Raw genomic sequence first — 67,775 nt, forward strand, 5'->3', positions numbered from 1 at the left:
ATTTCCATGTTACCGTGCGAAAATTCTATCTTGTATAATCGTATAACGCGTACGAGTTAATGACTCGCTTGTATATGTGTGTGTGAGAAATCATAACTTTTATTCCTCTTTCTTTTTTGCCCTTTTTAGAATTTTACATAATACAAAAGAGGATAGTTCCCTAGTGACGCTTGTAGTTTCGAATGCCGAGAACTTCTTCCTCTATTCCAAAAGTTTTACACGAGTAGTAGTAGTTAAGTGGTGACTAGCCGAATTTACGAGGAAAACGTACGCACTCGCGTGCCGAGGAAGAAATAAGGGTAGGTAGGAAGGAAGAGAGAGAGAAAGAAAAAACGCGAGCGAGTTTAAATTAATGAGTCAACCCGATCATCGTTTCGCGCGAAAACCGACTGTTTTTCGTATGAAACCCGAAATACGAGAAGCAATGAGAACAAGAGAGAGAGGAAAAGAAATAGATATATATATATATATATAGAGAGAGAGAGAGAGAGAGAAAAGGCAGACGAATAAGCGTATGACGAATACGGTTCTCGTTCGTTTCGTGAGATTGACACGTAGGACATTTTATTTATGTAAATTAGTCTACTTTCATAACCGTACTCATCTATTACGCTCGTAATCATGCATCAACTCGTAATACTCGTCATCATAACCGATAATCGTTTCGATGAAAACGCACCAGGAGAATCCTTAGAATCTAGTATATACTAAGAGCGAGGCATTACCGAACGTGCTTGATGGACGAACATGATCGTCCGTATCAAGAGTGCTCTCTTTTTATTTCTTTTCTTTTTTTCTTCAAGAAAAAAAAGAAAAAGAAAAATGTTTATCAATTTGCAAAAAATTGTTAGCTACACAAACTGTTACTTTCATATTCACCGTGAGTTTTTATCGTTTCTTAGAAATTTAGGTAAAAATTGATTAGAATGTATCGATGTACTTTGCGGAGAAAAACTTTCGATGCAACCAACACACGCACGTTCTATCTCGTAAACGTGATGCTCGTTAAAACGTTAAAGAAGACGTGCAAGATTTACAAGATCGCTAGCTTCGCGTATGTACATTAGTCATTCGAAGCAATGACTCACGAGGATCGTGTCGACTCTTTCAGGTTCGGCATATTGGGTGCTTTTATTTAATCCCATTATATCAAGCAAATTATATTCCCACTCTTCGTACGTAAAATCCAAAATGTAGAATTAATTATAAAACGGCGCGATAAGAAATGAATCGACGAGTAAACAAAACTTTGTCGGCGTAATCGGCCGGAAACGAAACATCCTCTCGTTTTTCGAGAATTTAAAAAAAAAGAGAAAGAAAGAGGGAAAGAGAGAAAGAGAGAAAGAAAGAAAGAAAGAAAGAAAGAAAGAAAGAAAGAAAGAAAGAAAGAAAGAAAGAAAGAAAGAAAGAAAGAAAGAAAGAAAGAAAGAAAGAAAGAAAGAAAGAAAGAAAAAAAGAAAGAAAGAGAAGCATCGCGATTAACATACGTACATACATACATATATATATATATATAACATGAAATATCGGAGAAAAGAAGTTTCCTTGAATTACATTGGAAAGGTTATCGAAAAGAAACGAGTTCGTTGCACTTCTCTCAAAAAAGAAGGTCCATAGTGTATTTCTTTTGTTGTCAACTCGTAACCGGTCGCCGATCCTCTCTCGAAGGCAGTATTACGCGATCGAATTCGAGCCGCGTATCGATGCATCGTATCCTACAGAAAAACGCCGTTTAACCGAAGGTCCGAAGTGGAAAAGGTCCGAGAGACAATTTTTCGAGAGGAGAAAGAGAGAAAGAGAGAAGGGACAATAATTATCGATTCGTGTGGTCCTCGCGATCGCGAGCTCGCAAGAAGCGGATAGAGACATCGGGCACATTCCGATGGTACGAGAGGCACGCGGACGACGTCGATGCTAGTCGAGAAGAAAGAGAAAGGGAGAGAAAGAAAGAAAGAAAGAGAGAGAGAGAGAGAGAGAGAGAAAGCATCTCCTTTTATCTCTCTTCGCCACCCTCTCCTCTTTCGGAACCGGAGGACCACCCAGAACAACCGATCCTCCTTCTCTCGCTCGAAGCGATATTCGATGCAAGTCTTTAAAGCGAGAATGAGAAGCTAAAAAGAAACAAAAAGTAAAAGGGAAAAAATAAGAAAAAAAAAAAAATAAGGAATAATCACGGAAGGACTCCTCTTTGGAAATTATCCAAAAAGCATTCTATGCGCCGACCTTATATGCATACTAAAGAACGCACGCTATCTGTCCGATTGATTACTTTCGATAACGGAGGCTCGAAGAAAAAAGAAAAGAAAAGAAAGGAAAATCTCTATGTAAAAAATATTTTTATCGATATCGTGGCTCGTGTGAAAAGTGACTTACCAAAGATAGAACGTATTGACATCGAGAAGGCTTTGAACGACGAATTGACGAGCGCGCGTGATCAGCGTTCATTCGGTTCGAAGCTTTGCGAGAAGATCGAAAGGTCAAATTCTTCGTCATGGAAGGGACAACTTTAGACAATTTTAAGAAAGACAGGACCCACCATTCGACACCTACCCCGTTTACCCCGAGATAACGTAATATAGAGGATATCGTGAAAATAATTGACATGCCACCACGTCGATCTAAAAACTTGTCTTCGACACAACGACGAAGTTATGACCGTCCGAAGGTTAGATTCGTCAACGAGCGTGAAGGTTTACGAGGAGGGAAAGACAAAAGACTACGAACACCTTGTTTCTTCAGATTGGGGTAGCAACGAGATTTTGTACGATATACCGGGTGTCCCCGTATCATCTCCATATCGTACGTTTATACGATCACGATGAAAAGAATCGAAACCTTTCGATTTTTTAAAGGAGGCCCTTTTAGAATGGCATCCAACGTATTTGTACGTGATATCGTAAGCAAATTTCTCGATACATTATTCTGAATCACCTGAGGTATAGGTATACACATCGGCAAGGACGTCTGGTTGTTGACATCTCTCATTGTAAATACTCGTGATCGTCCTTTCAGAAACTTCTACTACATCGTGCAACAAAAAATATCGGACCGGCATGTTCGCTCATGCCATCTATAATAAAAACATATACCTATGTACATACATAGTTACATACGTAATGACAGTTTTATGTAGAATACTTTCCTTATGTAATACGATTAAAAGAGAAAAGAGAAAAAAGAAGAAAATGTATAAACTACGTAACTAACTCACAGGTGATATCCCACGATGAACCATCGTGTAGAATCTCGAACGAGTTCCACGCCATGAAACGTTACACGTATCGCGCACAAACATTTCACTCGACGTACGTTCAACGTTCATTCAATTTCGTCCGCGCGAGGAAATTCACCCAGAATCGAGAAATCGTTCGTTTCGATAACGGAAGATCACCATAAATCTTTCGCGAACGATCGAACCCTTCAACGAGCCTCGAACACTTCATCACGAATTTTGACGTAGTTACTATCATCGACTCGAACGCGATTACTATCAGGTGGCAGCACCGATTCTTCTCTATTACCTACATACTCTCTCTATTTTAACTTTCGATCACTATCCCTATTCCCTCTAGGATTTATCGAAATTGAAAATAACGATTAGCGAAGTGCAGACTAGTTTCTCGTTGTCGTTCTCTATAAACGGAAATTAAATACGATATTTCCATCCTTCCTCATTGGCATGAATTTACAATTGAAAGTAGTCGAGCAAATTTCCTCATCCTTTTCGATCCTCGTTTTAGCATCAACGAATAATATCTCTGCAAAGTATATCCACTTGATTAAATCCAATCTCTCTGTGGAGTAACCGGAAGTCTGTCCTTGAACGTAGGCCGCTAACCGTTATCGGTCAAAAAGTTCGTGCTAATCCAAGCAGAAGGATCAGAGAGAGGTTCGACGACACGAACACGAAGACGCAACGCGTTCGAACTAATTTTAGTTTGCTCTCGCGATCGGGATGCATCGACTTTGCCATGCCAAGAAAGGAGAGAAAGAAAAAAGACGAGAAATGGAATGCTTTAATAAGATCGAGCAAAGCTTTGATTCACACGCTACTCCTCGCAAGATGTTGCGCCTCTGCGCAGCTATCGTTCCTTCTCTCTCGGATTCGTTATTATTTTTAGCATGTGATCGACTCGACTGCAACTCGAGCTTTATGAGTTTGCAACGAGGTGGTATTCTAACGAAGAATACCGAAGAAAAGAGACGATGGAGACTATGCCATACATTAGGTCATCTCGCTGTTACAGGCTTGGCGCGCATAATGATCGACCGTTCTGTCACCAAAGGCCGATCCGAAGTGTCGATCCTTTTACACTCGACGCTATATACCGCACCTTCTTTAGTCGGTACTCATTCAAATGGTATGCCGAATATAACCAAACCGAACGAAATATTTACCTACTTGATCTTTAAAAAGTTTACTAACAAACAGGTTTTAATGACGTGTGAGCATAAAATATAAATAATCTCGAAAGAATGATCTAACGTAATCGAGCGTAATCAAACGTCGAAAAGTCAAAGATACATTTTATGCATTTTCCCGTTTTATCCCGACGACAAAATCTTGGATAAAGTTTCTTTTTATCAGCACGTGCTGTGTCACGTGTAGCTTAATCGTTCTCTCAAGAGAATCATCCGGTAGATGATCCTATCTATCTATCTATCTATCGGAAGTATGATGACATAATATGTGTTATTGTAATTAAATAACAATTTATAAGTATTACCTTCGTATGTGCCTTTACGCATGTATATATATATTCTTTTTTATCAAATTATTAAACATTCAGTATTTTATTATAATATTGACCATAATCGATTGCTAATGTTAATTACTTTTCTTCGAGAATCGATCAGTCAAAGATTATCGATCGTTGACAAGAAAATTTACAAAGGTAGTGACACATACGGAAACTCCTGGTACACGGATATTGTCGTTAAATATCCCTCTTCGTTTCAATATACGAGGAAAGATTCCTTCTTAGCGTATGCAACATGCGTATGCAACATTATGGTGTATCATCGGAAAATAACGAATACGTATATATATATATATACACGTAAAAAGTACGCGAACACCGTGTCGATCATGCGGAATCCGCGTTAAAAAAAAAAAAAAAGAAAAAAGAAAGAAAAAAAATCTACAAATGCGTATCTGGTTCATCATCTAATGTGAGAATAACGAGGAAGGTCATCGATGACTTGGACGTTATTGTCGAGATGATGACTCTTATGCCTGTTTCTAAGGGTCAATGGAAATAAACCTCGTCGTCTGGACAATATCCTCTTTTATTCAAAATTCTTTCCAAGAAGACTATACGAGAGAAAAATCTTGAAAGGCCGATCATCAGTTTCCGTCCGTCTGCCGCGGATAGATCTCGCGTGCGTCACTGCAACGCGGATACGATACTAGCGAAACTAGTACAGTTCTTGGATCCGTTGGATCCATTAAGAAAAATGACAATAACGTAGTTTAATCCTTTCGAAACTCGGATCTTTCGTTTTCTCCGCCAAACGACGTATCTCTACTGATTGTATGCAAAGAAACGTGCGCTTCCTATTTTTAGAGAATGATTTTCTACTGCGTCATTATTTTTGTTGCGAAGGAATCACCGCGCGTGTTGCGTTACGTCAATGCGAGCAGAAAATATTCAAAGATTTATTGCGAAATGATAGTGGGAAAATCGCGTACTCCTTGGACGATACAAAGGGCAGTCGGATAGTTTAGCTAAAGGAAGAGAGATAGAGAGACAGAGAGAAAACCAGAGAGAGAGAGAGAGAGAGAGAGAGAGAAGCCTTCTCACGAGATGCGATGTACCATTGTCGTTTTCTAACGTTCCAACCGCTAATGGTCCGACGTTCATTACGCGTCCGTGACTGTCAGGCTCGACGCGAGAGAGGCATTGACGAAGAGATCAATCGACATCAAGGCAAACGACTCGCGATCAAAACATTGCTAATGGGCTTGCACGCAGCGCGTACTCTCTAATCAACGAGCTTGACTTTGATGTCACGTACGATAATGGCCTTTCGCCTTTTCTTCTAGCTTGCTGCCTTAACCGCTCGACTGTTTCTTATTGTTGCCGGTCGTTAGGGTACGTACGTTAGACTAATCCTAATCGCATTCCAAAATGCAAATTTTCAAGCTGACCGGTATTATTTCCCTATAATTAATTTATGCAAAACATAAATTTATTGCTCGGATTAACGATTTGTCCTTAATTCGTCGTAGAATATAGAAGAATTAATACCGAATACAAACTCATTCGTTCATCAAGAATCGATATACTTTGCGTAATTACGTAAAATGTATGTAAGCGGAATACGTTCTATTCGTCTAAGCTAATAATTTAAAGTTGGTAAATCTGGTAAACCCGAAAGGAAAGTAGATGTTCTTCGAGTACGAATCGATATTCGTTCGAGAGATTTTACTCCAACGGCGATGTTCACCCACGCGCGAATTACCATGGCCTAACGTCATAAGTGCTACGTCATTCTTTTCTTGGATTTCTGTTAAACGGTGTAAGTAGGTAAGTGCAATGCGTTCTTCTTAAAAAGTAATCCTCGTTTCTCCGTCTCTTATCCTTTTCCTTCGTCGTTACTCTTTCCGAAAGGATGATTCTTTTGAATCATCGAACCGAACCTACTTTGCGTGGGTTTCGTCTTAAAACATTCGTATTTGAGATATATAATTCATTGACATTCTTCTCGTATTCAAAATCGCGTTGTTACGTGAAGAATCCTGATCGATTAAAATTTATATCGAGGACACGTTACTTACGTAAATCAGTTTAATATATCGTCGAATGATGAAATGAAGAGATTTTATGGAGAAGAAAAAGATAATCATTTCACTCACCTCACTCAAACGAGGAACCAGGATATTTATTGGTCGTTTATCGATGGAAACCTTTCCTCCTCTTCGAATTCGGATTCTGTAACAATAAAAGGAAGAGGAAAATCAGGACGAATTTTCCTCTATACGATCGCGTAATCAAATACGTAAATTTTTATTCGGGGATTTAATCTAACATATTGTGTGGAGGATATTTTAAGAATTTATGCAAGCAGTTTTGCAATATGCTTCTTTTTTATTATCCTGCAATATCTATTCTTTCTATCTCTGTCTTTCTGAATATTTCTTCGGTTGTATCGTCATTAGATATACGACGTACATACGTCAGGTAAATCAAAGCGAAGCAACGATAAAAAAAAAAAGAAATGAATAAAAAAGAAGCTGTCATCCTTCGAGCACAACGCGTATTGTCTCTTCTTAATGATACGCTACGAATCAGCATCTAACCCTCGTGACGAGTATCTCGTGTCCTTCGACTTGGTACTTTCCTTTTTTAAATAAACGGTTTATCATTTTTTACCTAGATAGATAAATAGATAGATGGATAGATAGATAGATAGATAGATAGATAGATAATTTTATTAACAGTTTTATCGACAGTCATGAGACATCTCATATATTAATAGTATTCTATAAAACGCAATTCTCCGAGTAACAAAACATAGTAATAAAATTACTAAATATTCTGTAGATATATAAAAGGAAAAAGGATAAATAATAAACATCGATCGTTAAATGGAATATTTAAAAATATAATAAGAAAATGAAGATACTTCGAAATATTTTCGCCAGAGACAAATAATAAAAAAGAAACAGACAAGCTGAGAAAAAACATAGAGAGAGAGAGAAAGAGAGAGAGAGAGAGAGAGTAGTTATACCTACGTCTCTCATCGAAGCATTCATCTCGTTTCGAAGAAGAAATTTAACGTGAGTGTGCTTCGAAGTATCAGGATACGATAAGAGATACATCTGGCTCGTTCACTTCGTTCCAGTTAGCAAGGAAGATTATTGATAAGAGATAGCAGAGAGTGCCAGCGAGAGACTGTACGGCACCTGCTTTCGTTTTCCAAGTAATCGCTCTGGATTTCGCCAGAGTTCGCTCCGTCCATTGGCATTTGTAAATTCTGCATCCGTTCGTGCTTTCCTGACGACGCATACCGAGAACGAACGAAGGGCTACGTATGATATATATACATATACATATATATGTATATATATATATATGAATATATATATGAATATATATATATGTATACGCACATACACAAGTATGTATGAATACCGAGTGATAGCATCGGGAACATACCGATACGTACCATCACGAAACGACAGAGTCGAGAAAGGGTTGGGTTTAAGATGCCGTCGGCAGCGCGTAGAGATCATTTTCTTCCTATGATTCATCGCGGTGTCTTCGTCCTTCGGGATCGCATTGGCGAGAATCTCGACGGGGGATCGCACGATATCGCGTTACCCTTCTTTTCGCGTGCACCTGCGAGAGAGCTCTCGATCGTATAGGTATATATATATATATATATTTGTGTGAACATTCCTCATGAAATTCTTTAAAGAACTTTATGTTCCTATGATTCAAATGTTTGTTTTCTTTTTCTTTTCTTTTCTTTTCTTTTTTCTTCTTCTCATTTAGCTTCGCACATAAAAGAATATATTTCAATATAATTTTATATAAAGATTCATCCATATCTATGATTAATTTGCATTAGTTACTACTCCTTTCTCATTACTCCTCATATCTCATTCATCTCGTTCGATAAACCGATTAATTATGAGTAGTCGCGATCACTCACTCATTTATGAATTCGTTTCATTCAACGTCACGATGTCTTCTTAGATCGAACCAATTGCCGGAAAGTTTCAATATTCCTTACGTCAATATTACATATGACGCTAACGTTTTATAGTTACGTCATCGACAAATGCATATAACGAGAAAATTAGTTCTAATTGATTAGTCCTAATTGAAAGATAAAACTCGATATACAAAATATATTAACACGCACACGTACACATACACACGTTTAAATTTGAAAAGGGAGACACAACACGGTTCAATGCTCGCTAAAAGAAATTGCCGGAAAGTTCCAGTATTCCTTACGTCAATATTATATATGACGCTAACGTTTTATATGTTACGTCATTGGCAAATGCATATAACGAGAACGTTAATTCTAATTGATTAGCAATAAAACTCGACATACAAAATATATTAACATACACTCACACATATATATATATATTTCAATTAGAAAAGAGAGACACAACGTAGTTCAACGCTCGGTAAAAGAAACACAGTATTTCTCAAAATTGAACATATTTGAAAAGAAAAGAAAAAATATCGCTGATATCCCTGGATGGTTATCGATCCGATAACTCGAAGGAACTCATTCGATTAAGATTGAATTAATTACGTGATCCAAGTGTCACAGTCTACGTTCTTCGCAGGAGATCGGTTTACGTTAGGCCATGTGTTAACGCTTTTCAATTGATAAGATAGCAAGCCGACCTATCGCTACTACGTGCCATCACAAATCGTATCACGACTCGTACGCTATCCAACATCCGTTTACGCGATATCTCGAGCCTTTATAAAGCCGATAAGCCGGAGCTCTTTCTCTTGCGTGTTAATGTAACCTCCCTTCTCATCGTATAAGCGTACTACGATTTACGTATTCTCATATCTTTACGTTCCACGCGTAACCTACTCACGTTTCCTTTCTTGTCCTTCATTCATCCTGAAAAGAACTTGTATCGCCGGTTATGGCACGTAAAAGACCATATCGATTTTTTTCTCTTTATCGATCGATCGCGTGAAAAAAAAAAAAGAAAAGAAAAAGAGACAAAACTAAAAAAGAAAGAAGAAGAAAAGATGATTACTATCCAACTAAATAAAAAGATCGAGGTTATAATTCAATAACATCATTAATGAAACGATATCGACAAATAAACAGAGATACGTGAATGAAATTGAACTAATTAAGAAGGTCGCACGTGTAGTTTAAAAATAGATGTCATTGATGAGACAATGTTGACAAATAAATTATGTAAATAAAATCGATTTGATCGTGTGTAAGGAAAAATAAAAAAAAAAAGTAGTGTGAATATAAACATCGTCTTATTTCCATTTCGAGAATATATAGATAATACGTCGTTTATTTTTGAGAGAACGGATACACGCATAAGGATCTACATTTTTATTCGTTTCTTTTTTTAACGAGTGACTCGATGTTTCGCGCGAGAGAGCACAGAGGAGCTTGGTATTTCCCGTAAGACTTTTTCCCGAATTATTATACCACATAGAGGAGAAGTTTCGTAAGGCATCGCCAAATAAGAATGGAAGGGGGAAAAAAGATAAAAAAGAAAGCGACGAATTTCGAGTGGTCCAATGAGAAACAGAGCGTTCGTCGACGACGAACTCTTATAGTTCGTCGTCGAGCAACGCTGAATCATGCTCGGTACGATTCCAGGAACGTTCCATTCATCTCCGAGCAATGTCTCGGCCAACTCTCGAAGGCGGTAGTGAGTCTTGCGGAATCGAAGAACCTGCTTGCGGAAGGAACCGTCCTTCCCCAGTCATCCTGACCCCATTCCAAGGAGGGTCGCGGTTTTGAGGACGCATGCTTCCTAATAAAGTCGTTCGTTTCGTCGTTTTGTCATCGCTATGTTTCCGTACATGGTATCGAGGGGAGAAAAAAAAAGAAAGAAAAGGAAGGAAAGAAAAAATATATTAATCCTAGTCCTACATTAATTCTTGATAACGAGAATCGATCGAACACGCGCGTGTTCCTCTTGTTAAACCGGGAAAAATAATTAGAATAGCTTTGAGGAAAGTGTAAGCTTAAGTCATAAAGCAACTACTTAGACACCACAGAGAAACTTTTTTGCCGATAATCTTTCTCAGGATTCGCACCTGCGTCAAGAATATGCAAAGAGAGTCGCGTTCGAAGATGTAACGTTCAACACTTACGTATTCTCAAACAATATTCGTCATCGACGACCTAATGTCGCCTACCGAAGAAGTCCTTCAAAAGTTTCAAATCGATCGATTCCGGAAACGAAGAAAATATATATGTTTCTGAATCATTGCGATAGAATTCGAACGGGTATAGAGAAATCGTGAGACGAGTTTCCCGTCTTTATTACTTTGCAAAGTGTACACGCCTTTGGTTACGAGCACCGTTTTCTCCTTTCGTTTCGTTTTTTTTTTTCTTTCTTTCTTTCTTAAGAGACAGAGAAAGAGGTGCGATCCCTGCGTAAAATCGAATACCGTTATATCGACTATTTTTAGATCGGTCTACCTGATTAAACGCACGTCGTTCTAATTGTAAGTCGAAGTTAAAAGACCAGTCTACTCGTACTAACATTATTCATGACGATACGATCGCTAACGTTGAAATGTATATCGATCGAATGATTATCGAGAATGGTATTGTTAATTTCCGTTGGAACCTTCGATTCAAAAATCAAAGATAATGCTTTAGATATCCGACGATGATACCTTGAAGACGATATGGCGCAATCTAGATCGAGAAGCGAAGGTGAGTTTCCTCGAAGGAGAATCCTTTTACTCGGATGAAACAACAACGACAGTGAAAACATTTCGTGCCTATTTTTCTTGATAAAACTCATCGTCTGGACGTCTTCGTTAGTTACGTGTAAAGAACGATCGTATATATGAATATCAAATCTAATGTTCTTCCCCAGTAAAAAACGGAATGTTGAATCACGAGAAAGACTAACGAAGAAAATAGACAAACTATTAATCAAGTATCTATACATAGATAGTCCCTCGATCGAGCACAAATATTAATTTCAATTTTTTTCTTAAAAATATAACGATTTAATACAAATCCGACATTAGGCAAATTATTACTTAAACCATTTATACTCGTTGCTTAGTTTTGATTAAGCAACAATATAAATCTCAAATATTTCTATAAGAATAAATATCTAAATTCTATGCATCGACGATCATTCGAATGCGATTAATAAAAATTCGACCGACATTCTGAGATAAACGAATGTTTATACAATTAAGTATCCTATTATTTAAAGTCTCGATCGAAAAATATATATATCCAAATTCCGATGCATCCGACAATCATTCACATTCGGTTAATAAAAATTCGAATTACGATGTTCTAGAATCGTGTTTGATCTTCCGTCTTTGTTAAAAAGGGGTCAACGTTTCGAATTTTTACTCGAGAGTCGTCTTCTTTCAAATAAGTTTCGAAGTGGTCAGTGACGTGTCAACGATGCTCCAAGCTGCGACGTTGTTACGAACTCGCGTGGCGAATTAGCATACTGGTTATGGATATTTTCATGCGATCCTACCTCGTCCATCAGAAACGTGAGCGAACTCACGCTTCTCAACGGAGAGAATATCATTTAGCTTCTCGATAAAAGACGTTGTCACGCTACCAGCGAAAGATCGCGCTTTGCGTTTATATTAGGACCGAGGCTGACTAGCTAGCAAGCGCATGGTCAAGGCAACGATACGCGTCCGACCATGACAAGCGATATTTTTTTCCTCTTTGTTTCCTTTTTCCTTCCTTTTCTTTTTCTTTTTCTTTTTTTTTTTTTTATTTCAATCGTAAACCGTAAAAAATATGACGTAATTTGTGTTTCGCACAAAATGTTACATGTAATATTTTTTTCTTCGCTTTCAAGCAAATAAAAAAAAGTATTTAAATGAGTAAAAATAAAAAAGGAAAAAATGAAAACGCGAATGCGACGGCAACACTTTGTTTCTCTTTTCTTTCTTTCTTTTTATTTTTTGTTTCCTTTTCAATTGACTATTATAAATTGGACGGTATTTCGTTTCGATAGCGAAACTTCTTTTTGAAAACGAATTTCGATGGATGATGACATCCTTGTTTCAGGATAGAAGCCAGTTATTGCACGATCGATCTACGAGGACACTCTCCCACTACACGAACGACCTACTTCTTCGAGGTACTGGCTTCGATTTCTTCCTTACTCATGTCTGTACAAGTTTCGACCTGTCTTCCTTCCATTCAGCTCTTCCATTCTTATATACTAGGTGTAACGTCAAAAGGAAATCAGCGTACGATAAAAGAAACCATCACTTACTATCGAACATCGATCCATCGATCCAACCACGAAAAATAGAAATGATTTCGATCGAACGTTTCTTTCTCAAAACAAAAAAAAATGATACCTCACAAATTCATTTTCAATTCGAGAAGGATCGTTTTCTCGAATGAGACGTCCCACCCTATAAACCTAAGTGTATTACGTAGAAGATATACCCTTTTTCGAGTTCCACCTTTCACATTCCCCTTTTTAAGTCCGAATATCGGCCGCTTGTAAAAGTTCCATTCATCTTAACCAGCGGGTTGCCACTTGCTCGGTGCAGTTGCACTCCTGCCATTGAAGAATTCAATGAAAAGGAAGATATAAAAATGAAAATAAAAAAAGGAATAAAAGAATTAAAAAAAAAAAAAAGAGAGAAAGAAAGAAAAGTAAAGAAAAAAAAAACAATAACAAAAAAAAATCTTTCAACAGTTTCCCCATCGATCCTACGAGAAAATGTTTACGACTTGTAGCGAATAAAATCTTAGATCGAAGTCGATCGATCCTCCTGCCTGTTGCTTTTCATCGTGAAACGCAACATCCCTTGCACAATAATAAAGAGTCGAGTGTATGTGTGTTGCGAGAATCGTTCAAAGTGCAGGTGCATCGTCGTCGATCCAAAGTCACATATAAGCTAACGTTCAGTGATTCGAGACCGTGGTAAATCCCCGGCCTTGCCACTCACACAAACCCATCGAAGAAACCACCCACGCAACTTAAAGCGTACGAGAGTCGAATAATGTGAGTACATCGTACGTACGTAGAGACGTTAGCATGCGGTTACGTAGACGGCACGCTCCGTGACGTAGAACACAATTTTATCTCGCGTTACTGACCCGTTTTTCGTAACGAGAAAATCAAATCGACGTTTTATTATTTTTTCTTTCTTCTTTATTCAACTACTAGACCGGTCTACCGGCTGTTATCTAAAATTTACATGTCACCTCGCACGCTCCGCGGTGCAGAAAGATTCGCGTCCAATCTTATCGCGACACGCGACCTCCGCTTATATTTATTTTTTTTTTCTTTCTTTTCTCTTTTTTTTTCCTCTTTTTTTATTCTTTTTTTTTCTTCTCCCTTCGACTAAGTACCCAAACACGAACAACGCGTTCGTCGATATCGTCAATTAAATTTATTGCTTCTCACGAATCGTGAGAAACTATTATTGAATTTTATCATCTCGATCATCTGACACTGATCAATATCGAAATGAAACGAAGCAAATCGCGAATAAAGCGTTAATGACGGATTAATACTTGAGACGAGATCTTAACCATATTTATAGAAAAAAAAAAAGAAAAAAGAAGAAATAAGAAGTATAGGTAAGCGATAAATAATTATTTGAATCGAATACTTTATTAGATTAATCGTTTCTCGATATTACCTATATAACTTTATTTCTATCTGTTTTCTTTTTTTTAAAGATAAATAGCTTACGTTTAATTGATCGTTTATCTCGAACGCGTGTGTCGAGAACGTTAAAGAAATCGATCCGTTCCTCTCAGGTATCGATTTACGCGTTAGATATAATAGATCTGTCTGTTGTTAAAACGCCGATAAATTCTAATTCATCGTCTGTCGATGCTTGAAATAAGAGAGAAACGTAGAATGATGAACCGTAGAAAGAGCGCGTTCGTACGAGAAACGAAGAGAATACCAAGCACGAGTCGACGGTAGAATCGTATGAATCAGTGGCGAGCAAGTGTAACGACCGAGTGACGTCAAGAGGATTGCACAACGAAGCACGCCGGTAATCCCAACCGTTAGCTCGATCGATTTCTCGATCCCTTCTCGTGCACGGGCGCACGCATACGGAAAGCGAGGCGATCGAGGACACGCATTCGGATCACGGAATTCGGTATTTATCGATCTAGAGATCTCTTTCTCTACGAAATCATCATATCGTCAAGGTCAATCAAAGAGAAAAAATATCGATAATCGATATCGTCGCGTAACAATGCTTTGCTTTTGAAAAGATAAATTTTCTCTATTTCTTTTCATTTTTTTTTCTTTTTTTTTTGGATCCATACGAAGGAGGAAAAATTCGTGAAAATTCGAGAAAATCCACGAGATTTTATTATCATCGATTTTCTAAGGACGGACTTCATTTCATTCGGTATTCGGTATTTTATAAAAGATTTCGAAAGAAACTGGAAAAGCGTCTATCGTCATCCTTCGTATCGTTCCTACGGAAGAGATCGAATGTTTCCACAATCAGATCTTGCAACTTGGATCGCGATGAAAGGAAAGTCGACTCTGATCGATGGGACTTCGCGATCAAAAGCAAGTAATGAATCCATAAGGAATTCGTCTCTTCGAGAGTTCTTCGCTTTTTTCTTCTTTTTTTTTTCTTTTTGGTTTTTGTTTTCTTCGGAAGAAACTCCATCGAATGAGAACGAAATAAATCGGTCTGTCTTCTCATTCTAATCTTCCAAGTCCATCATCCTTTGATAATTATGGTCGAAGATGCAACTTATTTGTTAAATTCTGTTTCTTTTGATTATTCAGCGTAAAAAACGTGTTATGTTCTAAGTATCCAGTGAAAGTGCATAGCAATAAGATTAATATGATCTATCATTAACATATTACAAGGATTCGATCGTAAAAAGTTAGACATTGATGAAAATCAAAAAATAAAATCAAAATCGATCCCTTTCAAGTCTTCTTTACCGCATAGATCTATCTTAATTTTCTGTTATACCTTTGACTACTTCGTTAAAGATTTTTTATTTTATTACACCCAGATAACTTTGCGTATCCTGTTCGATGAAAAAAAGACATACGTATATATTTATTTTTTCTATCGCCATGACATATCTATATTCGTTGCTTTCCAGACGAAGGAATGTAGCGGGTTATTTAAAAAGAAAAAGAAAAAATAACTATGGTAAACGTTACGATTTACGTCATAAATATCCAACGTCTGTCCACGAAAAGGTGCGTAGATCAAACTAACTAGAAAAATGTGCAATCACGGATAGAACATAACGTTTCCATTCTATTGATTCTGCGGAAATCGGGGATCTCTTCGATGTTTAATAAAGCAAATATCCATGAGATAAAGAAAGAAAGAGAGAGAGAGAGAGAGAGAGAGAGAGAGAGAGAATTGCTAATTGTGCACATTTCGTTATTACACATACACGTAATATGTGACGCGATTATTCTAAGAAGATTCTTATACTTCTCAATGGAGAAACTCCAAATGGTCTAAGTAACGTTTCGTTGGAAACTTTTGTCAGCTGTAATAAAACAACTTTCCGAAAGACTTTTGCGCCAACGCATGATCGAAAATAAAGACAATTTAGTCATACCACATATAGAGGATATAAGATGCGTTTCTCTAACGATAAACAAATCTATTACGTTGCGTTACTACGCGTAGATATTAATGAGAAATAATAGAAACACTCTCAGAAACATTCCATTTTCGACCTCAATTATTTTTCTTAGCTCCGATCATTCTTATGACGTCTTAAGGATCTAATAATTTTCTCTTCGAGGAAGTTTAGAAGATTTCGCGATATGATGTGTCACAGTATCGATAGATAAAAGTTTCCTTTCAAAGAGAATGAAAGAGAGAGAAATATGTATCTTACACATGTTTCACATGTTCGCGTAATTATTAGATAAATCTTTCCATCTAACAACGCGTTAACTCTCGATCCTCCTATCATCGGATCTATTTTTCCCCGTACTGGATGTACTCCATTACATCGCATCGTTACGTTCTCCGTATCCTATAATAATCTCGTAAGAAGGAATTATCACTCTGTCGTAAATTCAATCGATCGATATATAAATCGAATCAAATTAAAAAATCTCACTTTTTCCCGAAGGAGAATCTTTTTATACGATGATAATACATCAAACACAAAGTTGCAAGTTACAAGTTAAATAGATAAATAGAGAAAAAAAAAAGAATGAAATATCTCGTTTCAGTATAAAAAAAAAAGATACCTACAGATATCGAGAACGATCGATTCAGTTGTTCTCGCAATTAATAAAAATCGACGAGCTATTCGGTCGTTATCGTTGATCTAAAATTAACTCAAGTCACGAGAAGATCTCTTTCTTGGTTCGGAACGGGCGTTGTTACGTTTCCTTTTTTTACTCTCTCTCTTTCTCTCTTTCCCTTGATACTTTCAACGACGTCATTCGCTCGAACAAAAATAGCTTCTTCAAGCTTTCGATATGATTTACAGGTGCGATTAAAAGCGAGAGAGAAAGAGAGAAAAGGATGGCACGTCAATTAACGACAATGAAGCGCGTGTCTCACCTTTTCTCACTTTTCCCATCTCTCTTTCTCTCTCCCTCTTTCGACAAATTTTATAGACGTCATTCATACGCCGATTATCGTTCCTTCGATATATTATTTCGTGACTTATCTCACGATTATCATTTAACATAGAAACGTTCGAGGCTCGTTATGTGATTCGAAAAGACGTACACGCGTTGCAACAGACAAAGGAAAAATTCATGGTAATGACGTTCCAATCTCTTATCTGACGAAGAAAAGAGAGGAAGAAAGTTCCGCAGGAAAATAGAAAAAAGAAAGAAGAAAGAGAAAAGAAAAAAAGGTAGGTCAAGAGCGAAATAGAAAATTTGTATGGCTGATCAAGGTAAATTCTAAAGATAGACACAACGTGAGCTGGCACTCGTTTATCATTTTCGCGGTCAAGGTACTTACACGCGCAAATACATTCGCATAAATTCGCATCACGGTATAATACCTATTATGCGCGCTATGGTTCATTCAGATACTCGAAGAAATTTATACGTTCTTTAACGCATATGCGTAAATCGATCGATCATTCACGAACATCCCCTTCTTTCTCTTCTCACGCTGCGTGTATCGTTCATCTCTCTTTCCCTCGACCATGGTCAAGACCTTGACCTTGGCCTTCTGACTACAACCGTTGTTGACTCATTCGTCAATAAGATAACGCATTATGTATGTCTACTTTTGGTTTTCACCTTATAATCCATTTAATCGACAATTAATATTTTTCTAATTGCTTCTACCATTTATTTGAAAACTCATCGAAAACACGAAGGAAATGTAATTAATATGCAGTTAATTTACAACTGTACATAATGTAAATAAGTATTTACCCCATTTTAATCGATTCATTTAATGAATATTATCGAAACTATTATTAACGACGTTATTAACGACGGTTTTCGTGTATCGACAAATTATCGACTTTCTTTTCAAATATTTCACCGTATATCAAAACTCATTTCGATGACGACAGATCGATCAGTTACTCGATTAAAACAAAACCTTCTCTATTTCCAAATTCTAAAATTAAATAGATCGAGGAACAGGCAAGTCTCCCAAAAGGCAAAATTCTTCAATGATTTATCTTTTTTCTTTTCTTTCTTTTTTTTCTCAAGAATCATCGAGTTCATTTCACTTCGTTTTGTTTTAAAGAAACGGCTCTTACGTCGATATCTCGCATAAAATGAAATAGATCCTATCCAAATTAAAATACACGCGAAACGAGAGAACCTTTTCGAGACGGCTTTTTATTCCTTAACAAACGGTAATCAAAACGCTTGTAAAGTCATGCACGCTGAGCATCGTTTTGCTTCGTTTCGTCGAAAACCGCAGAAACGAAAGGTGATACGCCTCACGTTGACTTTTTGGTGGTCAACGTAATCCAAGTTTGTTTTAGAGATGGATCGTAATGGAGACTCTTCGATTATCGATCAAGATATCATCGTTGAATAAGAAACGAATGAATCTAACAAGCTTCCTTTCGAAGATGAACCAAAGTATTACGTTTGGAAAAACCAATGATGATCCTCGTCGATCGTATCGATTGCAACGTGACGAGATCGCGTGAACGTATAGGATCTACACGATAAATAAATTTAGGCTGAAAAAGTAACAGGTAGTACGCATATATGTATGCATGTATATGTGCGTATGCTTAGTACATCGAGTTCCAAGTCTTCTGAATCATTCTACGCGCGGTAGGTACATGAGTCATGTGAAAATTGTAGGTGGAATCCGTGAAAATGTTCAAAGTTCACATGGATTTTTCAACGTGAATTAACTTAACTCTTTGAATCAACATTATTTACGATCGAAAATCATTTTTGTAAGGATCCTTTTCGTAGATCGTTCGCGTTCGTTCACACTTCGTTTTTCGTACGAAGACTCGAGGAATTAATATATATATATATATATACATTTGGAAAATAATCGTATGTTAAAGAGAACGAAGAAAAAGTCGACTGACTCGGCTAACAGGTGTATTAGAATGCCGATGAAGTCATCGGCAATTTGATTAAGTAACAACGCTAGCATAACCGCCCCATTACACGGATCATTTTCTTTGGAGCAAGGCCTTTACTTCGATCGCTATTTATAATTTTCCATTGGTTTTACGATCCTCCTTCTCCTTCGAACGATCCCTCGCTTCGTCACACTTCTTTTATTTCTATTATTTTTCTTTTTTTTCGAAAAAATACACCTCCGAACACTTTTTGTAATCATCATGGAGGACGATAAACAAATGGGACAGGAATTTGCATCGCGTTTAACTGCACAGTTTCTCAGAGTGATTCATTTGCTACAACCTTTCCTCTCTCTCTCTTTCTCGAATATGCTGAAACAAGTCGAAGAAAAATAAAAGAATTCATACGAGCGGAGGATCTAGTATTTAAAAAGAAAACCAACAACAACAACAAAAAAGGATCTGACGCGTCTTTGAAAAGGTAATAAAACGAACGCGAACGGCAAACGTTATGCGCGATTAAGTAATATTTATTATGCCAGATAAAGTCTAATCGGTTTTGTAATTCTTCCTTAGAGATTAATTGTATTGTATATGTATGCGTGTTAATAAAAACATAATTGCAACTACTTATTATTCTTACTGATACAACTTTATCTGTAGATAGAAGTAAAACGATTTAGCACTGTGCGAAGTAATTCGTTCAATGAATTATGTATAATTCAAATAAAGGAAATCTACGTCAAGTAGAACTATCATTCCTCCTAGTGAGATGTTCAAAACTCTTGTCTAAAGGTTGTAAGTGTCGTGTGAACCGGACACGTTACGTGAGTTTTACACGACTAGTTTAGTTTAATGTCCTACTTCGTCCTTTACGTGCCTCCTTTATAATCGTGAGGGAAATATGAATTCTTATAGTTTCTATATACATATATATATATGTATATATATTTGTATATACCCTACGGGTGAAGCAGAAACCTTTGAACTCTTCCTTCATCCTGTTACCCTATTACTCTGGTATCCTACAGGACACGTGTCTTGGTGCTACCAAGGGTATAATAATATGTATCTCTGGGAAACGATCGGAATTTCAAAACTCTCGTATCATCCCTTTCTCGTATTCACGTAACGCTTGTAAAAAAAAAAAAAGAAAAAAGAAAGGAAAAGAAAAGAAAAGGAGGAGGAATCTATTTCTCCTATAATTTCTCAATGGAACTTTATAAAAAAAAAAAAAGATCCTACGAGTCTGAGATAATCTTAAAATGAAAATAATCCAATCGAATTTCTCGAATCAACCCTCTACGTTTCTTCCTCTTTGGGGATTAATAAAAATAGATAAAACTAGGAATTCTAATGGCGTCGATGGAGACATCTGTATAACGAACGATTAACCTGTTTGTCCACCCACACACATAAACACACATATTTGTATATACATAGATAAGTATATATAGAATGATTTCGAGTTAAAATCCCACGTAGGATGTAAGATACGCCCGTTTTCTCTCTTTCTTTCTCTCTCGAACTTCAACACGTATACACATGTGAACGTGTGTATATATTATATGTGTGCGTACAAGAAATCCATAGCGAACTTCTTTACCGATTGAAAGGATCTTCTCTATCGACCGAAGAAAAACATTTGTTCGGCGTAATAATATCTAACACGCTTGCGCAAGAATCACTGCAAATCTCGCGTGCCAAGAGGATTTGTTATCGTCTACGTTAATAACAGTTTAACAGGAAGAAAGAAAAAGAAAAAGAAAAGGAAAGAGTTTTGCTTGGCGCTCACTTTCTTCGAAATCTGGATAATTATGAATATCTTGAATCACGACACGTGTTTATGATTCAAATCACGAATCCTTTAATTAATATGTTTCAATCCTATTTCTTACGTTTCATTAATGTTACTATATTATTTTGAGTAACATTTTAAAAATAAACATTATCTCTAATGTTTTATGTTTCAGTCACGTTCCTTTGAATGATATCGTTAATCGAACTTGTCTTTTCTTTTCTACATGAACTCATTTAAACGATCTTCTTACTATACTCCTTTTAAAAAATTATTTGTTGATGACGTTAGAGGATTCTTGGTTTGTATCGATCCAAATATAAGATGCACGCAATATTTCATACGACACAAGTCGAACAAATAATATATATTATGTGTACGTATAAAATAATATTATATATGTATACAATACAAAGAAAGACTTGTTAATTATAAATCAAGGATGAAACTCACACGACAACGTTCATTAATACGAATACATTTATAATGAACGGGATGATTAATCCTTACCTTTTCTAATAAAATATCGCTCGATTCATATAATCCAATCGACGTATTTTAATGAACGATACTCATCGAAAATTTGGAGAATGTCCCTTCGAAAAGAAGGAGAGATAGAGATAGAAAGAGAGAGAGAGAGATAGAGATAGAGACTTTTCACTAACTGTAAGATATAATAAATAGCTATGGGGTGATGAGAAAATAGATTTTGATAAAAAAAATGAAAAAGAAAACAAGAAAATCCATAAAAACTACACATAAGAGGAACTATTCAACGCACGACTGAAAGCATACTGACGCCTCCTCGTCGTATCGGGTCAAGCTTAACTTATTGATCTCGTGTTTGGCGTCAACCTGTAGAAGAAAGAGACAGAGAGACAGAGAGAGAGAGAGAGAGACAGAAAAAGAGAGAAAAAGAGAGAGAGAGTATACGTGCCAAGTATTTCAGTTACCATTAACTATGCATTACATATTTTGCGTACGACACGAAACGAGAAAGCACATGTGTATTTGAAACTAACTTTCGAAGTTTGGAAAGTAAATTCTAACTCTTTATCGAGCGGAAATGGGCGTATCAAGGCAGAAATTTTTTCTTGGAAATTTATATGTTTAGCGACTCTTATACTGACCTTTCTTTATCTCGATTCTATTAGAAGATCATAGGTCGTAACGTGTTGATTCCACCTATGTACGTACACGGAATCAACACGAACACGGCTTGTTAAAAAGTTTCGAGAATTTATGATACAAACGATGACAAAATTAATATAACAAATTGATAACGATTCGTATAGATCTGTTAAAGATCGAGGAATTTATTTATCGCACAATTATCCAAGTAATTCCGATGAAATTTCTTTCTTTCTTCTCGTTTTTTCTTTTTCTTTCTTTCTTTCTTTTTTTTTTTTCATTTGAAAAACCCACGTAAGTATCAGATAAAAGATATCGGACGTTGTAAATGGAATTAGAGAGGGATTAGAATTATCGTGGATCGTAAAATTCAACGAAACGTTCGTCGTTTCGAGAGATAAATAAGAGATTAAATAAAAAAGAAAAAAGAAGATCCTATTAAAACCCACTCTAGCGAAAAAGAATTGTTACCTTGACGATGATATTTCGATATTTCGACACGTGGCATTTTAAGTTTACGTGTCCAACAAATTGATACAATTAACGTTATAATATCGTGACTAACGAGTTCGTTAAACGAAACTGTTTCAACCGGCTATTTTCTCATGATACGATCGAAAACATAAGACCGTGACCTAAATCTTAGATCGTCGATCGAACTTGTTTTTTCTTCCGAAAGGAGGAGTTAATGGGTCGTTTCTTTACTTTGTTCTTTTCTTTTTTTTTCCAAACGAAAGGAGAATGGAATAAGGAATTATTTTTTATAAAGTTATAGCACTAACAAGTAGGTATATTACTAACAAGTATGTATAACTTTAGAGACACGAACGAAGTATGGAAATAGTTATTGTTATCAACGTATAACGATCGAAGATAGGTAAACGTTGGAACGTTCCCAAAATCGATATAATGACGATGGTTCATGGCCATTGGATACTAATGTAAGAAACCGTGATAGAAATACCAGAGTCAATTTGTACGCATCTAATAGCACGTGACGAGCGAGTGAGCGAACGATCGAAGAAAAAGAAAAAGAAAAAGAAAAAGAAAAAGGAAGTGTAACTTGCTAACGTAGCCATCAAGGATATTCTCTTATATAATAATCTTAATAGAGTTACTGGTGCTATTGCATACTATTAAACGTAACGACAATATTATACAAGCTGGGACACTTAAATAAAAATCATCTAGAAAGCTAGAAATTACTGACGAATTTTACTCTCCTAATATTTGCTCGACCAAGGAATCGAAGAAAATCTTAATCTTATAATGGTCAAATTGCGACAATGAAAACAATAGTGAAAATTCTTACCTTTATTATAAAACTCACAAATTTCAAAGCGAAGATCGAAAAGGTTGTCTCCGACAGTTAAATTCCTTAATATTCGAGAGTAAAACAGCAGCCGACGGGCGTAGAAACTTGATGGTCGCGAGTACACTGCCGGTGTCTCTGAGTATTTCTTACGAAGAGCTGGTATCTTTTCAAGGTCGGGATAACGGTGCTACCAATAGGGAGAAACGTTTCGCCGTTGGGCTTATCGTCTTGTTAGTTCCTTCTCTTGATACTATTGCCAGTTACTCGAACATTGAACAGCTTCGTGGATTTAATCGCTCGTGGTATAAATTCTTCGATCATTCTACGAATTGTTAAAGAATTTGATAAAGAAGCTGAAGTTGATTCGACGACGAATCAATGAGAAAATTTAATGGTATCAAAAAGAAATTAGAAGAAAAATCACGCTTACATCAGCGTCACACAGAAAGAGAGAGAGAAAGAGAGAGAGAGGAACGACTCTGGTCGAATATATCGCTTGTACTAGTTCGATAGTAGCAGAGAGGAAGAGTATCAGCTAGTAGTGAGCTATATAGGTGACTCCAACTCGTTCTCTTACGTACTTTATGTACATACACATGCATATATATATATATATAACTATGCACGTGTATATACGTATCTATGTTTGTAGATGGTGCTTCGTCGTATACTCGCTATGAGAGAAGTGAGGCGCTTGCGCCACTTGTGGGCGACCTTTATTTACATGGAAACTAGCATGCGGGCGTATGCATGAGCTATTCAACAACGATCGAACACGTGCAGTGGGGAGTGAAAATAATCACACACGTTGCCTTCTACTTCTACTTCTTCTTTTTCTTCGTCTTCTTCTTCCTCCTCTTCCTCTTCCTCTTCCTCTTCTTCCTTGAAGTTAACCGTTAGTCTTACAAACTTTCGATACTTTTCTCTTCTAACAAATTCTTCTCTTACTATATTCTTTTCGTAACTCTTCCGATATCTCTCCATAATGTCTCTCTTAAATATGTTTCTAATACGACGCGAATGACAATTTTTCCTCACTGATCGTCGATTCTTGATAAATTCTATCTTTCATTTTTGTTTTTTCTTTCTTTCAGAAAAGAAAAAGAAATACGTACGTAACTTACACTAGTCTTTGATGCACTGTTTATACTTCCGATATTCCATGAATCATCGTGGAAATGCAATAGTGATGGATAGAATTTGTATACATATAGATAGATATACATATATATATATATATATATATATATATATATATACATGCATACGTACATACACACACACACACATATATATATATATATATATATCTATAATATTTGATTTATCGCGATCTACTAAACACAAGCAGGTGTTCCCACGCAACGTAATCGCGTACGTACGAAACTCGACGACTAGACGCGAATGATAAAGCCTCGTGAGCGTATGCTCGAACGAGACGTATATTTGCACGAAGTTCAAACTAACATAAGAGGCATGCCGGCATGCTTACGTAATGTCTGGCTCGTCGTGAAGTGTTTACTAACCGCTCTGAAAACATGCCTAACGCGACTTTATTCGACCCAGAGTTCGCGGTTATGTCAAATTATGCAATTATATTGCATTCCAAGGACAAATGAATATTCATTTCATCGACGTACTAAGACATTGTTATCCGATAGGGTGAATTAACGTTCATGATTTTTTTTTTAGACGACCGGGTTAAATTATATATCTATTGCAAAATTTTACCGGTTGACAATCTCTTGATCTGTTCTTTTCTTTTCCTTAAAAACAAATTGAATTTATCGATCGAATAAAATTAGATTAGAGTTATTCCGAACTCTATAGTTTGTTTGGTCGATCTAAAATTAGTAAGATTCGAAATTGCTTCCGGATTGCTAAAACCTACATATTTCTACTAAATCTATTTCTAGTTTAGGATATACATACATACATACGTACGTACGTACGTACGTACGTACATACATACATATATATATATGCACGCGCGTTTTCTTTAGAATTTACCTGAAATATCTTATTTTATAATTTCGACGAAGCGACAAAATTCTAGTTAGGATGATTCTTGCCCAAAAAATTTAACATATGTTACAAAATTCCTTTCTTATCTAAATAAACGAATCGACGTTGCATTCGGGTAGGCATTCAAACATAAATCTGTAAATCGACGTTCCAGTCGAGATGACACGAGATTGAACGGGGAATCACCCGGTGTTTTGTACAATCGGGAAAACCCATGTAATGTTAATTATTATAATTGTATATCGGCGTGTAAATATACGAATTAATGCAATTAATTAGCTTATTTTATTTTTCCATTAAATATACGTAGATAAACGTAATCACTGATTTTTCCATCATCATCGTTGCATCACATTGACCTCAACATTGTTGAGCAATACATCTCCAAGAGTGTTTCTATAAATCTCGTATCATCTAACGTTTACATTTCAATAGATTAGATAATAAATTTTTCCGATCCATCCGATTAGATAATAAATTTTCCATAGACCGCTAATACGCTTAGTTGGTATAAATAAGAATGGTCCATTTAAAGGTGTTATCCATCGAGTTCTCTACGATACTATTTAAGTCTCGTTAATGTCTCGTACTCGCGTTCCGAGTTAACTTCGCGGAAAAGACGCGAGGCTACGTCGTAACTCGACGAGGTGACGAGTAAGCAGCGCCTATGAATTTTCATGATTTGCACGAATCGTCGTCGTCTTACGCAGAACCGGTCTATCCGTTCCACGAGTTGCCTTTCGTGCTTCTTAAAGGAATGGATTCTCCGTTGCGTACTTGCTACTTCTCCTTGTACGTACATATATATATGTGTGTATGTATGTATGAATGTATATACGTACGTACGTATGCATGTATGTATATACTCGGCTAATAAGAATGTAAACTTGCAATTGACCGAGCTCGTTTCTCATTTTTCTAATCGCATAATTGAATTTAGACAAAATAAGATATAGAATTTGAGATCTGTAGAAAGTAAAAGTGAAATGACCGACGACTTTTGTGTTTATTCAAGGATAATATGATACGAGTACAAAGATACTCTTCTTTCCGCGTTCCTGAACGTACGTGTGCATCATACGTGTCTCTTTGATATCATGGACGACGATCGATTGATTGCAGGAATCGACTATCTTCTATTGTCCTTACTTTATCTCACTTATTTCGAAAGGCCTTCTAACTTCAAGGCTCTCTTTAAATGCTTCAACGTAAAAAGATATTATAGATTCTCGTTGAATCTTACGATGTATAAATATAAATATATATATATATATATGGATATACATCCGTAATTCCGTGGTTACGCTCGAACGATCGATAAGTTACTCGTTGCAGTCTCCGACGAGAATATCAGGCTGGTGGATGGTTTAAACTGTACGGACCAATGGTAGAACCGGTACTCTCGTTGCCACGCCCTAAGACTCTCTGAGAGATCGCTACCTGGACCCGGGAAAGATGCTGCGAGGGTAGATTTAAAATTGTCCCGTTTGCCGCGAACCGTAGCCATCATTTTATTGACAATACTAAATCAAGAAGATTCTTATTACTTGGAAAATCGTTGAAAAAAGAAATAGAAAAAAGAAATTCCTTTAATGCTATTGGACGATAAAGAAAAACAATATGCAAAATGATATCATTTTTAATAAGGAATCCAAAACTTTGATTATTTTTTACGATGAAAATAAATATCTCGTATATTTGATAAAACCGTAATATTATCCAAAAACTTGTCCTTCTTAGATAAATATTCCGATCTGGAATGTATCTTACAATAAGACGATACGAACATCCGTCTATCTCCAACTACGTATCGTAATATTTGGAGCAGAAGAAAATCGACTAACGAGCACTAACGTGACGATATCCGTAGATAAAACGAGACATCTTCAGGATTTAACGCACGAATGATCATTACAGTTTCGTATTGGCCAAGAGTTCGTGTTTTTTCTGTGATTTGATCTTCACACCAGTTGTTACTTACATCCACGTTGTTATCAGTGTTATTAATTTTTGTGATACCATCAAAAAATCGTTACACATCAGATTTTTTACCAATCGTTAAACTAAAACGTTATAATAAAAATCACGAGCTAACTATGTTTTTCTTGAATAATTAATATATATTTTAATCGAATTAAATTCATTGGATATATATATATATATTTATTTATATATAAAGAAAAGGAAATTTAAAAGAACGTCAAAGAAATCGTATTTCTCGAGTCTCAGGACTCGTATCGGGATGTCCAGGTTGATCCGCGAACATCGCTCGATAGCAGAAGAGCGGCGAGTCGTGACAAGTTCTTGGAAAAGATTAGGCGTCGTTAACGGCCTTCGCCGGACGTCGACCCTGTCGGTATACAGTCGTCGGTTTCTTCAACTTCATACCGCGTGTGTTCGAAGATCTAACGAAATCTTTAAACGAGCACCTATCGTATCGTATCGATCGATATTTTAAAAAAGAAATGTTCGTGAAAAAGAAAGCAAAACATCGTCGAAGTCGTCCACCATTTTGAGTGGACTCGCGTGGTGTCCGCCTCCTACCTTGCGAGCGCCATTTTGGTACCGTCTATTCGCTGCTGAGAATCGAGTAGAGGTCGATGGCATAGGTAGTATGTTCTTGCAAGGATAATTGAAACTACTTCGATGATTCGAGAAAATATTAACAGAGATATAAAAAGAGCAATGTAGGAAAATTAAATTTTAATACGTTTCCGGAAAAAAGAAAAAGAAAGCAAAGTACTAAAAAGCGGACTAGCAAAAACGATCTACTTATATATATAGGCATACATATGTGTGTACATATGTATGTATATGTGTGTATGTATATAAATATATATATATATATAGATATATATAGACACAACATATAGGTATAATATATATATATATATATATATATATATATACATATACTGTGAAACAACGGACGAACATCGCGATGTGAAAAAAGTAGAAGATTGAAAAAAAGATGAAAGTACGTAAATCCTTTTATGGTCCCCTTTGCCGGCGGGAGTGCATGCGCGAGGTAGTAAGTCGCACAAGAGGCGAATCCACTTCCCCTCCGACGATCGCTCGATTCCCACCAAGTAGCCACGTTTCCCCTCCTCCCTCCATCCCTCATAATCCCCCTCCAACCCCCCACCACCGGAACCGCCCGACAAGAATCCACGGAACGTGGGAAGGGATGGATCTGCCCTCCTCTGCACCCAGAAGTCTTTACCTCTGCCGAGTTAGGTGGAACCTTGTACTACACGATGTGCAATTTGTCGTCGTCTCGCCAGCGGTATCGCATGTCGACGGAAAGTTTCTTTCCATTCGACGAAAGAACAATACTACTTATTCCTAAAGGTACATACGTACCTTTTCTTCTATATCGTAAAACAAACATATTTATAAAGCAAGATAATTGTTATTAATTATAAAGAAACTAGAATCGATGCGACGGAGCACTTATTCCAATAATTGAAATAAATTCCTATATGACTCAAATAAGAAAAAAAAAAATATGAATGATCGATAATAATTAAGAAAAAAAAGCAACATATACACACATGTAAAAAAAAAAAAAGAACGAAATAATAAAAGAAAGAAACTTTATTCCGAGGTCGATGTCACGCAGGAGAAGACGGTAGTGGCGTACGTGAAGAAGAGGCGCTAACGGCGCGTTTTTGCGTCGCCTAGTTAATTAGAAGAATTAATTAGCATCGTCAAGTAGCATAATTAATATGCGCGACCGAGACGCCTTCCTCCGGATGTAGACGCGGTGTCGAAGATGTCGCGATTTTCGGCACCGCGAGCCTAACGCCACACCTCCTTCCTCGACCACCAACAGTGATACCTACTTCCTTTTTCTTTCGTCGGCGAAATCGTTCGAGAAGAATAGAGATAAGCAGATGTCTCGGACGTAACGCCGATATCATTATACGATCGCAAGGACGTTGCATTTTTATTCGTGTCATTCATTCCTTCGTTCGTTCATTCATTCATTCATTCATTCATTCGTTAAAACTAACCGGCACGTGTGAAATCAAATAAAATTCATATTAACATTTACGAGAAACGATTGGTGCCAATAATCGAAGATAATAAAATAACGAATTTGATAGATCGAAGTATTTGCAAGGTCGAATCAAGGATCGAGTTCGAGCGTGTTCGTGATTCGATATATCGACGACCTCCGTGCGTCATGGACGAGGTAAGAATGGACGACGAACGACGAAGACCCGATTCGTTCCTCGACACAGGAAGTCTGGCCAAAGAGGAAGCTCCTTACCTACGTCAGCAGACACGACACACGTCGTTCTCTGTCGTCGTCAATACTCGCTCGTGCCTTTGCATTTGACTGCGACAAAGCGAAGCCGCCAACAACTGCTGCTACTCCTGCTGCTACTGCTGCAGCAGCAGCAGCAACTGCTGCAACGACTACCACTGCTGCGGCTACTGCTACCGGCACGTTTTCATCGATCATTCGAACGATCCATAATCTTGATTACGATCACGAATATCGTAGTTTCCTTTTTTCTTTCTTTTGAGAACGTTGCAAACTTGAAAATAATCTTACGGTGCAGCGATACCATCTCTCTCTTTCTCTCTCTATGTCTTCCGCCCTTTTGCTGAAGGAGAGAAAGAGAAGTTTGCAGCAAATTGGAACCTCCCGTTGCCCTTCCTTCCAGTAATTGGCAAGAGATGCAACTGGACGTTTTTCTCGGTCCGGCCCCGATCCGTAATTGCGTCCGACCGACGAACGAACACGCTGCATACATGTTGCATAGACGGCAGCGAGCCATCTTTGATGACTCTAAGACTGATCGAGAATTTTCTAAACGTTTTCCTATCTCTTTCTTTCTCTCGGGTGTCATTGACCCTGTCGCATGATGAAGTTACGTAATCATAGATTCCCACCACGAAAGAATAAATATTATTTTCGATATTATGTAAGCACAGTTAGAGATTACATACGACGATTTTTAATAAACGTTCGTTCGTTCGTTCGTTCATAAACTAGGAGGGGATCGATCGTAGAGGAAATACGGATGAAGAAAATAAGGAAGATGGTAGAAGAAGGAGAGAAAAGATTTAACCGGAAGTTAGTGGCCGGTGTTGCGCCCTGTCATCTCACGGCTCGTAAAAGCTGCTCCTTTTTCACCTCTTTCGTTCTCTCTATTTGGCTCCTTATTTCTTTACTTTCGTATTGCAGAGCTCGATGACAGGTGAAGGCAAAGACGAGAAGGGCTGGCGATCGGGTGCGGTCCATCCGACCGGATATAATTGCTCCCGTCGTTGATTGACTCTCCTGGCGAGTTCCTTTTGTGCGAGAAGCACGCCGCACTGTATAGACATAGAAACGATCCTTCTCTCTCTCTCTCTCTCTCCCTTTCTTCAACTATCCGCGTATCAGAGCGTTCATCATTTCAGAATCTCTCGAGCAAATAATAATATACCTGCTACCTATTAAAGTAACTATTGTTCGTTGCGTATTAAAAAATATCCATTGTGATCAATAGAAGAATGTATCAGACGAAATACTCCTATAACGAATAGTTTAAAATTCCCTTTTAAAAACAACAAAGTCAAATATACCGGGTCGCATTAATCATATAAATCCCAATTCATATCGAACATTTTTGAATATTGAATATTCCATCGAATGATCTATCTCGAAAGATCTTGAAAGTGATCAAAGGAAATCGAAGTCGGCGATCGCCGATCGCGATGACAAAAATTCGGGGGGTCCATGGTAAAGGTATCACGCATGTGATCGTGTGTCGTGCTCTCCGTATATCATTAGCAGGTAGCTTGTTAGACGGTAGGTTTGTGGATAATGGCAGGTATTACACACGCGACCGTTATTAACCCTCTCTCTCTCTATCTCTCTTTCTCTTTCTCTTTCTCTTTCTCTCTCTCTCTCTCTCTCTCTCTCTCTCCTACCTTTTATCGCAGATAAAAGCGTCCCGATACCGGCAGACAAGACATAAATCATTATTCATAATAGGCTTTCGCGACAAAAAACTTGTACCGACAGATCTTAGCTACGCTAAATGATCACCGGCTTTAGGTTCGAGCTCTTCACCGGATGAACCTCTACAGATTCTTCGGAAAGCGACGAGAAGAAAGACGATCTCGTAATTAGAGAAGATCTCTACAGAACAGCAAAGATATATAAACGATCTCCCAACGACACTGTGTTGGGAGGCAATGTATCAAACTACTCGAAAGCGTAATCGAAAACGATTTATAAACAAACATTTTCGTACATATATATTTCTACTTACGAGATATATAATTTAGATGAATTCGCATAAGGCTGACATTAAATTGAATTCACATAAGATTTACAAAAAAAGAAAAAAAACGATAGGTAGAGACAAAAAGAGAGAGAGAGAGAGAGAGAAAGAGAGAAAGAAGGAAAAGAAGCAAACTTTGAAAATCGTTTCGAAATAATGTCCGAATGAAATGCGAGGACGACGTTTTCTCGAGTAACAGAACACGTTTCGAAGCACACGGGCAACGTTCGATCTTTTCCCCTCTCGTACTTTTTTTCCCCTAGGATGACTACTCTGACTCGCAGGATTTCGGGACGTACAACAACTGGAGGACGCGTTTCATGCCTGCGAAGAAACACGTCTTCATTTTAGCGACCAGGAAGCATCGTCCTCGTCCTCGTCCTCGTCCTCGTCCTGGTCGTCCTCGTCGTCGTCCATCTCGTCGTTGTAGTTGGCATTCCACAAGGAGAAAGAGAGAAAGAGAGAAAGAGAAAAGAGATAGCCATGATCAGGATACACTCCTCCGTGTATACCAACGTGAAACGAGATCGATGTCCTGGAGGACGTCGTCCGTTCGTTCGTTCGTTCGTTCGTTCGTCATCGTCATCCTCATCCTCCTTCTCCTTTTCCTTCCCCTTCTCTTTCTCCTTCTCCTTCTACTGTTACTGCTGCTGTTCATCTTCCTCTTCGTCCTCGTCGTCGTGTGGGTTCGAGCGTGCCGGACATAGCACCGCGTCCCCGCGATCGCCGGGTTTTGCCGTTGCGCGACCCGAGTTTTTCGTTGGACTCTTCTCTGGCGGCAACTCGAGGCCTGCCAAGCTGGGAGTGCATTACACGCAATTAGACGCCAGGGTGGCCCCGAGGTATGCCCGACAAACGACCCTCCTCCTTTTCCTCTACCTCCTCCTACTACCCTCTCTTTCTCTCTTTCTGTTCTTCCTCGAGGACGCGAGAGGCTTGAGAAACAGTCTGTCTCTTTCTATCTCTTTCCCCCCTCCCTCTCTCTCTCTCTCTTTCTCTTTCTCTTTCTCTTTCTCTTTCTCTTTCTCTCTGGAGCACCTTCGATACTCGAACGAACAGGAACATTGTATACCTTGCTTTCCTAACTCCCAAGTAAACTCGTCCACGACGATTACGTTTGTACATACCAACCACGTTGACTCCCTACCTCCTCCGTGTGCGGTCCATCTTCGGTCACTTTGTTCCAGCTGGTCGGAAAGACCGATAGAACTCTCTACGTCTCACAGGGTGTGCACAACCGATATCCGGAAATCTCGAGAGGGACCTCGAGATCCTCCGACTTTGAAGTTTTCTTCTGTCGATCATCAGCAGGGGGTGCGCTTCGCGAATAGACCATTCCTCCTTCGAGGCTTTTGCAACGAGAGATACCGATCGCTAAACTGATGGACGTTCGTACAAAGAGAGAATAAAGTGCGATCTACAAGGTTTGAAATTAGAAAAGATTTTTCTTATTTGCATCGACAATTTATTACAATTTTCTACCTTCGTTATTTCTCTTTCAGGAATGACGAATCTATATATATGTCCCTATTGTTATCGTCGAACAAAGATCGTTTTACAAGGATGTTTCTCCCTATCTAAATTACGTACGATCAAATCTAATACCGTAATTTTTTTTACATTTATTTATCTGTATGAGGAGTAATGAGAAAGAGAGAAAGACACTGAACCTAAGAGGTAGATCTCCTTCCGTTCTCGAACGGTCACTTCCGCGAGTACAAAGGAACGTGGTATGCCCGTCGTCGTAGTCTCTCGGGTCACGCAAAAATGCTCGGGGCATTACATGCGTACGTGCTTGTACACGTGTTTTTCCCCTCTAACGCGACTAACGCGGAGAGTCAATGGAGAAAAGAGAGAAGAGATTGAGAGAGAGAAAGAGAGAGAGAGAGAGAGAGAGAATCGTCGAAAGGTCTGGCACACGGCGTGCCAGGCAACTTAAGAAAAAAGAGGAAGGATAAGAAGAATGGAAGGTGCCGGAGGCACGGTACAAGCCGAGGGAAGTATCTAAGAAGGAGAAGAAGAAGCTGTGGCACCGTTTAGAACAGGATGCGTTGCTAGCATCCAACTAAGAGCGTAATTACCATTGGTGTAATTAATTTAGCCGAAGAGCTTGGCATTAATTTACTTCGCGAGTCTAGAAAGACCTTTTCTCTCTTTCCTCTCTCTCTCTCTCTCTTTCTCTTTCTCGCGTCGTGTTTCGAGATTTTCTTTTCTCTCGATGCGTGCCATGAGTTTCTTCTCTTAGAGTTCCACCTTCGCGAGCATCCCTTCTTCGATCGTTCGAGTGGAAAATGTTACTCGACTAAAGCTACCTATCTATGACGATAACGAATCAATGGAAAAACAAAGAGAACGGAAAAGAATAGTAAATCTCGTCAATCGATAATTTGACGACAGAGAAATTAAGTAAAATTGAAATTTACTTGTTAACAAGGTGTAAGTATGTATTCCATCGTAAAATCGATGAATACAGAGACGAATACGAGAATGAAGATAGTACATAGACTGGTACAATGGCGAATCACACGTGTTGTAATAAAAGAAAGAAGCCAAAGTGGAAGTCAAAAGCTTTCATTATTGTCCTTTTGCATTCACCGATGCGTGGGAGTGAAAAGGGCGGTATCGTCGCCATATCTAAGAGTTCCATTATTCTCGAACGATCAGAGGGTCGTTATTGGTGACGGTCGTTAAGTCGACTGCTCAAGGTAGCAGGCCACAATTTAAAAGCCGATGCATTTATTGGGAGAAAGAGAAACTATCCATGGGATGTTAGGTACTTTCGTCGGCCATCTCCCCAAAGACCACAGCTGTGACCAGGAAAAAAGAATGAAAGAAAGAAAGAAAGAAAGAAAGAAAGAAAGAAAAAAGGAAAGAAAGAAAAAAGAAAGAAAAGCCAAAGGAAAGCGCAACTGTCTTATGAATGGAACGAAATTGCAAGTCTTAACGCCGAGCACGTGACCCTGCTTTTTCGCAGCGGGATGTATTTTCTATTTGGATCCTTTCGAGGATCGGTAGTATCACCTGGTCAAGGACAGGTGAGATTCGGATGGAATCTAATCGAAATAACGATAGGAACTGTTAAGAGAGATATATCTTCGACGATTAGATCGAGTATTATCGTTCGATAATAATTTTTACCAACGAATGGCATGTCGAATGAAATTAGAAACCTACTCGTTCGTATCCCTCTGATTCACTTACTTAAGAAAAGAAAATTTCAAAGGGAAAAGTTTCGACCACCTGTGTGGCCTTCAACAATGCTCGATATTCATAGTCACCTTTTGAATCGTTGCACGGTCATCGTGAAGCGTGGAGAAGCTGTAAAATCGCCTAACTATTGTATCGAAGCAAGACTTTACAACTGACTGCGGAGTGAGTCCTAAATATTTTACAAACTGACATAGAAACAGAACAAAAAGAGGGAAAGAGAGAGAGAGAGAGAGAATAAAAATCAAACAACGTGGCACAACCATTTTTTCTCTTCTAACATCTGTATAATATTTCATGAGACGTGCACGTGCCCTTTCTTTCTTTATCGAACAAGAAGGAGGTATTTCCTTTTGACCTGGCATCATGATGAAAAAATTACGATTATTCGCCGCTAATCAGCCCTCTTCTTTCTCACTCAACGAAAGTCTTTTTTTTAATCGTAGAAGATATCGTAGGTATAATAACTCGTACGAAGAGTAAAGGGACTCGAAGGACGCGACATGTACCATAAGGAGCAATTACAGTGGTCCAATTAGCACAGCATCCGATGAACGAACGAACGAACGAACGAACGAAGGTTGGAAGAAACGAATGGACGAACGAACGAATGAACAAACGGACGGACGAACGGACGAACGGACGAACGAATAAACGCGAATGTGGGGTGGTTGAGCGCAATTGCCATGAGAGTTGCCATATAAATTTCTCAGTACGAGACCCATAGGTAGGCCTCTTCTCTCGGCACTCGGCCGGATTAACTGTGCACATCGCGAGCTGCGACTTTCTTGTCATGTCTCACGGGTTTCTCACCGTACGCACGCTTGCTGAAGGGTTATTAAACGCCTTCCTTGTAGACTGACCGATGATTGCACCGACGACAGTTACTATCTGGAAACTGCCGGTCCGTATAAAACGTCGCTTTGCCGGAAAGCGAGTTTGTACGGTTAACCGTTGCCCTGGCAACGTGGATCATCGCTTTAAGGACGACTAAATCGAACTCCGAGAAAAGAATCTTGTATTCTCACGTCTATTACAACGTCTAACTTAATAGATCGGATCTATACATTCCAAATCTATCTTCGTCGATCTCTAATCGTCATCGATTTTTTTTCTTCAAAAGTCTTCGAGATATATGCGTCAATGTTCATCTTTATATATCATATTCCTTTCTTTGGGTACTAATTTTTTTTTAATCGAAAACGAAAAGAAAATTTTGATAAAGAGAAGTATCGCGTTAATTGAAAATAAACTAATAACGACATAATTGTTAATGGGATCGCAATTTGTGGAATGTCATTAATAAATTTTATGTTAGCGTAATACAAAATATGATAATTGATAGCAAAGTTGAGACATTACTCTACAAATGTGATAAATAAATGTTATGAAATAGAATAACATAAGAGATAATCACTTATAGATTTATCAAACTACTATAGATCACGATATGATTCGAAGAATCATAAGTATAATGCATTAAGTATAATGCTATGTCGATAAAGAAAAGAACGAATGCCAACAATGTAGATAAAGTAGAACTTACTGTGTTCTACATTATCTATATGCCCATTAGAATTCTACTTTATCTGCATCGCCGATAATTTCATCATCTTCATTATCGACAACTATTATCACCTAAGAACAAAACGATAGCTACTATCATCAATAAACGATTCAAATACATTCCTAATCTAAAATCACATAATTTCTTTTAATTATATTTCACATTAACAAATTATTCCATTCATTTACTTTCCAAAATATATTTAAACGAAAAATATGAATATTTATCAAAGCTCTAAAACGTTCATAGTTCAAAACAAGTTTCAGCGTATCTCGCGATAAAACTTTTCATATTTTATCTTCATAAAACTGTTCCGAGTATAATTGAAAAGCGCAAAGTACCTATATAACGTATAACTTCTCGAATCAGAATTTATGAAACTGCATCGTCGAGTGTAAACTTTCAAATTTTAAGAGGTAAGCGGCCTCTGTCAAATATTTCAATTGAAGAAAAACTAAGACACTTTCTCCGTTTCTCCGTGTATCGTACAATACATAGAATTATTCTCTACTACTGCAATAACTATTATCCACTTTCTAGAAGTTCCTACAAATTTACGATTCACAATGGAGAGACGTCAGTGAACTCCCTTTAAAACTGAAAAATTTAACTATCGCTGGAAGAGAAAAAACAACATTCAATTTAGGAAAATTACTCAGTCAAAATAAACCATCAATCGGAGAATAAAAATAGCACGATTGGTATGAAAATACTCTAACAAAAAAAAAAAAAAAAAGAAAAAAGAAAAACAAAAACCAGAAAGGAAAAGAGAAAAATAAAAAAAATATATTTTCAGGATTTTTAATTGATTCGTCATTTCGAAATACAGATATACTTATGAATTATTAAAATTTTTTTCGAAACTCCGAAGAAGTAGGATCTACGGGTTAACTGGTCTTATTTAAAATTCACGTTTCTTTCTTCGTGGTTAACGAAAAAAGTTGGTGGAAGAAAGTGCATAGAGAAACTAACTTGCAACTATAGCAGATAGCTTTTTACCCTTGGAAGCTGGGAGAAATTGTGATATCTGGTTGGCATGCAAACCATTCATTAATCTTTGATCTTTCATCAACACCAACTACGTCCATTCTTCTATGAATAACGTTGATAGGATGAATAGAACATATAACCGATATTGTGAACGAGGTAAAGGAAAAAAAAAAAAAAAAGAAAGAAAGGAAAACAAAAAAGAAAGAATATAAATAAATAAATAATTATATGAAATATTAATTATTCCCTGTTATTGGATTTACTAAGAAAATGTTCAACGTTAATAGCTCCTCCATATTCGAAAAAAACTTACTTTCGTTAGCAGAAATTCTCTGGAGAGTCATAGAAACAAATACTTTGTCTTAATAACAGTACTCTTAATTTCTCAAGATTACAAATTAATAATACAATAAAACTTTTGCTTTATTGCACTTGCAAGATTAATTGTTATAACGAAATGATTCAAAAAGAAAAAAGAAAAAAAAAGAAAAAGAAAAAGAAATAGCGATTTAAACATAAAAGTGTAACAAAACATTTCAATTTGGAAATGCATGCATATGTATTTTCATATTATTCCTAATATACGAATATGTGTGTGTGTATATTCATCTCACAAAAATATCATCAACGTGTCTGACGTTAACAGAAAAATTCGTTTTAAGTCTCAACAAACCGAGATGATAAGATAGAAAACTACTCTCCCTATTTTTCATTGAATGCATAGATCGATTGAATAGATAACGGATTTAAACTGAACTTGCAGAAAAAGTCGTACATGGGTACGATAAATGCGTAGTAGAGAATGCTTTGAAAGCCATCGATTTTCTCTATTGTGAAATTGTATCTGATGAAACGTTTGAAAAGTTCTATATCCGATAACAATCCCGTGCTATACCAAATAGTTCGTTCGTAAAAAAAAAATTTAAAACAATATATATATACGTTTATATATATATATATATATATATATATATATATATATATATACACATCCACACACACACACGTTTTTTTCAAAAATCTATTACAACGACAAATTTTTTAATTGAACTACTACGTGTGAAACCGAATCGAATAACTTTTTACGAATTTATTTATTTTTTTGTACTAAAAATATTATACCATTGATATAACGAAGTGAAAAAAATTCTCTCACGAATTACAGAATCATTACTATGGCTATTATTAAAGTATTTTTTATTTATTTCTGGGTCTTTATCTCATCGAAAATGGTTTCCACGTCCTATCATTAATTTCTAACCGGTAGCGCAATTATCTCGAAGTAAGGGGTGAAAACGAAGGATATCTGATCTTTCTAAAACGTGCTTTCCAACAGTTGTTGTACCCTTTTCATTTCAAACATTGCGACAGATATTATTTCTACGATTTACCTTGCTTTATACAATATAAACAACACGGTGGTAATGTAATCACGTAGATAAATATATTAAATGTTAATATTGAAGGTAGCTTATTTATGAAGAGCATAAAAAAAAAATGGAATATAAAATAAAGTGGTTGAAAATAATTAAATGTCGTTGGTATATGCATAAATGTGTGTGTGTGTGTCATTACGGAGTAAAGTACACGAAATGTCATTTTTTTTTCTTTTCTAAATACGAAAAGAAATATACTTTATAAAATTCGTTTCATTATGGCGTAACTTACGAACACAATAACCGAAACGAATTAATCTAATAACGAATCGATTAATGACTAATTTAGCGAGTTTCGAGAAGTACAGTGAACCGGTAATTTTGGTATTATTGATCTCACGTATAAGTTAATATTAGATCGGTGCATAATCATTTGGAGAAAATTAATATTTTAATTTTACATTAACGTGATAATTTGTATATTTCGTTGATTATTTATTTAAAAATTTGTATATGAATAATTATCTATCAATTAAAAAGATATCACGCTGAGAGTAGAACATTTCGATTACGTTTCATATTTCTAATAAAGGCAAAGCTCACGATCACGTACAAATCTTTCTTCGTTATCGAATAATCTCGTTAGTAATTTCGTTCCAAGTTTTGTTATCATTTTAATTGGATCATTTCCAATCATGCAAACATACGACTAGTATAGAAAATCGTTCTTTACGTTCATATATATATATATATTGATATCAAACACCCAAACGATAGTTTTATATTTTATCCTATGCGATTCAATATTGGATAACGTTTATATAATCTTCCATGCAAATTCTCTTTAAATGTAATATGCTTTTCACATTGTGACATTTGAATTGAACGAAATTCATATCGACAAATATCATAAACGAATCGTTATGACATATCGTTATAAACGGCGATGTAATATCGCATTCTGTCACCGGATCATTGATAATTTTTCATTGAAACGATTTTTCTATGAGTACAAAAAGAAAATTAATTATTTAAACGATCTAAATTTTATATCGGATGTCACGTTGTCAGTTCTAAAAGCCATCTTAGCAGAGATCATTATATTTTCAATAGTAATTAAGACGATCCATCTTGCCTTACTCGTCTACCTTTCTCATTAATAATAAATCTTTCTATTCTTGTTCAGGTGCATCAGTCGTACGACACATTTTCCTTTTTCTTCTCTTTCTCCTTTCAAGGTTGACTCGAGAGCTCTTTAATCTCATGAAATTCGAAACATTTTAGCAAGGATGGTCGTACATTCGTGCTATTGCTAAGACTAATCGTAAATCAAAATGAAATAACGAAATAACGATGACAAGAAGATCGCAAATGAAATGAACGAATTAATTCGTAAATCTACTGAAAGATATATATATCGATCAACACGTAAAACGAGCTTTCCAATTTGGAAAGCCGATTGATAAGATTTATCGAATATCCTTTATAAAAATTCAATTTGGTAATACTTATGGAACGATAAATCTTTCAAATGTCAAAAGGGAATGTCTAGTTTCATGGAAATTCGTAAAATAAAAAATATCTGTTATAATATATATATATATATATATATATATATATATGCATGTGTGTGTGTGTGTATATATATAGTTATCGCAATATATTATTTCTATGAAAATGCAAAACATTTGTATCTCTTTTAAGGCAGGATGGATCCTTAAGTTTTTAGGTGGATCGATAGTTTCCAAGCTTTTACTACGTAGTTTTACAACGTGAAAAAAAAAATAAAAAATAAAAAAAAAAATAAATCTAAAAAGTTAAAAAATGATTTTTTTAAATCATCCAGGAACATTTAGCCCATCTTATAATCATTCCATTAAATTATCATAAAATAATCGAAATAAACAATCATTGCAATTGATTTCCATTCATTAATTCAGTCGCATTCACAAGCCAAGAGGAGTGATTAATTTCAGTTTTAGATTTTTTCTTTTTTTTAAATTTTAGTACCAAAGTACCTGATTGATCTTTAAACTTTTCATATTTAAAATAAATTTGAATAATGACCGTCGGACAACAAACAATATAGGATGTATACCTTTTTATAAATTTCCTCTACTTTTTCGTTCTGTTTGAAATTAATTATAATCGATTTAACAAATAAATGACTCAATTACAGTTAGTAATCCCCCATTAATCCTTCGTTCGGATGCTACGTAAAGGATAATCAATTTAGTGAATAACGTTTCAAGGAAAACTTTCAAGTTATCTAACGAATAGATTACATGTGCTTATACACCTTTAATCTTATTGGTTTAGTCTAGTTACACGTCTAGTCTGTCTAGTTACACACCTAGTCTAGTTATAGTTTGCTTTTCCTTTGAGAATCTAAACACGAAGCTTCTATTTCTCATTTGACACGAGCATAGGACCGCCATCATCGTATTACGATTCGATCTTCAGAAACAAACGCAATGAATCTTCCCTTATATTTCCCAATTCCCCTTATATTTCTTACGAACAATGTCGACGAATGACATCGTCTGCCGTAAATGGAACGTCACTAAGGAAAAAGGACCGAAAATGAGAGAGAAAATGACCATGATCGCTTCACTTTAGAAAATGGCTGTCTGATCGAAAGCTCTTCTCAAAATTTCATTTTCAACGAAAATAAAAGAATAGTGGTGATAAGAAACTACGGATAGATAAATTATATATATAACATATCGGCCGATCAACAAAAAATTCAATGAAAAATATATCTATAAAATGTTTATATAATAATCCTTTGTACTACGATTTTATACTTTTTCAATATCTGATTTGAAATCTTTAATTTTTTCTGATTTTGAACTTAATATATTTTCATATCCACTACGTACAAACATTTTCGAAGCAATACTTTTAGTAAAATCGTTTTTATATCGATCACCTGAATGATGACTCGTACATCGTTACAAATGATAAATTAAAATTAATAAAGTTCTTAATAAATGCGGATCATGTATCTCCGGCAGAATATTTCTCTTATTATAATTATATTTTTTATTAATTTATATTTATTATAGTAATACAAATATTCTAAGACTAAATAAAATTCAAGACTTCCCTTTAGATGTTAAAGAATTATCTTGTATAACGAGAGGAACGTAAAAAAGAAAACAAAAAATAGATTCTGTGACTACAAGAAGGCTATGTAAAATTCATTACAAGACGAAGCTTGAATTCGTACGATTAAATTAAGAGGAAGAGAGAAATAGAAACAGAGAGAAAGAGAGAGAGAGAAAAAAAGAGAGAAAGAAAAAGAGAGAGAAAGAAAGAGAAATAGAAAATGCATCTAATAGATCCTACAAAATTAATCGTTCCAACGTGAATACGTATTTTAACTTTTCCTCTTAAGAAATATCGTAATGGTTGTAAAAAAAAAAAAAAAAAAAGATATTGTTTCAAATTTACGAGGGTTCCTTCGATCCTCGACCTTCTCTCACCTTCTCTTGTTCGATATCGTTCGCTTAGTGTCCTCTCTTCCTCGCTCTGTTTCCTCTTCCGATACCTATTGGCCGAATAATCGAACGAATACGCAAAATGCAGACGTCACTTCGTAATTTTCTTTTAGATAACAACGATGTGTATTCTTTTTTTCTTTTGTCACTGAGACATAAAAAAAACTTTGCAAACGCTTTCAAGTATGAAGAATATTAGTTTCGCAGTGCTTCGTCATTACAAAATAAAAGAAAATAGAGAAAAAAAAGATATATACATATATATATATATATATATTTCTTTGTTAACTTCTTGCGTAATTATGATTCTTGAATTTACGAATTAAAGCGTAATTAAATGTGTATGCTAATTCGTTTCTTTCTCTCCAGGCAGGAAGAGAATTCTAACTTCACATTACGTGGAAAATCGTGGTTTCTTATAAATTATTTAACGAAGTTGTACGTCAGAGTAAAGAAGCGAGTATGTAAAAAGACAAAAAGAGAAAAAATAGAGAAAAAAAAAGCAAAAAGAAATATAAGAAAGAAAAAAAAATGTTAAGTTCTTGCGATAGTGAACGACAAGGCTTTTCTTACCTACAAAGAACTTCTTCGAGCATTAACCGGTAGATTTCATGGTAAATCCGCCGTAACGATGCAATCACGAGAGGAGTGAAAATAGACGATGAACTTTCATGCATTTTCTCTCTTTCTCTCTTCCTTTCTCGTTCCTGTTCTCTATATTCTCTGCTTTAAAGTATGAATTAATCCTACGGTTATAAAGCTCAAAATGTCAAACCTCTTCGCACCATATAACTCTATCCTCTATTATATATGTATGCGTGTATATATATACACACACATATATTATATATATATAATATATATATATAAATGTTTCTAACCGTTCTATCGTGTCCGGCAAAGTCCATTCATTTTATTCGCGGCTTGAAAAGTTCGAGCTAGCTGAGTTAGAGACTGGACGACCTTACAGCTACTAGACGAACAGCGTGGCTTTATACCCTCTCTCTTCTTTACCTACCTTCACGAACTTGCACCAACACTAGCACTAACACTAACACCAGCACTAGCCATACCACTACTACTAACCGGCACTTTATCACCCTCGTCGCTCTGGGGAAACTTTTGCAATTAACGTCGTGACAGCTGGAGAATGTTAATTCCGGCAAGTCACTAGTGACCATCGTGGATCGTGTGAGATTCCTCCTACGAAACATCTTCTAGAAGATCACGGCCAAGACTGTTCTCGTTCGAGAAGGACGTTATACCCTTAACTTCGTTCTTTCTGTTTATTTCTTTTTTGTTTACTTATAACTATTGCCTTTCACCGGTTGTAACACGTACAGAAGTGACCTTCCTATCGAGAACGTATTAGAAGAAATCTTGTTATACGACAACAAAATAAATACTCGTAAAGTAACGCGTATTTACATAAAAAGAACTGTGTACGACGTTAGAAAAAAAAAAATAACAACAAGATACGAGAGACACGTGTTTCAATGATTTGTTTCGTAAACTATCCATGTCTCGTAAAATTCTACTCCGTTATTTCTTATAATCGTTTCGCGAAATTCAAACTAATAAAATAAAGACAAAATGATATATAATAACGTATAATAATAAAATGATATATAATAATAAAGAGAAAGAAGATATTGAAAAAAAAAAAGATTTGCCGTCCTATGAAAATTTTGTTTTCGTCTATCCCATCGAAATGAAATGTTTGAAGTATGTTTTATAGAACAGTTCCCAATATCTAATCGTAAAATACAATACCTATTAATATATATTCATTGCGAATATATGTACTACAAAAAACATTATCATATTTTCCGTATATTTTTCGTGAAACATTGTCGTTATCATGAACTAATCGTAAAAGTTATCTATTGTTGAATAACGAACACTTTTTTTTCTTTTCTTTTCTTTTTGTTTCTCTTTTAATTTTTTTATTCGTTCACTTTCGGTTTTCATTTCCTGAAGCTATTATTCGTTGCTTCTCGATAACGATCGTCCTGACAATTTAAATCGTGGCCGACGATAGTGGTTAAACCGACGGTCCAGCTCATTCGTGGTTTCACCACTATTATCGAAGCAATGTCCTCGAGCGTGGAAACGATCGATCGTTTAAAACGACGTTCCAATGGATTTCGTTTCTATGTGAAATTCCGTAAGAATCGTTGTTATATAACATCGAAGATGGAAAAAGTGTTTATTTTTCATTGTGCTGTAGTGGTATTACTCCCTCCGTCCTTTTTTTTCCAGAGATACACAAAGAAACTTCATACATCGCTGGACACAATACAACGAGTAATATCGGTGATCTTCGTGAGAACGATACTTTCGAGTTCCGTTTATAGATTCTAGAGAGATCTAGGAAAAACGAATAAAAAAGAACTTTTATACGACCGGCAAAGGTGACCAATAGAACGTGTATCGCGATATCTCGGTGTACTGCAGATTTATTGCGATATTCTTTGAATCTTTTCGAACGTTTTCGTACGAAAGATCTTCCTCCTTCTCCTCAAACCAACCACCTACGCTTCCTCTAAAAAAAAATACTAAAAAAGATAAAAGAAAGTAAAAAAAATTAAAAAGGAAAAAGAAGAAGAATATAAAATACGTAATAGCGGTCTGAGTATCGGTAAAGGAAAAAGAAGAAGAATATAAAATACGTAATAGCGGTCTGAGTATCGGCCATACTTTGATCCTCTTTCATCCTTTCATAATTCATTAATTATAACGAATAATTGACGAACCGAGATCGATCGAGAAATTTGTTAGTTTTAAATTTCATCTCGAGCATACTCATCTAGCTTACAAGTCGAGTGAGAATAAAGGATACCCCTTCGGGAAGTAATTATAACGTTTCCAAGAAGAGTTAATACAGTTTCCCGTTAACTGGAAAGGTACGGTGGTATCGTTTGACACGACGGATGAAAGAAGCATAAAGACAGTTCTTGGATAGCGAGAAATATCCTCCAGGAAGTTACTTCCCTTCTATAGAGTATAAAGAGAAAGAGAAACACACACAGAGAGAGAGAGAGAGAGAGAGAGAGAGAGAGAGAGAGAGAGAGAGAGAGAGAGAGAGAGAGAGAGAGAGAGATACTCCATCGTGGAAGTTGCTACTATTGCGAGACACGAGTCAGCTGCACTCCTTCAACAGAGCACGGTCTCTCAGTATTGCAGGATCATTAATTGCTCCAGTTTCCTCCGTTTCCGAGCGATAAACAGAACGAACGAAACTAGAGAGATAGCTACGATAGAATAGAGAGAAAAAAGAAATGAATAGTGGTGTATAAGGGAGAGATAGAGAGAGAGAGAGAAAGAGAGAGAAGGAGAAAGAGAAAGAAAAAGAATGAAAGAAATAACTACACGAACGCTAAGAAAAGGACTTTCGAAAGAGAAAGAGAGTTTTCGACTAAAAGGACTTCTCTAGTTATCTTCGCTTGGATAGTATTGTACTATGACTCCGACTTCTCATAAACGAAATGCTACGAAAAAAAAAGAAAGAGAGAAACAGACAGACAGACAGACAGACAGAAATACCATAAGTATTCTCATAAAAATATCGTATACGACTGAAATTTCTTCCAACTCGATTAACAAAACTTTTAAATTTTGTTCTATAATGTCAGAGACATATCTCGTTAAATGAATAAAAAAAGGAAAAAAATTAGATACGTTCGCTAATTTTAGCATACGTTGCATTAAAGCGTTGATCGTGTCCACGTTTCACGTTTATATTCTAACGAATCTAATGAAATCTCTCGTCAGTCCACGAGCGTATTTCCAACCTCTCTCCTGGCTTAGTAGAATTTCGATATTATTAGTAGAATTTCGAATTTATATTCATTTTTATATTCCAAATGCATCGGGGATTTGCTGCTTCCGTTAATACGATAAAGTACCTGTTATTTCGTGTGTTGTACATAGCTACATATCTATATTTATACTTATAATTATATCATTATTCTCCATCGAAATTTTAGCGAAGATTATTGAACGCATGTATTTGATCGAATTAATTAAATCATTCATTAATTGATTATATTAATTAATACGGAGTTCGTTTCCTTTTTTATCTGTTTTGTTCTGTATTCTCGACAATACCAAATATGGTGGACATGATATTAACAATTTCATAAGTGGCCAATTAAAAGATTCATGACCAAATCACACGTAACATCGCGTGTTATACTACTTTCTTCTATTAACTCTTCTTCCGATATATTATTGATTGAGATACAGCTTTGTGATCGTCGAAATTGAAAAGATCTATAAGTATGTGCCTGTGTGTGTGTGTGTGTGTGTGTATATAATATCGGAACAAAATTATTAATCTCACAAAAAGACTTAATTTATATCCTAAAACGCTATCTGCAGTCAAATCGATTTTATAAAAAAAAAAAGAAAAAAAAAGAAGAAATACATATATATATTAGATATCTGTGTAATCGCCTTTCTTATTAAGTAATCCATTTCACTGCATATTAATATCTATTTGCCGTATATCTCTCACGTTTTTAAAGTAATGAAAAACTTTAATATTTCGCTTTAATCGTTTTTATCAATTCTATTTTACATTGGTAACGTTATAACGAAAGAAACGTTATTTCGAATTATTATCGTTAATACATTATAACGTGCGGAGTATTCAACTCATTCGAATAAACGTAAAAAAAACTTTAATTACTTTCTTTTTCTATTTTTTCTAATTTCTGGAATAGTCGACGTTACGACGAACGTTAAAAGTTAGTGAAATATATAAGAAAATCTACGAGAAAGAGCAAGAAAGAAACAGAGAGAGAGAGAGAGAGAGAGAGAGAGAAATTACATTTCCTCATTTTCTTTCTTTTTTTTATATATTCTTTAGAACTAAAATCACAATACTGTCTACGGCCAAAATTAAATGAGTTTTCTATGGTAAATTTCATTTTTAATTTCTAATTTTGAAGTAACATGTACTTCAAATAGATTCCATATAATGTTTACAACCCCCTCAGAATATGTAATTTACGCGCTGTCAAGCTACGAGAGCATAATGCTAATTTGATAAATTAAGTAAATTTATTTACCAACGTTTATTACTATGTTTCCAGTTTATAATTATGTTTACTTTATATCTCGAAATTTCCACGTAATATACGCAGAATTCGAAAATAAATTGAAATTGAAATCAAGATTGATTAAATATTAAAGCACCGACTGCTGATCCTCTAATAAACGCCATCAAATCAAATACAATTCGAAAAACAATTATGTTAAAATATCAATTACTTCATTGATTCGATTTACTTCATATATGTGTTTTTGTGTATGTATGTACAACATTATTAAGCTTCACGTTCAAATGTAAACAAAAAATTGGAATTCATATATATATATATATATATATATATATATATATATATATATAATAAATATTAAAAACGAACAAACGATTGTCCCAAACTAAATGTAAAGATTTTGTTAAAGATAAAAAGAAAAAAAAATATCAAGAAAAGAACCAAACGAAGTTGCATACGTAGACGACACGTATAATGAAATTGGAATGCGTTCGTAACGCGTATTTACGCGAATCGTATCGAGTTCCTGTCACGTACCATTCTTGCTCGAGCAATAACGTCTCTGTCAGGATGCACGACCAACGATGGAATACTCGGCGATGTATTGCGCGCGCGAGAACTCCCGATTCGTTTCTAAGTGTGTACGACCTCGCGCACATGAACGCCTATGTATATATATATATATAAGTATATTGCGTACCTCTGCTATATGTAGTCATGCGTTTAACTCCTATCCTTTGTATGTATCTGTGTCACGAAGGAAATATAGGTGATGTCGTCTACCTCATGCCTTTGATGCGTTCATCCGTTTACGGAATTTCCAGCCACCCAACTAAGAATTGCATCTAGGAATGCACGAACGATGTCAATCAATTAATTAACTGTTAAACCACGTCCAAAGGCGAGTGTAATCCGACTGTGAACAAAAAGTTTTCACGGATTAATACATGTTATATAATGGCAAGAATATATATATATATATATATATCTGTATGTGTATGTTATGTATTTACATACACACAGAGAGACACATATACAAAGAGAGAGAAAGAGAGAGAGAGAGATGTATATTATGAATCTATAAAAAAAAGAAGTAACTTTTGATATATATTGTATAGTTAATAATTATTGCTTACATTGTAAATGTTCATCTCGATATGTTGAAATAAAATCTACTTTTAAACTATTATAATCCAAGCTTTGAACAGAAAGTTTTCAAAGATTAATACATGTTATATAATAATGTTAAGAATATATGGTGTGTGTATATATATATATATTTATATATATATATATATATATATATATATATATTTATTAAACCTATAAAAAAGAAAAAATGTAAATTATAATGCATAGAATAATTATTGCGTATATTGGAAATATTCATTTCAGTATGTAGTGGAATAAAATTTGGTTGTAATTTCATTATAATCCAAGCTGCAAATAGAAAAGTTTATTAAGATTAGTACATATTACATAATAATTTTAGAATATATATATATATATATTGAAATTATAAAGAAAACCGTGTAAATTTTAAATAGATATTAATTACTGCTCATATTGAAAATGTTCATTTGCATATATATCCAAATTTAATTATACAGCCAGTCCGCCCGGTAGTACTTACATTATATAATCTAAATAGGATGCAAGTAATACCGACTCAGGTCTCACCACGTGAAGGTCGCTGCATGTGGAGACCCATAAATTATAGGATAGAATAATTAATCACTTTCAATAAATCATTAGTAGATGTACTTAGTGTAAAGGGAAACAGATATCTCAATTTCAAATTTAAATTATATACTCTACATATTACTATATTCTAATATAAAAAAAGTATTAATTAGATACACAATTAAAATATAATTACACTCATACACTGTTTTTAATCTTATTTACTCCTAACCTATTACAGATCATTAACTGACGATTGAAACATGAATATTCAAAATTCTTAAATAATACTTTTCTTTATAACCAAAGATATCTAACAATAAAAAATGTTTAACATAAAAATAATGAAAATATACTAAACGTTTTAATAAGAAAATAATTAAAAGATAAATTTTGTAAAATACCATTAATAAACGCTATATTAAAATCTAAAGCTTAAATTTACAAGTAATAATAACAGGTTGTATCTCTTACCATATAGAAGTTGTTAATGAGGGGCTGTAGATTATAAAACTATTAAAACATATTATAGAACAGTATAACAAAATAATATAATAATACAATAATGCAAAAATATAATAATAACGATATCAGTAATGAATTTATAATGGAAACAATCTGTACCAGTAGATTCATATTAAAACTTCTTCAATCTTCCTCGTACATTTTTCCTGTTCAATTTAATTAGATCATAAATAAAAAATATCGTTCTATAACAAAGAGAAAGATACTTTTAAAACAAAATCGCTATGTCGCATTTGGAAAGAAAAGTTAAATACATTAATATTGATATAATTTCAAACGTTAATCAAGATCAATAATCATCATTCCAATGATTGCGTCGATAGTACTTGTACGTATAATTGTAATCCGAGTATTGTAATATTGATTATCTTTATATCTCATTAAAAATATCTTAATTATGAAAAAATTATGAAAAACTATATGAAGATTTCAATTTCTTTATAAAACTTACCTTATACTTCACAAATATCTTTCACAGAAAGGATAAATCACGTTTCATCAACGAAAAATATTTCCACCGCAAAATTACTACGGTACTTCGCAAAAATTTTAATAATTAAGTAAAATTTAAGAAGATCGATTCGTTCCTTTTTGCGTCTTCAAGGTCAAACATAATATGCACATATATAAGTAATAATCGCGATCGTACAAACTTTATTCTTATCTAATTACGATAAAAAAGCAATTCGATTTACGCATCAATAGTTAAAACGTTAAAAAATGAAGTAATTAATGCGTACAAAGTAATTAATTATTGATACTACATACCTTGATTCTCGATCGTGACGAAAAGAAGGATCGCGCAGTTGCCAAGAGGATCGTCGGAAAAAGGAAGTTAAACCTGCATACTTAAGAACCAATCAAAAGTGAGAAACAATACAAACATTTCGTCATTTCTTATTTGTATATATCGGCAACGTTTTATATTGTTACGTGAATATTGCATTGAACCAATAGGAGCAGGTCTTTCTTAATATTTTCCCGCTTTTTATTTTCCTCGCTTTAATATTATCTCATTTGTTATTTCGATTGTTTTATTTTGTTTATATTATTCATAATATTATATTAGAATAATTAAACGTTTTAATTTCACTGGAATAAATACATTCGTTTTATATTACTATCGTCGATTCTGATTGGACATTAAATTTCCGTTAATTCTTCTCCCCTTTCCGGTAGTTATCTGTTTAATAGTATGTCTTTTGTATCGAATTTCGAGATATGTATTATCGATAATTATTAATTAATTACTTTGTTTAACGTGTGCCAACGATAAATGCAAATGTTTTAGTATTCTTCTATTATAATTAGATAAGCGTTGAAACCTAATTCGATTAATATATATATATATATTATTACATTTCGTTTGACTTTAACCACGCAATAATGAATAGATCGGTCTTTTTGAATTTTTACTTCGTTATTCAAATTTTTGTGAAATGGTGTACTATTTTGCATTGGAAGCATTTTTTCTTGATGTCTTCTTTCTGTGGAAAAGATTTGTAAAGTATAAGGTAAATTTCATTCAAAAAAATTTGATCTTTCCATGTACTATAATTTTTAAGACATGTATGTTAATAATTATTGGATGTTTTACTTATTAATTATTGAGGTTCATTAAATTTTGAGAACTACAATTATAATGCTAGTTTATATGAACCAACTAATTTTCTTTCAATTGACACATTTGTATACGTTCTTATTTTTATGCAAATGTGCTTTATATTCGGATTATACTTCAAATGTTATATCCTTATTTTGAAATGAAAGTAATCAGTTTATTATCTGCTATAGCATACGCTTAAGTTTTACTTTATAAATTAGTTTTTTAACAATATTAATTAAGAGAGAAAACTTCATTCAGCAAGATCTTTATATGTACCTCAATATCTATATGATAAGATTTGAATAATCGGTATTACTTGCATTCTATTTAGATTATACGATATAAGTTAGGAACTACCGAGCTAACTGTATTGTATGATTTAATTCTAATTATATTATATAATTTAATTTATATTTCTGTGTATCAATTGCGTGTGAATTTATTTTTCAATCTTAATGATAGAGAATATAACCTTTAAAAGAGTTTGCATTTATCAATGTTTCAATTTGATAAACCAAAATATCTACTTATTCTGTTAATAAAAAAGTACTTAAGCAAGAAATTATACATAAAAAATAATATTAACCGATGTTTGTTAATTGTATTAATAATATTAGCTAAGAGATAGATTCAGATAGATAGAATTTCTAATTTATAAAATATAAAACCTTAATAAACTTTAATATTTAATATACAGATCTGAAAATATCCATCTTTAGGCTATGCACGTTTTATATATACACACATATATATATACATATATATATATATACACACACATATATATATATACATATAGTACACATGCTTTCACATATATACAGACGAATAAGCACGTTTAACAAAACTATATTATATGAAATTAGATGCCTAGGTAGAAAATTACATGTTTCATATAGAAATAAGAACAATAAGAAGTTTCCTTGAACAAAGAAATATTCTCATAACCTTTTCGTAAAAAATATAGGAGAAGAACTTTTCTCGTGCCGTTCTAAATTAAATCATTCAAAAAGAAAGTTGGATTTTCTAGTTTCTACGATAGTTCATTACACCGTTCTTCTTTTCTTGATCTTCGTTTTAACTTGATTTTCAACAACCTAATTCGAAAGATTCGTTTTATTAATAAAAACAGTTAATACGTTAGTAGAGGTTAGATTTCTCGGAAAAATAATTGTCCTACATTTTTCACAGGTTTTTATGATACGCAGCTCTGTATTATTTTAATCCTTCTCGTAATAATTTAAACTAAAATAATGTAAAATATATCGAGAGAATCGAATCGATAATACATAGTCATTTATTCAAACAGTTCAACAAAATCGTAATGCATTGAATTCAATCGAAAATCACGTGATATTAAAATTTCATGTATCTACAATATATATTTTATTATCTTTTATTATTCGACATATATAGATTCAGTTAATTGTTTCTTTTTTTTTTTTATAGAAGATGATAACATTTCTATTGTTCGTACTAATCTTGTAGGATTATCAGCTAGCAGATACCATCTACCGATCAATCTTTTGATTTTTCCACCGTCCGAACTTTATTGCTTCTTTTTCTTTTTCTCTCTCTCTCTATTTCTCTCTTTTTCTCTCTCTCTATTTCTCTCTTTTTCTCTCTCTCTATTTCTCTCTTTTTCTCTCTCTCTCTATTTCTCTCTTTTTCTCTCTCTCTATTTCTCTCTTTTTCTCTCTCTCTATTTCTCTCTCTCTCTCTCTCTCTCTCTCTCTCTCTCTCTCTCTCTCTCTCTCTCTCTCTCTCTCTCTCTCTCTCTCTCTCTCTCGTAGCTGGATATCGACGATTCGAAGCTCGAAAATAACTGAACGTGAATCGTATAGTTCCTCGTGGAAAAGTAAGAGAAAACTTTCAAACGAAATGTGTAATAATTCGTCAACACTGTCGGAAGATATTTTTACTTTTTTGTTTTTACTTTTTATTTTTGTTTTTTTTCCTCTTGTCCTTGACGTTGCACCCTGTCGAGCTGACTGAACGAATTGCATTTTTTTTCTCTTCTTTTTATTTTCTTTCCCAGACATAAAAAGTAAATATTATACTCGTCGTCCACCGGAGTATGTTCCACTTTTTCGTTTTCTCCTCTGCCGTTTCTCTTACTTTTCATTTTCCATTCTCAAACTTGTTTCACGTCGAAATGAAGATAAAAAAGTGTTGTTTAACTTTTCAACGGTTCGACATTTACGAAAACGTTCACACACGTTTCTTTCTCGTTTTATTTTTGTTTATTTATTTATTTATTTATTTATTTATGTTTCTTATCGATTCGACGCTTGTAAATTATCGTTCGTACAACTTGTCTGCTTGCTTTTGTAACTCATCAATTTTTATAGAGCTTTGATTGAACAAACTTCGTAATTATCGTGACATCGAGATAAACGATTGAAAAAACTCGAGAGAGATATCTACTCTCGCGATCGATCGATATTGAATTAATCAGTGGCATTCGTTTTAAAGATTTATCACCAAATAATCTCATATCTTCTCTCTCGCAAATGTTTAACATAAAATAGGAATAACATAAAAAATTAAATGAATTCGAAACATTGAACAAATTCAAATATATTCAAAATAAATAAATAAATGCATTCATATTACAATCATTTATAATATCTATAAATCAACTCGCTATATAATACTATATAATATTAATCGTTCCAGTTTCAAGTTTCACATTTAATTTATATTTTAATTTCTATATATTTCTAATTGTAATTTTTTTAATGACATTAAAAAAAAAAAACTGATTATAAAACAATGCTTTCTGTATATTAAAAATCCGAATCTAGCTATTTTTCATGAATTAATCGTATGTTTCAGAAGACTGTATAAGACATCGTTTTAAGTTTGCAGAATACAGAGGTATCAATTATGCCACCCTCAGTTAGTAGAGGGTACGTGACACCCTTTAGCACCTCGTAACTGGAGATTGTAAGCAGAGAACCGAGGAAGCAAACTAACCAACGTCGTCAGCCCTACATGGTTTTAATCGCACGTCCTATGAAACGAACATTGGATGTCGCGTCATCTGCTACGAACAAATGTTAAGGTCAGATATATTAAACTATGAAACGGACGCAATTTCGTCTACCGTTACTCCTTCATCTTTAATCGTCCATTTTCCTTAGTTGTAACGAGCTTGAGTAGACAGCTGTCCTTTCTAAATGAGACTATTTGGGTGTTTTATTAACGAGCTTACTCTCTATCCCTGCTATTATACTTTTCTCCTCATTTATGTAAATTCGTGAATAAAACGCGGCAAGAAATTAGCAATGTATATGACGAGAGTTTCGTGCACGTTATTTCGTATATTTTTGCGCTTATCTTAACAACACTCTGGTTTTTCATCTAAAATCGTCATATTTTCAATCGATTTCTTTTATAACTAACACGTTGCATTGATATTTAACTTTCGATTACCGCGCTTTCTATCGCAATATTGACGAAGCAATATAAAATATAATTCTATGCAATTCTATCGAGATTGAACACTAATCTTCTCTTCGTTTTGTTTCAGTAAACCATGAGAGAAAGGAACGTCACGTGATGCGATAAAGCGAGATTAATGACGTTCGAGAGTACGATAAAAATACTCTGTTGATAGCAAGAAAGAGTAACGAGAAAGTAAATGCGATTGACTAGACTTTCAAAAGAATAACTTATTAGATTCGATTCTTTCCTTTGAACGGTAGTAGGTATCTTTTATCACGAATTTAAAGGATTTCGAAGGAGAAGTGGTATAAACAATTAAAAATGAAATATTTGAAGTCTTTAAATATTATTATCGTAAATTCGATTAAGTACATCCATCTTTTTTTGTTACAAAGATTGAATTACTTCATATGATATTAGTTCGGACCTTTCGTCCTCGACCACAGTTATAATAAGAAAATGTATAAATTATTTCAGAAATATGTGATAGAGAAATATATTTACTTTAAGTTTTTGTTGATATTTGCAGGAATCAGGAATTCTGTCAGAACTTCGATGTTCACTCGTCGGTGTACAAAGTAAGAATGATCTAATAACTGTTAACGTCGATCGAAGATCCGACTATGTTGACTTCACCCGTAGCTAAAACCGCCAATTCCAAAATGTAAGTCTAAAAAAATAAAATATATAAAATATTAAAGAAATATGTAATATATAAATATACTTGCTTTAACTTTTGATTATTATTTGCAGGAAGGGAATCCTGTGTAGAATTTCTATGTTCCCTCGTTGGAGTACAAAGAAAGATTGATCCAGTAATTGTTAAAGTCAACCAATAGTTTGGTTTTGTTGATGTCACGCGTAGCTAAGGGTCTCGAGATTAAAATTTTTTCACTATTGAAATTTCAAATAAAAATTATTGTAAATTTCGCGTTACGATCTTTGTAATAATTAAGCGAATGTATTATTGTTTAAATACTAGTTTTTTGTATTCCACGAACATTAAAAACTATTTAAATAATTGTAAAATTATCGAAAGTATTAATTTCTAAGCTTTTGTTTGGAAAGATTTTCGATGTTCTCTCGTCGGAATACAAAAAAAAAAAGTAATTTGATATTTTTATGTAACTATTTAGTAAATGCGTGCATGCAAGTGAAAAAGTATTTGTTTGTGTACTTTTTCATTGAAAGTGCGCAAATTCTTTTAAGAAATTATGTGTGTAGTGTAACAAGTTCACAATTGGGAGACAATGTTCTTCATTCATTGTGCTCGATTCCATGTATTTTTGTAAATGTGTGCAGTATCTGTGTGACAGCAAACAAGAATGAATATTTTTGTCCGCATATTTTGCGATGAAATACAGATATTTTTGCAAAAAATGATATTAATTGATATGCTAATGCTTTTTAGAATTTGTATAGATTAGTAATGTTGGAAAATCTAGATTAAATCTTTTTTTTTTTCTTGCTTTATTCCGATTAATTTCTCCTTCGTTGCAGCTTTTTTTTCTTCAAAAGCCATTTGAACTTCTGATTACCATCGAATACAGAATAAATATTCTCGAATAGAAATTATTTATTAATTAATATTTATAGAACAATCTATAGGCGAGTATGATAAAATATTGTCCATTTTGAATATTTATTAGAGAGACTAATCATAGAAAAAGATAAATTCTGTCATTATTCGATTTATCAATTAGGTACTTTTTGACTAGGGAAATAGAACAAAGAAGGAACTACGAAATAGTTTACGCGGGAATTTACGCGGGAATTTACACGGGAATTTACGCGGGAAATTACGCGGGAAATACGCTATATGCTGTGGCGGGAATTTTAGATACTTTAATAGAAAATAGTATTATTAATAGAAAATAGTATACATGATTAATAACAATTTTCAATGATTTTTTTGCAATTAAATATTATATTCTGTTATTTTTCAATAAAATGTTAAAAAAAATTAATATATTTTTTAGCGCGTAATATTTTAAAAATGATGCGCAATAAACATGCGCCGTGCGAATCGTTTACCTATCTTGACGATGAAGATGACGCCATTACAGTTTGAGTTTGTGTCAACTAAAGATGTCACTTCGTCCCTACCGTTAATTACAGGTAATTAGCAGATTTTTTCTAATGTACACTTTATTACTATATATCAATCGATAGCTAAACACGCGATTTTTAAGAGGCCGCGTTCGCAAATCGGGATATTGTGAGGTTTAAACGATATTCGCGAAAATAAAATCGGCCTCCGTAGATCGTCCGGGAAGCTATTGCTTCGTACTTTTTTTTTTCAATTTTTCAGCTTGATTTTCTCAATATTGATACTTTTCTCGCTTTTTAACAATGCTCTGATCAATAATTTTGTGTTTATAATTATGATCGATAGATATTTTGTATTATATTTGATTTTCATATATACTTATACACACACACACACACACACACTTTTAATGTTATCCTGTATTAATATGAGATCTTACATTTTCCAGATTTTCAAGAGTTTCACGAGATAGAACAGGAAAGCATGGAATTAGAATCAGTGTTAGTGCATCGGCTTAGTGATCCAGAGTCAAGAGGGTTTCGTCTTTCAAAGGAACAACTATTCTATCGGTGAGTAAATTTCTTTCTTTATATATTTCCGGAAGAATTGTGAAAGGTGAAAAAACATAACCTACGGATATATATAATACGATTGAAAGCTAGGACGTTTTGAAAAATTTATGCGTGTGTAATAAACATATACATGTGCATATATAGAGATACGATTATTACGAATGTGTTAGTACGTCGCGCCGAGCTCGATGTTTTTTTGCATATATGCACTGCTTTGTGTAAACTTATCTGAGTTTTTTTTTGTTCTTTTTGTCTACCTTCGCTTCGAAACAAGTATTTTCTAAGAAATAATATAGGTTAGTAAGCCAGTCCTGTTCTTGGAATTATATAGGTTAATACTGTCCGAAAACAATACATAGTTTTTGTGGTCGTTTTTCTTGTTGCCTATATACATTTCAATGTATTAGTTCTCTATATGCTTATTTATATATTTATCGTTTCTTTTTTGTTCCTTCTTTTCCGATAGTCGAACATTCTCGATTATATACAATTATTATCGATTCACAATACATTACTTCGATGATAAATTATGTAATTATTCGATACGTGTAAACAAAATTCGAAGTATTATTTTTTTCAAACAGATACAAGATATATACATACATACCTACATACATACATACATACATACATACATATATATATATATGTATTTATATGAAATATGTAAATTATCGAATTATTTCGATTTAACATTTGCTCATTATTTCGCGCGTAATACATAAAGCATAGGGATAATTTAGGTACCTAGTGATACAAGGGCGTGTCTATTTAACATTTCTATATCTTTAATGAATATAATTATTTTATTAGAAAATTATTGTTTACGTTTAAAATTCGAATTAATTACATTTGTCATTCATATCGTATTATTTACGCACTGATATTATATTTTTTATTATTTTTGATTGAGACAAATAATATTCGATTTGAATCGCATAGTACCTCTGATGACGTAATCGAATTACGGGGTCTACTTCCCCTCCTTGTCTGTGGTCTCGTCGCCATCTTGGACGCAGTGACACGTGCACACGGTGTTTCGCCGCTCCGCATAATTACAGGTAATTAGAATATTTTTTTCTAACATACACCCTTTTCCATTATATCAATCGATAGCTAATCACGCGATTTGTAAGAGGCCGCGTTCGAAAATCGAGATTTCATCGCGTTTAAAAGATATTCGCGAAAATAAAATCGGCTTCTCGTGATCGCAAACATCATATTTTTTCTTCAATTTTCCTGTTTTATTTTCTCAATATCGACACTTCTTTCGCTTTTTAACGATGTGCTGATAAATTATTTTGCATTAATAGTTGTAATCGATTGATATTTTGCATTAAATTCGACTTTCATATACGATTATACACAACACATACACACATACATACATACACATACACACACACTGCATATTCTTTACATATATATACACATAGTTTTAATCTCCTATGGTAATATATTCTTACACGTTTCAGATTTCTAAGAATTTTACGAGCTATAACGCAAGGCATTGGATATACCATTTTTATACGTCTTTTTGATACTCATCGGTAAGTTTATTTCATTTTATTAACAAAGAGCAAAGTTAAATAGAAAGAAATAGGTATACGGAGTTCGTATTAAGCTTTTTGTTTGTATTTCTATGAAATTCTCCAAACGAGATTAAAATAAAAACAATTGATCGTCGAACTCTTTTCAGGTCAGAGAAGAGATCTTTGGTTGTATATAGTATTTGGATGAATACAGATCTACGAGAGCACTGATTAATTTCATTTTAATTATTAATAATTTTTTCATGGAACATTTTTATTCTAGCTTTATAATGATTAATTTAATATTATAGGAATTTATTATTTCTTGGTATAAAAATTTTTATACTTTTTATGTAATTCGCCATTATTATTCCTGCAGTTATTATTTTATTTTAGAGAAAATTTATTAGATTTTTATTAACAATTGTGTCTCCACATGTAGTTATCTTCAAATCTGGTGTGATTTAAGCATTCGATATTACTTGAGTTTGTATCTTATAATACAAAGTAAACATTATCGAGCAAATAGCTGCATACTTTGATACATTTCAAAAATACTTAGCTTGTAATAATTAAAATTTTCATAATTTATCAAATTCAATATTTAAGATATTGATATTTTCGGATAATATATTTTCTAATGTGTTACCTTCAGAGATGATTTACAAGAAATGTTTTATTTTTTTTTGTTTCATAGTCTGTTGTATGTTTCAGTTTCGCAGTTCTTTTAAATTATTAATCAGTGTTAGTACATTTTCTTCGTTATTCTGGAGCAGGATGCTCATCGTGCAAGGGCCAACAAAACATTTAGGTAAGTAAACTTCTGTTTAAAAGTTTCCTGAACATTTCTAACAATTATTTATTGTAACGATATGATTAATAATCTTATTTTTATTTTCGTTTCAGGTTATTATTACAATTATATCAGAAACAATGAAGAAACAATGAAGAAACAATGAAGAAACAATGAAAAAACAATGAAGATACTGAAGTGTCGCTTAAATAAAAGAAAAATTGAATAAAAGAAGAATTGAAATTGAGTAAAAGAAGAAAATTGAAATAAAAGAGAAATAGAAGCAGCGTTTGTTCGTCATATTTGATTTATTTTTATAACTAAATAAGTAGATTAAATAAAATTAGATTCAGTATAAATTCGTGATGTAGAGTCAGTGTTAGTACATATTTTTTATCATCCTGGGGCAGGATGCTCATCGTGCAGAGGATCAAAAGAATTTCAGTAAGTTCTTCTTTAAATATATCTTTAATAAATGAATTTTATTATAATAATGATATTAACAACTTTATTTTTTTTGCTTTTTCAGATCATCATGGCAGTCGTATGCATGTTAATGGATGGAGTGTTGTAATGTAAATCAAGTGCAAGCAAAACAATTAGTCATAGAGACAGTTTCTTCGTATAAATTATTAATTTTTTATTTAAACATTTATATCGACTATTCGCGTATTAGATTTAGATTAGATTAGTATTGAAGATGATCGAGAAATTAATACACTTCTTCTATTGAATAACACTGTACGGTAAGTTAATATTATAAATTTGATACCTCATATTTTCATAGTTATTCTATTGCAATAATTCTAACAAAAATTTGTTTACAATCTTTTACAGATTACTATTATGATTGTGCCTTACCAGTTTATAACGAGTTTGAACTACTTCATTTTCAACTTACTTCGATATCAACTTATCTCATTTTCAACTTCCCACGGATTATCCTCTCTCAATTTGAAGTTACATTGCGAACGAGTGTTTTGGAGCCATCGTAGAACTTCTTAAGTAGTGAGTGAAAAATTTTAAGTCCCTCCAGTGCTCAATCATGTCGAGGACGAAAGGTCCGAATCGGCACGAGTTACTGGTTGTAATTTTTTAAATAAATTATTGACGAGCATGACCGTGAGTAATTCTTTTGGATTTACTCGCGAGTGGTATATTTTTAATAGCCTATATGTTTTTATTGTTTATATCTATTTTATTAGATTAGGATAGGGTCTTCTTGTTTGATAGATTAGATTAATTAATAGTGCAATTAATAAGCACTTTTTTATTCGTGTTTGCCGCGATATTAGTAATGAAATCGGATATTAACTTATCCGATTTCGTCAAAAAAAAGCATGTAATGTGATCTACGTTGTATGCATTGCTTCGTATTTAGTATATTTAATCGCGATTTATCTGGATGTATTAATGTAGATGAACAAGAAAAAATGAACAAGAAGACAAACGCGACGGATAGATTCTGGAAAACAAGTGATAGATCATGATCTTGTTCTTCAATTAGAATAGTCACTTGTTAAAAGGAATCGTCCGAGGTATTTTGATTATTGTTGCATGAAAAATTAACTCAACATTCAATCTATTTTGTTGACAAAAGAAAAGTCTCAATAGAGTCATTGTTTTTGAAAGAAAAAAGTCGAGTAGAATCATTGCTAATAAAGAACAAAGAGACTTGTAGAGTCATAGTCCGTAGGCCCTAGAATAAGTTAATCATTTTTTAGATTAGGATTTTCAGCTTCTAATAAACTAATTCCCGTTTCTCCCCCCCATACTTTCTGCGTTCTCATCTATGCGTGTGCCCAGGTGTTACTCGTATGGGTGAGAAACATTTAGTACGGGTTTAGTTTTAAGTTTTCCCATATTGGCGACTGTCATAGCGTTATTGATTGCGCACGATGTACCTTGCATCTGTGTGTTCGTGTTAGGTGGTGCATCGTACATCGTTTCGCGATTATTTATAAATAAATACGAAGAAAACAATTATACTAATAAGTTATTATTTAAAATACTATATTAATATATTATTATTCATACCGTCTTGCATAGTAGAATTATCATATGTTACATAGAAATATTCGTATATTACTAGTATGTATATATACTAGTATGTACTAGTATTATTTGCTTTAGTCATTTACGCAATAATCATTAGCCTTGACAGTCGATTACAGCAACTGGTACGTACTCCTAATATATTAGAAAAAATACGCGTTTGAGCTAGGGTGTCGGAGGTGTCCCGGGGCATACTCTCTAGTGTAGGCTTTTGCACCCTGGCGGTATGTGAGAGAATCGTGGAGTGTGTGTGTTGGAATGAATGTCTTTTGCTATTTTTTAAATATAGGTTATAGGTAGGCAGGTAGCATATCTTTTTCTGTGTGACTGTGTATTTAATTTTAAGCAGGTAGGACCGGATACAATGCGTTGTAATTTCCACTCAGGAGTGGAATGTTCCGTGTCCGGATATTAGGCAAAGTTTCAGCAAATTTTAGAATTATTCAGCATGTCTGTTTTTTTTTCTCATATTTTGCTGATGCTCTGTACTGCAAGATATATCTATCAGTATGAAACAGTTTAAAAGACTTTGTATTTGTTTGAAAATTTCTTTCGAATTAGCAAAGATTTTTGAACATGTTACATACTTAGTATTAAGTATATTAACACTTTGCACTCTCTTTCGCGGTTTGTTTCTTATAAAGAATATATAACTTTTTGTACATGTAGATATAGTAAAGTGAAAATAGTATAGATACAAATAAACATGGTCGTATGAAAGGATAAGACCATAAAATGTATCGTAGATTTTGTAGTTCTTTTTTTCGATACTTTTTAATTTTTGCAATGCAAAGTGTTAATAATAGGTTCATCGATTAGATTAAATATCTGCTTGGGCATTCGAGTAAATGTGTCTGTGTAAATGCGTACGATTGGTGAATTCTTTCGATCCATTGATCGTCCACAGACTAGGATAGTTCATAAAATGTATAATAAGCTTTTATTTTTAATTTTTTTATATGTTGTATTTATTGTTAGGGAATGCTCTATAGCAGTTGTTAAGGCACGAAGAAAAGAAGAGGCTATATGTCGAAGAGGCCCCCACAATTTGTGGCTCAAGAGGGCAACTATCGACGACGAATCATTTTTTCAGAGGATTATATGGTCCTCTGATAATGGTTCGTAGTCTTATTATTTTTTTCCACGTTGTCGTTTTGCTCGTCTCTAGTAATTGTTATAACTGGAGATGATGGACCATTTCATCTCCTTCATCACGTAAAATTCGTGCCTGAATCATTCAACAGATGCACAAATTTTAAATTAGTTAAAATCAAGAATACTTAGATTCGGTTATTAATAGATTTTGTAAATTAATTGATTATCGTTAACGTTACAGTAATTACTCTTTTACAATTTTTAATATTAATCGAATATTATTTATAATTTTTGTACAAATAATTTGGTAAAGAAGTAATTCATAATATAATTCATATATATTTTATTTTTATCATTACTAATAATATTTGTAATCTTTTTTTTTTTTTTTTTAATTGCTTAAGTATTATATGTTGTAACATAGAGTCACGCGTTTAAATTTGTGATATGGGGATTCATAAAAATAGATGGGAAATTAAATTGAAAAGTGCATCTACATATTGACACGTCAAATGGATGTACTTTTATATTTCATGTTTTTGCATATTGATTGTATGATTAATATATTTTCTTTTTGTTACAGGTGAACATCGTTGGATTTGTTAACACTAGTGCTTTTCGATTTTCGCGTATTAGAGCGCCTAAATTGGCTGCTATATAAATGATATATATACATGTGTTTTTTTTTGTATTTATATATATTTGCATTTCTGAAGGAAAACACAAAATATTAAATATAATTATTTACAGTTCTTTAAACAATATAATTTCAATATTAATTCTAAAGAATATAAGTTAAATATTTGGGATGTATCAAAGATTTTAAAGATGTTTATTAATGAAATGTTTAATTAATGAAAATATATGTTACAGGTCAACGATTTCCATTGTTGCATAGATCCTATGTGTGGTTTGTTTTTTATATTAATAATATCGACGGGCATACAGAATAAAATCGCATACTTTTACAGTTTTATTTTGTTGGTTTTTATTTATTTTATATATACTATTTTTAATTTGTCAGGTATTTGATTATAAGTAAATTGGTATTGCAGAAAAGTAATATAAAGTATACTAAATAATAAAATTATATATAACTAACTTAGAATAATTTTAAATTATGTATTATTTTATAAATTGGTAAAGTATATTAGCAAGTAATTATTTTCTTAAAATGTCATAATTCTTTTGCAATTCATAAGGCATGATAAATTGTGCATGTTGGGATTCTAATGCTTCATTTTTTACGTTTTAGCATGCTTATCTTAATAATACTATTAAGGATACTGATTTTAAGATTAATTTATTTTAATTAATATAAGGCTAATTTAAGGTAAAAACGGCATATCGGTTAATTATCTGTTATTTAGTAATTAAGACAGTTTAAAAAGCTTGGATATATATTGAGTTGATTCATGAATGAACGTCGTTAGTTATGAAATGGCGATTATTTATGGGTTAACATATATTTTTATTTTATAATTTTCCCAATTACTTTATTTAACTTTTAAATCTCCAACTATATATTTATTAATGCTAGATCATATTAATTATAAATGTTACATATTAGATTATAAAATATATGTATTTTGTATATTCCCGGGATGTACAAATTATATGAACAAATTAAATTTTAATTTATTATGTTAGGATAGTTGTGTAGAATTTTTTGTAAAGATATTTTTAAGATCATTAGTAAAGACTCCAGGCTTTTTCTCACGGGTAGGATAGGGCAAAGTCGCGGTTGATGAATCCTTGATCGACTACGATCGGGTCCATAGAAGATTCATTAAACGCGATTAATTAATATATTATTTTAGCCCGTGGATCTCTACATGCAGCAACCTCCACGCGGTGAGATCTGGGTCGATATTACTTGCGATCTATCGAAATCATGTAACGCAAGTACTATCGGGCGAATAGCTGCATATTTCGGAGTGTTTCCATAATATTTTCTTTTTAATTATACTTGAATATTACACTACCTACATTTCACATTGTTAATTATAGATACGCAAATCAGATAAAATTATATAAAATAATTTCTTAGAAAAACTTATTAGCAAAATTCAACAAATTCTTTTTTTCGTGATACTTTCGTTCATAACGACATTTAAATTTTTAATTAGTAAACGTTTCACATTTTTATTATTAAATATATAAAAACGATAATTCAGATTATCTTCTCATATTAGAAGTTTGGAATAAATTGAAAATAATAATTTTCCTTTGATAAATATTTTTTAAAGATTACGTAAATTCGAACATTAATCAATTGCAATAATGATTATTAGTATAATATTTAACATGTATATTACGTATAAAAGGTAAATTATTGAATTGAATTTAATTTGATTTAACGTTAAAATAGTAAAAGAAAATGATAAATTCTTGATCCTGATATAAACAAGTAATCTTTTCCCGTATGGCATGACAAAGAGAGAACTTAATACAAATCCCATTGTTTTTCAGTTCCATATATATCTTTATTCAGTATGGTTTCAATAATCCCCATAATTACCGTATCATACGTTTCGTATAACTTTAATTGAACTTAATTTTATAGAAATAAAAAATATACTGCTTGTGAAAAATAAAAGTATGAATTTAATTTAACTTTAGAACAAAGAATAAGAAAAATGAAAAATGTATGTAACTCGACTTTAATAATAAAAATGCAAAGTATCAAATAATCCTATTCGCGTACGCGTGGTAAAGTGAAACCTTGACACACTTATTTATGTGCACGTTGGTTCAATGCACTTTCAGTGTTCTCTACAATTGCCACATCTTATACGTTTCGTAGCTATGGCTTTAATATAGATCTTGATTTTGAAAGAATAAAATTATGAATGTAATTGAACTTTAGAAATGAAAAGAGCGAACAATTTGCGACTTAATTTTATAAAAATATAAAATTATAAATTTAATTAACTTAACTTTGAAGAAACGTACTCGAGAGTACGAGTAAAATTAAATTGTAGATTATAAAAGAGATAAGTTATTAATCTTATAATGTTTAAACATTTATGCTAACAATGAATTTAGAAGTAAGTTTTTAATCGATTTTAACGAACAGAATCTCATTATAAAGATAAAGGTTTACGCGAGCAAATGGCTTTTTCTAATAAATAAAATTTTTACAGAATGTTTCTTCTTATTCGTAAGTTATTTTCGAAAAATACAGGAGTGATACTTTTTTCAAAGAAAGTAATACCTTTACAAAAATTAGGGGTCATCTCTTTGTTTATATCTTTATTTCTAAAATACGACCTTGTATATCAATATTGTTCATTATATCTTCGTTGGATTTATTGTTGAAATAGACCTTTATAAAACTACGAGTAGTGAATAGACATAAAAACAGAGAGAGAAAAGGACCTATATATAAAATAAAGGACGCTCACATTCTTGTCCTTGGGCAGAGGTCGATAGTTTATTATTTTCTCATTCAAGTCTAAGTCCTCGAAGTGTAAGCAGCTCTCAACGTGTTCGAACTTGTTTCTCATACAAAAATTTTCTATATACTTTTAATAAATTTACGAAGAGATCTCTGCAGCAAACTCCATGTGGTAACGTCGGTATCGTTTATGGTGTTTGTATATCGTGTATGATATAACGTAGGTACTGCCGAGCAAATGGTTGACATTCGATACATTATTCTATTTATTTTATATTTTTTAATTAAATTTAAAGTATCGTAAAAGGTATCGAAAATAATTCAATATTCATTACGGTATTTTCTACAAATTTAAATTAAATCCAGTACGCAGTTCAATATACATTTGATACGTTTGATTTGTTTTCTACGTCATTATTTAAATTATGCTCGTTGTTTAATAATATATGTATTTTTCTTTTTTTTTTATTTTATAGGTATATACAAAGTTTAATGGATACTGCATTTCTTTTAATCAATTTTTTCTTTATTTTTATATTTAATAGTTTTTCGATCAAGATTACGAATAATGTGATCGATAGAGTCAGTGTTTTTTTTTTCGAGATATTTCTGCTTTTCGAACGACTGAAAGAAAAATATTATTATAATCAAAAGTGTGTAACTTCCTGATACAAGATTGTACTTGTGGATCTTCTTCATCAATGGATTTGAAGCTTCATCGGAGATATAATTATTATGTATGTAAGTATTTTTCTTTTATCCGATCGTTACTTCTCGTTCGTCGGAAGATACACGTTATTACGAACGTTATTATGAAGATAATAATAATAAGATTAAAAAGATACTTCGTAATAAGACTTATGATCATTATTTTTATATAATGATCACTGATACGTCATGTTCAGCTTCAGTATACCGATAAATAAAATATTTTTGAATTAGTATCCGAATAGAATATCAAAAAAGGGGCTTCCCTTTTAACGTTTAACTAATTAGATAGATTTATAGATTTTTATTCGATGTTAATTGATCGATAAAAAATTCATAAGTCGTTTCACGAATAATTTTTTTCTCTCTTTTTTTTTTTATATTTTAATTAAAATAATTTATTATAAAGTAATTTTATTCAAGTAATATTAGAATCTTAGTTCGTTTATCACCGCACGCAGCGATCTCTAAGTGGCGAGACTTAGAGCTAATCGATATTAATTACGCTAAAATCATCTATCGTAAAACGTAACGTAAGTATTATCGAATTAATGCTTGCGCTTAATTTCCATTAGAGTTGGCACGTTTTAAGATTCTTTTCTGTTCTTCTAATTATCAAGTAAAAGAATACGAATATCGATAATCGTTATGATAAAATATATTTAGTTCCGATAATAGAATATAAGTAGATCATAGTATTAGTTATAAGATATATTAATTGCGACGATAAGTTATACGACAAACAAAACACTTATTGTATTAGATATTAAGCAAAATAATTTTTAATTCTTATATTAAGTAACGCCAAAGAGTTTTCGTTTGAAGAATT

General features: G+C 33.7%; 1 protein-coding gene and 1 long non-coding RNA gene across 5 annotated transcripts; both read left to right on the forward strand.

Moving 5' to 3' along the window:
- Window positions 1-50,854: 50,854 nt before the first annotated feature.
- Window positions 50,855-56,713, forward strand: LOC127064332 (uncharacterized). Of its 4 annotated transcripts, none has more exons than XR_007781648.1 (5): window positions 50,855-51,199; window positions 54,130-54,358; window positions 54,827-55,046; window positions 55,271-55,405; window positions 55,495-56,713. It is a non-coding gene; the product is annotated as an uncharacterized LOC127064332 (long non-coding RNA). The 4 variants fall into 4 exon arrangements; XR_007781647.1 differs by having other exon boundaries at window positions 54,827-55,000; window positions 55,495-56,711; XR_007781649.1 differs by having other exon boundaries at window positions 54,827-54,933; window positions 55,495-56,711.
- Window positions 56,714-56,792: 79 nt separating this feature from the next.
- On the forward strand, window positions 56,793-60,452 carry LOC127064329 (uncharacterized). Its single transcript, XM_050995277.1, has 6 exons — window positions 56,793-56,859; window positions 57,240-57,360; window positions 58,306-58,424; window positions 58,839-59,706; window positions 59,802-60,132; window positions 60,218-60,452. The coding sequence occupies exons 1-4, from the start codon at window positions 56,793-56,795 to the stop codon at window positions 58,844-58,846; spliced, it is 315 nt and encodes a 104-aa protein (XP_050851234.1). The 3' UTR covers window positions 58,847-59,706; window positions 59,802-60,132; window positions 60,218-60,452.
- The last annotated feature ends 7,323 nt before the right edge of the window (window positions 60,453-67,775 follow it).

This window comes from Vespula vulgaris, chromosome 5, assembly GCF_905475345.1.
Source record: "Vespula vulgaris chromosome 5, iyVesVulg1.1, whole genome shotgun sequence".
NCBI lineage: Eukaryota > Metazoa > Arthropoda > Insecta > Hymenoptera > Vespidae > Vespula > Vespula vulgaris.

What these genes read in the sequence shown, in the direction of transcription:
- LOC127064329 (XM_050995277.1), top strand. Translation starts at nt 56,793, where the DNA reads ATGACGCCATTACAGTTTGAGTTTGTGTCAACTAAAGATGTCACTTCG. An exon ending in GTCCCTACCGTTAATTACAG is followed by an intron (nt 56,860 to 57,239) that starts GTAATTAGCAGA and finishes TACATTTTCCAG; the next exon opens with ATTTTCAAGAGTTTCACGAG. An exon ending in AAGGAACAACTATTCTATCG is followed by an intron (nt 57,361 to 58,305) that starts GTGAGTAAATTT and finishes TGAATCGCATAG; the next exon opens with TACCTCTGATGACGTAATCG.